Source organism: Dermacentor variabilis, chromosome 4 (assembly GCF_050947875.1).
Source record: "Dermacentor variabilis isolate Ectoservices chromosome 4, ASM5094787v1, whole genome shotgun sequence".
Taxonomy (NCBI): domain Eukaryota; kingdom Metazoa; phylum Arthropoda; class Arachnida; order Ixodida; family Ixodidae; genus Dermacentor; species Dermacentor variabilis.
In genome coordinates, this window is record NC_134571.1 from 71,654,739 (window position 1) to 71,726,827 (window position 72,089).

General features: G+C 47.9%; 1 protein-coding gene across 2 annotated transcripts; it reads right to left on the reverse strand.

Annotated features, from left to right (window-relative positions):
• Positions 1-31,028: 31,028 nt before the first annotated feature.
• Positions 31,029-50,702, reverse strand: LOC142579339 (DNA-binding protein D-ETS-4-like). Of its 2 annotated transcripts, none has more exons than XM_075689418.1 (5): positions 50,632-50,702; positions 48,615-49,266; positions 45,333-45,530; positions 41,990-42,199; positions 31,029-34,542 (listed from the first exon to the last, which is right to left on the reverse strand). In XM_075689418.1, exons 1-5 carry the CDS (start codon positions 50,674-50,676, stop codon positions 34,163-34,165), a joined length of 1,485 nt encoding a protein of 494 aa, XP_075545533.1. In that variant the 5' UTR covers positions 50,677-50,702; the 3' UTR covers positions 31,029-34,162. The 2 variants fall into 2 exon arrangements, with proteins under 2 accessions (XP_075545533.1, XP_075545534.1); XM_075689419.1 differs by lacking the exon at positions 50,632-50,702 and adding an exon at positions 49,507-50,589.
• Positions 50,703-72,089: the final 21,387 nt, after the last annotated feature.

The window sequence follows — 72,089 nt, forward strand, 5'->3', positions numbered from 1 at the left end:
CTTGTCATTTTACGTTCCATCGTTCGTTTTGTGGTGCTTTCTTCTTAAGTTTGTTTGTTTGTTTGTTTGTTTGTTTGTTTGTTTGTTTGTTTGTTTGTTTGTTTGTTTGTTTGTTTGTTTGTTTGTTTGTTTGTTTGTTTGTTAACTTCGAAGTTTCTGCCCAATAGGTTAGAGCGGTTGAATGCAGTGATCAGGCACTATTGTTTTCATGGGTAACACTACGCCGCCGGTCGTGACTTGGGAGTGCCTGCCACATATGCTGCAACCCCTTTTTATACTATTATCGATTTATTTTTCTTTACAAATACCTTAGTCTGTTTTCAGTCTTCTACAGGAGGCAGCACACAAGGTACAGAGGACATCTAGGTAAAAAGTAAAGGCAGAGTACACAAATGATCATAAAAGCAGAAAAACAGGAAGGAAATGTGCATAAATTCAACATTCCGTTTTTAAATATAATAGATCAAAAGCCTCAGTTGTTTCGCCTGTAAGGCAAGGCATCGATTGCGATAGCAAATTAGTAGACAGCTATACAAAGTAAGGATAGTAGTTTTATCCTCCGTATACACTTGTAGACATTCGCTTTTTAGCTAGATTAACAAGCACGGTGTCAGCACGCGCAGGCAAACATGAACGTATACCACACTCGATGACCGCGGACACTCCCTGTCAAAACGATGACGTGAGGAAGCACGGCAGCAGCAGCGAGCGCAGTGACCTTCGTGTTGTCTATCGCCTCAACGCGAACTGAGCTGCAAGGACACAGCACGCGCAAAGGTATGAGCCGTCGGCGCACCTAGACTCTGCCCCCAGCGCAGATCGCGTTCGAGATACGGGCTGTGAGACCGTGTCATACGCAGTTGCTGCTAGAGTATAACGCTCCGCACCTTCCTCCACTGCCCCCAATGCATCGCACGCGACGGAAGACGGCGCGCTACCTCCCCGCTTTCCTTCCTTGCATGCGCTAGATTGAGCCGCGATCATCGGCTCCCCTCTCACGCTTTAACTCGCACATACAGCATAAGGCGCGCGGCGACGGTGATATATCTCCCTTGAACTTCATACGGAACACCACCGTGACGACAACGGCGAAAATTCGTCTGGAGTATCCACATGATTGCTATCGCAATAAAAAGTTCAATAAATTAAATAAGAATACAGCAACAGTGGTACTTAAAAATTAGCGAGATCGAAGACATCAAATGTGCCAATGCAGTCGTCTGCAGTAAGCACAAAAGAAAAAAAGGGAAAAGAAGAAAGGAACTATGTCTGCTCTGCTTATAGTTATATATAAATAATGACAGATAGAATAATCTAGCAACGACAACAGCAACAAAAGAGAAGTACACTGAAACATAGAAGCCTCTACGTTGACGAGGCACCGCCATTGCATTTTCTTCGTACACCAAACAATATATAATTAGTAGATTAGTCCCGCAACAACTCTAAAGGTGACAAAAACGACCGATTCAGCACTGACATTTTTGTTTGTGATGTGAGTGACGTGAACCTTACGTCAAGCGCTTTATTTGAAGAAGCCACTTTGAGCCTTTTCCTTTGACCAATCTTCCGGTCCGGCCCGACGTCACCGTGGCAACTTTCCTTTTTTTCTACGTGGTACTAGGCTACGTCACACACCAGTGCGGGCCAGAACTGTGCCAGCTGTGTGCAGCGCGTGACCAACGTCGCGAATACGGCCCCGACGACGTCACGAGAACGTACGATTCGCTTCTGCGAATTTTGCGGGCAGAGCTCGGCCGCATACGTGACTACACCTTTCAAGAGTGTCAGCACACCGTTCTCGTCGATGACGCGAGCGCAACTGGATTTCTCTCTCCGCTTATCTTTCTCTTACTGAAGCCTATTTCCTTTCCACCCTTCGAAACGTAATAAAATAAACTGGGAGAGAAAAAATAAAGAACAAGTAGGAAGCGGTGGCTGAACGTGTCTCGCCAATGAGAAATCCAGCAACGTGATGCACTGGATATTGATGCAATATACGCCTGGAGCGAGAATGGGGGAAACCACGTGGCGCGCACTCTTTCTATTCACCGTTAGATGAACTCGTTAGAATACGAACGCAGTCAAGTTTTTCACCAGAAACGTCTTCACCGATGCCGCCCATACGGATGAGGGTCAAGCCGCACTGGACGGATTGTAGTTTCCCTGTCTACCTTAAGTGTGCTGTGACCAGAACCTTCGCGCTTTCTTCGCCCCTTAACCGCGTATGAAATCATCGCAGATTCATCCGTTAAGCTGTATAATAAGTTCTCTCTCGGCGAGACGTGTGAAGCGCAATTTCTGAAGGAATCGACGATGATTTTTGAGAAAGTAAGAGGAAACACTTGTAGTCTTTTACAACATCATGCAGGATAAGTTTGGTGTCAGCCGTGGTCGTTAATGATGTACTGCAATTTTGTTCCGCTTTACTGAATATACGTAAAATAGATACGCAGTCCCTCCTTTCTCACTAAATTTCCTCTAAGCCGGCCGGTTCGCGCAACTTTATGGACTTGTATTTCTGATTGTGCAACAACGCTGCTCCAGCTTCTTCGAAAACGATATTCACTTTCAAGGTGTGACCAATCGCTTAAAAGAGGAATCAATCGAGTATTTTTTTTTTTTTAGATAACAAGCGCCACAACCCACAGGAAATCGACAAAAGATGCATCACACGACATAGGGGATAGAGTTATCGAAATACCGCGTTCATCCGCTTTTTCAAGCAGTTCACGAGCACCGCACGATACGTCTCTAGCCAACTACGATCATTAAGACCTCATCATGTTTGATATACAATGTCTAGAATATCAATTAAAAATCGACGCTTGTGATCTAAGTAGTGACATTTTTTTGAGTGAGCAGCATCGCTGCGCAGTTTTAGGACTTGTAGAGGCGACAATCGCGAAAATCGGATGACAGTTGAACGACTAACCTTGCGAAGCCTGAACGCACTCGAGGCTGCGTGCGAGCTTAACGCAACCTCGAGTACTTTCAGGCTTCCAAATGCAAATTTAGTTGCAGCTTCGAAAGGCCTCCGTCATAGGCAAGGTCAGAAGCTTTGTTCCTTATCATCCCAAACAACCGTTCTATCGAAAATTATGATTTGTCTTGCTTCTGTCTCAATTGACGAGAGATGACATTTAATCTTGCTACCAGCTTCCGATGGGGCGGACCGCTCTCATTTAAATGATTGAGCACCAACTGAAGCCATATGGTGGCAGATCCTAAAGGCTGCATTAAGTACTAAATGCGGATGCATCATCACTGATTTGAAATGTGCTCACTCGTGCGTGTTCCTAATGCCATGCTGTGGTTATTGAACGCTCGCCTCAGCTACAGGAAGCAGAAGGTACGAAATCGGTTGACGGGCGTTTGTCCGGCAGCAAAAAGCACTATAGGGGAACCATCAGATTCTCCGCTTGGCTTTCTTCAAGCCCGAATCGTATGGGTCAGGATTAAAGTGACCAGCTATAAGCATATTTGGCCTATCGCCGGGTCAGTTGCGAAATTTTTCTAACGTTGCTGCGGCTTTTCTTTCTCTTTATTTGTTAGCGTGCTAAAAAAACAAATTTTATGCTTATCATCCCATTCATGAGAACTTTCATACGTTGAAATTTTAAGCTGTCTGTATTAAAGTATTCTTATAAATTCTTACTTAACACTGAACGAGGTAAAAATGAAGACGCCAGCAGAGTATACGCTTCTCACAGACGAAGGGATATGCGACTTGTCTGTTTCCTCCTTTCACTGGACGACTTGAACAGAAAACTGTAACATACTCCCTACAGTAAAGATGACAAATGAACGGTAACATAATCACGCATATATCTCGTAACATCGTAGAAACTTGTTCACGCCACTAGACGGCGGAAAATGTTAATTATGCGATTGATGTATTTTTCTGCAGCGGTACGAATTAAAACAGGGCTTTGAAGAAATGAAGCCCGTCTATTTCGTTATCGGGTGTTTTGCTTGCTTTTTTTGTTGTTTCTTTTTTGTCTTTTTCTTTTTTAATCAAGTTAAAGAGCGAGAAAAGCAGCGATCAGCTACACTAAAGACGTCATATGTATGTACTGAAGTATCGTCATCTCACGAATGGGCGACAACATAAACGTAGCGCGGGAGGACAGTCGGTTGAACCGGTTGAAAGTGGTAGCGCCAAAAAAGAAAAAAAAATAATAACAATAAGTCAGTACGACACAAGGCTCTAAACTGATGCTTTCTGTGGCGCACAACATCTGCCTTCGAAACAGGCAACAACGAGATAGGAGGAAGTTCAACCAATATCGAGACAGCTGAAGCACTATTTAAGCTTGCCCCACGCAGATACCACTACCCGTTGTATGAGTAACGATGCTTCCATGGAAGTTGCGCCATCGAGGAAGAACGACAGTGAACGAGCATGCGGGGGGCGTTCGAACGACGAAAGCATCGGCCACCCGATGCGTCAAATGAAGCGCATAGAGCGTGGTACAGAAAAGAGCGCGCGCAAGAGAGAAAGCATTTCTCTCACACCTCGGGCAACGTCGAACCACTCGCCACCTTCGTGATGCCTGCAGAAAGGAAATATATATATACATATAAAAAAAAGCGAAAGGCCATCGCGCGAAGTGGCCACGTACGTTGCACGCGGCGGAAGTCTTGCGTAGGCCTTATGGATCGCGCGACGTCAAATTCGGTGAATCATCGGCGTGCGGCTAAAGGCTGTCCTTGGCTTTCCTTACGGTAGCGGGGAGGCGTGATTTGCGAAGTGACGGCCATATGAGGGAAAAAAGAAAAAGATGGCCGCGAGCGCTTCAGCAGTCTCAACAGTTCGTTCAGTTCTTTTTTTTTTTTTCTTGATTAGTGAATAAAAAAAAAAAGAAATCGAATAAAGTTCCCCGCTGGGAAGGGACGAGTGTTGCGAAGCATTTTTGCCGCGAACCTATAAGCTTCGGAGTGATCGGCTAATACCAAAGAGAGTGTATTAATGCATTTTTTCCCCTACCGTGGTGTACTGTCCACGCAAGAAAATTTCCGCAGAAATAAACACTGCCTTGAAGAGCCGTGTGCATTTCGCCCTTATGTTTCATATTTGTCTTCGTTGCTTTCGCCCTTATGAAACGCATTTTTCGAGGTTTTAACAAGTCTAAGTCGCAATGATGACAAGGATAATGACGATTTAAAGATGCCTACTTCTCTCTTCAGCGATTGTAGCACTGTAGTCGCAGCCCTTAACACCGGAACAGTGCATACTGAAAATCTGTAAAAAGCCTCGCCCGACCGTGCAAAGCATGTACGGCGATAGAGAGCACAGTATTTACGCGGTTTGAGTTGTAGGTCGTTCGAGAAATGTGTTCAGGGAGCTTTAGGACTTCTGAATCTTCCATGCGTCACACTCTGCCTTACAATTGAAATATTGTGTCGAAACCTTTGACAATGTTTGTCAACGTCCGAGAATTGCCTAACGCTTTTAGAAAGTTTTCCTCTTAATTAGAGAGGTTTAAAATTGTGCACCAGAGTGGCTTGGCCGGGGACCCAAAAATATTGGGGGCCCCAAGTGCGCATGCTCAGAACCCAAGCCAATCTTGAGTTCTTGCATTCGCGTTTGGCCAAGGCCCAGAAATCGAAGACTAGTCCCAAGCCGCCTTGGCTCGCCTTGGCGAGCGACGAGAAATCGCGAGATAGCCGAGGGAGCCATACAACTAACACAGTGATTACGTTTATTACGTCGTATTGCTTTCCCCTTTATGCTAAAAAAAAATGCATTGTGTTCGTTACCACTTGTAAAAAAATAGATTTCTTATTGCTTTCAAGCGCCTTTTTATTTTATTTTAACACTGGGCATCCCGAGCGCTCACCCCATCCATGTGTGCGTTTGGCCCAATTCTCACTCTGCTGCACCTCTAAACCCAAGAGCAGCCTACCCAGCGCAGCTTGGGGGGCCCAGAGTCTTGGGTCCCCACTTCTAAAACTCTCCATAGAAGGAATGATGCGCTTGAAGGCGCGTATTTGATGCAGTGCGGACATTTAGGTTGCGCTTGTTGTTTCATTGCGTATTATCGTAGAGAGCAGGAGCCTTAAATGTACTGTAGCGCCGCCGGAGCCGATTCTTGTCGCCACCACAGGCCTGAGGGGCAGGAGTTGGGATGCGGCAAAAGAAGAGTACTGCCATCCTTCCCATAGGCTGTGTCCTTCCCGGGTGCCTCCGCCACAGTATCTAAACTTTCAAACCCCACAAACCTTTCGCGCAACACCACAGGCCGGCAGGCCCTACTATTCATTTTACTCGCACAACTCCAGATGAAACTACCAATGAATGTCTTCAACGGAGCCAAATTATAGCTAGCTTCGTGTTGCCACCTATGGCCTATCTTCGCAACCTCCGGTATAGCTTTGGACGTTATTCAAAGAAATGTGTATTTTAAGGTTACAAATGTGAAATCTGAGAAATTGGTACATTTGTGAGTATTTCGCTCGCACTAAAAAGTCCCTTAATCTCATATATTTGCCCTGGGCGCTCGCCGACAAACGCGCCTCGCGAATTGGGTACGCGAGAGCAAGCACGCTCTGTATCGGTGGTGAAGGTCCGACCGGCTACCACCGACCGCAGCAGACCAGCAGCCACGAAAACGAGTGAACTAGCCAAATAAGGCCATTGGCATTAAAACTGATTCTAATGGGCTGGCAGGGACGCATATTCGCCATTCTTCGTTTTGCTTTCGTGCACAAAGCTCACGAGTACAAAACAAAGAAAGCAAGCAGTGCGCCAGCTTTTGTTTTCCTGGAACCAGCATTAAAAAGAGCCTTTCTTCGAAGAAGCGTTGCTTGGTATAGCCTTGGCTTGCGTGCGTGGCTTGCCAATCTGTTAGCGGCGACCTTCAGACGAGAAACACAAGCTAAGTTACTCAGTGAACTTGAAGAAGTTCGTTTTTCTTATCTAATTTTAGTATTTTTTTCGCTTCCTCGGTCTGTAAAATGATGCGTAGGAAAGTGCGTGATTTGCGTTTAACTTTGAAAATTATTCGACTGGATTCAGACGTCTTGAGTCACTCCGAGTGCCCGTGAGGCGCCCTTCGTTTAACGCATTCCGACAGTGTTCCAGATATGCATGTAGCGCACGCTTGGAGAACCACGCTGAAGCCACTTTCTTTCTCGGTCTTTATGACTTGGACGCGTAACGAGTACATTAGAGTGGCTGTAAACGCTGTTGGCGCGTACAGCAAAAGCAATGTAGCCTTGTGACTTGTTTTGCAGTGAAGAGCCTGTGACTTCGTTAGGATGGCCCGAGTATTCCAAATATTGGCGAGCACTTCACCTCATTTGACCACATCACTTAGACAGGCAAGGTCTTTATGCTGGCATACGCTGAGGCACATATAAATTTTTCCCTATTTTTTGTCTTTTGTTCTTAAAAGGCTCTTCAGCACGGCAGCTTAACCACTGCGTTGAAAGTGTGACGAAACAATATGTCTTCTTGAACCTCTTACACACGTCATTGATGTAAAAAGAGGAGCAAATGAACCTAACTTTCACTGATATGTATACGATTGCTCTTCGAGATTTATCGCTTCAAGCCTTTAGACGCGAATTACAAGGAGAAACGAGTGCATGGAAACGCAGCGGCGCTGTGCGGCGATAAGCACATTCCCAGTACTGTCACTTCTTCGTACAATATACGTATGAAAGGCTGCTAGACGAAAGCCTCTATTCGCACCCCGCCCCCCCTCCTCCACCTCCACTCCGTCCACCTTGTGTGCTTGATAAAATTCAGACATGCAGAAAGCCGACATGCGTAATGACTGCAAGGGCATTCTAAATTAAGATAACCTTTTCCGCGTGATCCCTTGTGCGGCGTACTTTCACCAACAATTGCTGTAAAGGAAACGTAAAAACAAAATAAATCATTAATGCTCACGCCGGGGCACTTGCTTTGTCACTTTCGTCAATTCATTTACCTCATGACACCCGCACTGTTGCTATTATTGAGATTCTCTAAGTTAATGACATGGGTGGTTCTGTTCTTGCATCTTATAGTAAGCACTATCATGCTTGGTAGTAACAGTGGCAGCTGCTCGAATTGATGAGTGACTAATCACGAAGTCGAGGCCTTAGGCATCTCTTAGGTGATAGGTATGAGGACACCTGGGAAATTTTTTTAAGTAAGCGCTAACGACGACGCTCGGATGCAGCATGCGCAAACGACAGTTTCGGACCCATATATATATATATATATATATATATATATATATATATATGTCATACATATATATCATACTCATGTGTCCTCATATATATATATATATATATATATATATATATATATATATATATATATATATATATATGTGGGTCCGAAACTGTCGTTTGCGCATGCTGCATCCGAGCGTCGTCGTTAGTGCTTACTATAATATGCAAGAACAGAACCACCCATGTCATTAACTTAGAGACTCTCAATAATAGCAACAGTGCGGGTGTCATGAGGTAAATGAATTGACGAAAGTGACAAAGCAAGTGCCCCGGCGTGAGCATTAATGATTTATTTTGTTTTTACGTTTCCTACATATATATATATATATATATATATATATATATATATATAGTCGCAGCACTGCGCGACTCAGGCAGAGAAAGAAGAAGTAGAGTGCGCGCGCGTTATCTCGGGGTGCTCTGCACCAGCTGGACCTTGCCTGTGGCTTCCTCCTGAACCTAGTTTCACCCTGTAAATAAACTTCTTTCGTACCATCTTTGGTGGAGGTGCAGGGTAAATCCTGGATGATCCTGGACGACCCAGCACTACCAAATGTCCGACGGAGTAGCTTGGCCCGTTTACGACCACAAGCAGCGGACATGGCCGATTCCAGAGAAGGCAATGACGACCCCACCTGCGGCCAACCAGACAGCAATCACGCAAGGCAGGCTAACTACTGGACAACGCTACGAGAGCCACCCACCTTTTCGGGGAAGGCGAACGAAGACATCGACGACTGGCTGAAACACTACAACAGAGTGAATCGCCACAGCCACTGGAGCACTACGAAGCAGCTCGATAACGTTGTCTCTCTTTTTTTTCCTCGAGGGAACCGCGCTCCTCTAGATTGAAAACCACGAGAACATTCTGACAAGTTGGGATAATTTTGTAGAAGAATTCACCAAGTGCTTCGGGGACCCGATCTCTAAGAAAAAGAAGGCTGAGCAGACGCTTTCCCGACGAGCTCAGTTACCTGGTGAAACTTGTACAACGTACATAGAGGCTGTTTTGAAATTATGCGGAATCGTCAGCATCACCATGACAGGGACGAAGACAAAGTAGGACATCTGCTTAAAGGAATCGCTGAAGACGTTTATAATTTTCTTATAACGAAGGAAGATCTTAGTACTCCATCTGATTTGAAGAAACACTGCCGGGCGTTTGAAGCGCTGAAAATGAGAAGGATTGGACCAAAGTTCGGACGCTTGGACCATGTCACTATACTATTGCAAGTGTGTCCGTCCCAGCCCATGACGACATCTCCTCGGTGATTCGGCAAGAGGTTAAAGAAGAGCTTGAACGCCCTAAAATTGTTGACGACGCCCTCGTGTGCCACTGGCCACCTGGGCACGTCAGAGTTACCGAGAGCCTCGCAGGACCTATACTGATCGTTCGGAGAGCAGCAACTTGCCACCGCAACCGACAAGTCTGAGACGCCGTCTTACCTTTTGTAACGTACGCGTACAATTGCGCCAAGCACGAACTTTCTTTCTGCTATACGCACGCGCCCACAGAGCTTTCTGAACACTATTCTACATTTATCGTGTCAACAAGATCCTTCAATCGCCCAAACTCTGTGTCGCGCTGAAGAAGCACGTCGACTGGCGCATCTTAGGACGTTGTCCTCTCAAGGAAACAGCAAGATTCGCTACGATGCGCTACATATCTCCATAAGCTTTACTCCCGGTCGCTGTGTTTAGTTGTGGACACCTGTTTGCAAAAAGAAATTGTACCGCAAGTTTCTCGCCACACGGGACCATTCGTTACACTCAGTCGCTTGAGTGACGTGAACTATGTCGTCGCCAAAGCTACAGCAAGTAATCGGCGTTCTCGTGCGACGCAAGTTGTTCACGTGGCCATACTCGAGCAGTACCATCATAGGTCCCTCTAACTCACCCAGCGAGCTTCGTCTGCCCCCGGAGAAAATGTCGCAGCACTGTGCTACTGAGGCAGGGAAAGAAGTAGAGTGCGCGCGCATTATCTCGGGGTGCTCTACGCCGGCTGGGCCTCGCCTGTGGCTTCCTCCTGGACCTCGTTTCACCCTCTAAATAGCCGCCTTTCGCAACAATATATATATATATATATATATATATATATATATATATATATATATATATATATATATATATAACAATAATAATAATAATAATAATAATAATAATATATAATATATATATATATATATATATGCCCCCCCCCCCCCCGAGGTTCTGGACTTATTGATTTCGTTTTCGAAGCAATGACAACCGTTATTCCTGTCTTCGTGTTTCTATTTCACCCGTTTATCTGGTCACAGATTCGTCAGAGCCTCATCCCCTTCCCCCCGTTACAAACCATCGACCTTGTTTTCGACATAATTTACATTTGTTGAGTCGAGCATTTCTGCCTCTGAATAGCGCCTCTGCAGAGAGATTGTCCCCATCGCTAGTTTTAAAATTGCAGTATTCCCTGAAGGTCCCGAAATAATCACGAAAGGAATTTTACACCTGTTGACTGCCTTCCTTCAGGACACTGACTTGACCAACGGCTTATGAAACGACGGTCTAACAACGCAGGAGGTGGTCAAGCGTAACAACTGCTGGTCAAGCTTTTCAGGTTAAATAACAGCACATGCGGTAGCGGCAGCACCTTTCATTTAAGGTAATGGTGTATTCGGTCCCGCTACAAGCTCACTCCTTGCCGTCTTCCTGAGCCATTTAGCGGATCCACTGCTCACTTCTAACGCTGCTAAGCATCTGTGCATACTTACCGTCATCGCGGACTTCCGGTAAGCGGACCGCGCTTCGTCGGTACTCTACTAATTCTTCCGAGAAGCGCGGGCACCCATGAGCTAATAGTTCATTACGTATGCGTAAGAGACTGGCAGGACGAAGCAAATTTATTTGTATCAATATCTTCTAGTGTGCAACAAGCGCGATTTCCATCGTGAGACTGTAGCGATGTGTAAAAAGCAAATTCCCTCGCACATTGTCATGTGCATTCGGGATCCTTTGGGCACAGCATCACTCCTGATGCCGCGAGCAGCACATATATCGTGCTCGAAGCAAATCTGGTTCTCGCGTCCTAGTAACAGTGAGTCCCGTACGGAGAGCGAGAAATTTGTCGCCTGATGTCAATACAGCGGGCAAGACTCGCACGCAATTCGCGAAGCCCCTCGATTCTTTGGCGTTCCGTTCCAAATTCCGGAGCATCCGATAAAGGGCTTCTCGGTCGGTTGCTGGCCGCTGTGCTGCTGCCCATCGGACATGGAAAAAGAAAAAGGAGGCATTCGGCTAAGTCTGCGTGTCCCATGTAGGTCGTCACCCCGTAGCCACGCGCGCGCGCGCTCCGAACGCTCAGTCGGGCCGGCGCCCCTTTCTGACGTCAGCGGCGACGTCAGCGACCGCCGCCATCGTTGCGGCACGAGCAGCGAGAGGCGCGTTGGCCGCTGCTAGGCGTTGTGTAGAGCGCTTCCGAAAACACGTTTCACCCAGATTCTTCCTCGTGTGCTCGATGCGCGACGACGCCGTGAGCTTCTTCACTCTTGTTGTTTGCTTTCTTACTGTCACGCCCGTTACTTCCTACAGGTTACCCGAAAGTAAGTAAAGAAAAACAAAACGTAGAAGAAGCGAAGGAACGTAGACTAGTAGGCGTCGTGACTGTCTTCGCAGACGTCTCTCCTTTTACGCCCGTGTGCGTGCGTCGTTGCCTGTGGCCGTGGCCGATGGGGGGGATTTTCTCCGAGCCGTGAAATACATCATTGGCGATGCGCGAGTCAGCCGGTATTTGCATGCCGCAGGCTCTCGACCTGCTGGTCCTTCTCGTGCTGGTTGAGTTTTCTCTTCCATTTCCTGGCTTTATTTTATACCCCTCCCCCCCCCCTCCCTAATTCCTCTCGTCTGTCTTTCTACGTGTCAAGTATGTTGTTTTCCCATGGAAGAGCGCCAGCCCCACGGCATGGGTGCCCATCTGAGACAGTTCGTTGGAGTGGGACGGGGTGAGGTCCACGAATCTCACATCTGCGCGCTGTACGCGCACGCAACGCTCTCCTCTTGACAACCGTGCTTGAATTCTAAAATAAGTGGCGAGATTATTGCCTAAGCTATTGTGTTCGCAAACGCTACAAGTACTCTTTGTTCTTAGCCGCCAGTATACTTGTGCTGAAAGTCGTCTCTTGAGGTCAAGCCATTCGTCTTATGCTAGATTTTCGATTGGACACCTGCCCGCCTGCTTATGGGTGAAGCATGTTGCACTGTTTGGTGGACTTAGAGGCGGTCCCTGTCTCTGCACCTTGCCTCTTTTCTTGTATGCTGCGCCTTGGGTTGTCATTTCCGTTGCACTGCGTATTACGTGCTTTGTCGCAGGCTACAACACAGTGGTTCAGGCCGACGTCTCAACTCTTCTCCCGTAATAAATCTATTTTATTAATGGTAGTACGTCTTCCTATCTTTCCTTTCTTTCTTCTTCCTTTCAGGTAGCTTCCTCGACGGTTTAAGTCCAAGGAACTCTATTTCTCAGTCATATTGCAAATAGTAACGGCGAGCAATTTATAGAACAATGTTGCGCTTCACTTGAACATAACGTCCGACCTTCGCGCTTCCAAGCGCCTGCTGAAAATAGGTATGCGTACACCCGTGAGCAATAGTATACGGACCATAGGGTCGTCGAAAAAACTAAATCCCATTGTAATTAACATCCACAAAGTGAAATCGACGAGTACACTGGTAAGTTTGCAATGCGCAGTTTGGACTGCAGTCCTCAATTTCAGGTTGCATTCACAGGCAGAAGAAAAAATTGTCTTTATGGCGCGATCCCTGGTGCGTGTACTTTTGCTCATGCGTGTACGCAGCGCGTGGCCCGTGTCACATATGACAACTATGACGCGTACAAAGCAAAAGGGCTGGCGACTTACCAAATGTGCACCGAATGTAGTCTTCGTAGCCGCCTTGCCATGTTGCCGAAGAATGTATGAGAGCTGTAGAAAGCGACCTAATGCCATGTCTGAGAATAAGAAAAGACATGTGTGGCGTCGACATTTTAATGCGACCTTTATACACAAGTGGTGAGGACGTTGCACGTTTGAACGTTATTCCAAACAAGAAAGAGGAAGAAGTCAATTAACTGCTGCTAAACAGCACACGAAGCTGTTCTCCTGTAATGGGTAGTAATGTGTGCTTCATATTTCATCCACATTCAGTTCTTTATTTCATACAACAAGCTAGGTCTCGAATACAAGGGCAAAAGGCAGATGTGCTCTGCCTGACGGGACGCCAGCACCCGAATGCACACACTCAGAGCATGCAGCAACGGAAACAAGAACATAATACACTATCGTTACATACAGAACACAGTTTTATGCAAAGTAAACAACGGAACAAGGTGCAAACTTTTGCAATCATAAGGGAAAATTTGTACACATAAGGAAACCTCAGGATAATAAGATATTCTGTATATATAGCCTATTAATCATTAGGGCGGGAAAGAAGGTAAGCTTTAAGATTCCTTTTTAAAGAGTTCAGGGACACGCATTTCTGTGTAATTTCTGTGGCCTGTGTATGTCTGTTGAGAAGACTGGGAATTAGATATGAAAGCATTTGGGGGGGGGGGGGGGGAGCATAGTTGGTCCCTACAACTGAAATTCTGAAATGGTTGTGCCTTAATTTGTAAAGCACATTACTACTAGAGTGCAATTCAAGGTATCTAGAAGGATTCCGTTTGATTTAGTTTAAGACATAAGAGAGCAATTTCAACTCATATAACTTATTCACTTTTGGAGCCGAGTGTTCTAAAAAGTGCGAGCCTCTGTGGTCGTTGTACGAGAGATTTTCTACTTATGGTATCGCTTTTTCCTGTAATGCTATCAATCCTATAAGATTAGTTTTGGTTGCAGACCCCCAAATCAGTATACAATAGTCAAGATGTGAATCAATTGTAGTGTAAATAGCTGCCATTTCACCCATTTGGGAACAAGGTTTCTAATTTTGTACAGTACACAGATCAACCTTGATACGTTGGCATAAATTTTATTAATATGCTGGGACCAGCTCAAGTGCTGTTCAAAAGAGACACCTAAAGACTTGTAGAAAGAAACACGTTCAATTCCATTGTTTTCAAATGTAAGTTGAAATGCAGAATCATGAGGTTTGTTGCGTGCGTTCAATACAACAACCTTTGCTTTATTAACATTTATTTCGAGCTTATCTATATTCAACCATAATGATAATTCTTGTAACCATGCATTAGCCTCGACATGTACATTATCGAGATGCATGCCAGAAAAAAATACACTGGTATCCAAAGAATTATTGCAGGAATTCTTGGGATGGGCTATTATATTATTGATATACATAATAAAGAATATTGGACCTAGAATACACCCTTGTGATACACCATAAGTTAATTGTTTCAATTGTGACTGATGGCCATTCAAACTGGTATACTGCACGCGACCGGAAAGATAACTGCTAATAAGATTTAAGGCAACTCCTCCAATGCCATAGAATGGTAGCTTATAAAATAAATTATCATGCCTTATAGAATAAAATGCCTTTTCGAAATCTAAAAAAAAGACCCACTGTGAATAGCTTCCCATCAATATTAAAAGTATTTTCCCTTCAGAGTAAACAGTGCCATTTCAGTTGGCTTCCTCTCACGAAACCCGAACTGTTCTTTCACGCGAATTTGTCTGTTGTCAAAAAATTTACATAGCCTATCTTTTATCAAATATTCCAGTAGTTTAGAAAACAAAAGAAGGACAGATATAGGCCGACAGTTATTTATTTTGTCATAGGGGCCACCTTTGTGCAGAGCAACCACTATTGCAATTTTCATACCGTCTGGAAAAACACCTTGGTCTAAAGAAGCATTACATATATACTGTAGTGGCGAGCTGAGTAGATCGGCAGCAGCAATAATGGGTTCGGCCTTAATTTCATCTGCTCCAGCCGCAGTGGATTCATCTAGTTTTCAAAGGAACGGGAACACTTCATGTTCACTGCACGGCTTTAAGAGTATGGAACTTGCAACTGGAGAGGCAATGTATTGATAATTTCATGCTTTTTATCTTATTTTTGAACCGATTCACCAGAGGATAAAAAATGCGCATTAAATTTGTCTGGCAAAGCAACGCCACTGTAGTCGACATTATTGAGGGTTAATGTGCTAGGAACATGACAAGTAGTCCTTCACATAAGGTCACTAAGACAATTACAGGTTTTCTTAGGACAGTGTGAAACTGTGGCAAATTTATTCTTGTAGTATTCTTTCCGTGCTTTTTTTTATATCAGAACCTAACTTATTTCTTAACTTTTTATATTACTTAAGTATGACTGGGTCTTTTAATCGGATGAATTTCTCAAGAAGTTTGTCACGTGCTACAGTTCGTTTATACAACTCCCTGTTACCCATAGCTTTCGAGACCTCTTGTAGGTTATTTTTTTACTAACAAAGGAAATGCACTATCCTATTTGCTTTTTACTAAATCAAGGAATATATTTTACGCTATACTAGGATTTCTCTCATTGTAAACATTGCGCCATTCAATGGTTTCTATCATAGATATAAACGTAGCCAGATTATCTTGGTTGAAACTTCGGCATACGATTTGTTGAGCTGACAGTTGTTGTTGTTGTTGTTTTTTCGTTTTCTTATTACCCGGGGGAAAAGGCAAACTATAGGTAGGTGGTCGCTTAAATCAAATGTGAGCACACCAGATAGAACTAGGTTGGCGAAAAATGGTTATTGACTGTTGGTGTTTCGTGGGTGAAACAATTCATTGTTTAATTCAGGGGCATGGTTCCTTGTCATGTACCGGAGGCAAAGGAAATAACTAGTGCAGAGGAAAAATGCGAAGCAGGAAAGCTGCGCTCAGACTCAAAGGAAGAGTGAAGGGCACCATTATGACCAGCCTGCCAGTTCGTGCTTACTCTCACCCACTTTGCACCGGGGCAGAGAACAAACGTAAAGAATAATGAACTCCATACAGGGTCCGGCATTGTTATTCTGTTGATGCTACAGCCGGGTATAGTCGTTGTCATTCTCTTTCAGTCGTGACGAAAGATGAATTCCTCTATAAGGGAGAGAGATTGAGAGAGATTGAGAGAGAAGGGGACTTCATTACTACCCAACGGCCGTACACCCCCTCAAGACACGCACCCCACCCCACTTGCCCCTTTTCTCCGATCAATCAAGCATTCGTCATCGAACGCTCTTCAAGCCGCAGCGATTTACTCCGGTGCAGCGCGAAGAAAGAGCGTGGCTGTTCACATCATCCCGATGACAATGGCAGAGACCGAGCACGCAATGAGCGACTCGTCACTCTTCGAAGCACTCTGCTGCTAACTTTTCTTCTAGCGCATATGACGTCCCTTTCAACTCAAGCCAGACCCGAGCTTCGGAGAAACCCGGTGGTGCTTCGAATTCTTCAACAGGGCAGGCAACGCCGTCGACTTGATGCTGGAAAGCGGCGACGCTTAGTTTGCCACCGCGCCCGGGTCGGGCAGTGGATTGGCTTCTTCGTTCGCGGCAAGCATGCAGCGGCCGCCTGGGGGTCGGCGGCGGCTCGCTGCTCACGCAATCACGGGCTCCCCTTATTCGTGGCCAGGCCCTTGCTTCCTTCCCCTCCGCAAAAGAAACGCCGTGCCGCCGCCGCCGTCGACCGAACGGCCTCTCTCGTTCTTGTTGCTGCTGCCGTTGCTGCTGCTGTTGAAGCGGGGCTTCCGATGTATCGGCTTGACCGGCCGCGGCCAATCGTCCGCGGCTGCTCTTTCACTTTCCGCTCGCGCGCGCACGGCCGCTCGCTCGCTCGCTCCAGAACGGGGGCCATGCCAAGCGGCGGGGTGTTCGACCTCGCTTGCTCGCCTCTCGAAGGATGCTGATGTACAGCAAGTGGGCGAATAAGGCGAGGGCGAGCAGGGAGAGAGAAAAACTTCGAAACGCGCGGAAGAGAAGGTTCGTCGAGAAGCAGCCTGGACTGACCTCGGGCGCGTCCCGGGAATTGCGTCTTCGTCCGAGCGCATCCGAAGCGCGCGCCTCCTTTCCGGACGGCGCGCACCTTGTCGGGCCAATTTTCGCCTTAAGGCCGGTCGCATGTGGCGGTGTCTTTTCGCCGAGCATCGCGTGCTACGCGTCTCCCCAGAGGCTCTGTCAGTGGCCTTTGTCGTTTCTACGTGCTTGCATGACTACCACGGCCTCCTCTCTCTCTCCCTCTCTCTCTCCCTCTCTCTCTCTCTCTACACCTATTGGTTTCTAGCTTTGATTTCTCTTCGTAGGCTTGCCTTGGCATTTGTCCATAGGAGTACAAAAAATGTCGTTTTTCGTCCCACTGCAAAGGCGATTGCAAGCTGAGGCAGCGATATGTTCGAGAGACTACCACGTATCAGCGTGGAGGCTTCTCAGAGCTGCTTCTCTTTGTAAAAGCGACTGGCCGTATTTGACATATCAGGCGCGAAAGCGAACCAAATACAGCTACCAGCTGCATTATTCCAAGTACCGCCGAATGTACCGGCCAAGAGCAGCTGGGATGCGCTTGGAAGGTATTCTTGGGAGGTACACTTCGAAGGTACGCTTGGCTTTACGGTACCTGAGAAATAACGACTCTCCGCCAGACTCCGGGTAATTTTTTCGTACAAAGCCTATGAAATTTTCATGAGTTGCTCTAGATGTGGGGGATATTTCAAGTCAAGCTGTTTTCCAACAGCTTTTAGCCTTTGGTATCCACCAGAACACTTGTAATTCTGGAAATAAAATGAATTGAATTGAATTTCCTCTCTAAAACGCATAGTTCAAAGCTAAAATTTTTAGTGCTATTAGGGATTTGGGCACTAGTGACGACAAGAGTGTGCGGCTGACTCGCTCAGATGCTGAGCGATTTGTCAGCGGCCCTCCACCTTTTCTTCCATTGTTATTTATAGCTGAGAAGGTAAACGGCTAAATTCATAATTGTCTTTCGTCATTAAAGAAATGTCAACAGTCATCACTTTCTTCCTTTACGCATACAAAACAATGATAGCCCTTGCACAGCTATAGTTCAGCAACGGAAATTTGTCGCTCGATTCATGCGTTCGTTTCTCATTGACTGTAGGCGCCTATTTCAACCGATTAAGGTGCACTAAAACTCCTTAAGGTTAATTTCAGCGTTACTAACGGTCAGTGACAAAAGTAAATGGCATCACGATACATGCGCGTACCTTCTTAGCAGGGAAGAACTGACACACCATTCTGCGAACGCGAGCCAATTTCTACGAACAATTCTGGGTCTTACCAATTAGAGTGTGCTCCTCCTTATCCGAATTTTATTTCGAGTCTGTAGGTTTCACTGTGTCTTATCAACTATCCCTACCCCAACCCCTTTTATTTCCCTCGTTTGAAGAGAGTTCCCTTTAGAAGGGCCAGTTGGTAGGAGTTTTATGTCAGTTCTGGCAACATTTCGTCATCATAAACCTAGCGAAACCTACGCATTTCCTCAGCCTCAAAAACAGGGCTTTCGCATTTCTCGTCACCATTTATTCGCGGACGACATAGGTCACCGATAGTGACAGTATGGTGGATAGAGTAGCGACAGCCTCTACTCGGCTAGATGGCCGACGACGACGACGACGACGACGACACACCAAATCACTAAATGGTTGTTAAAGAATGCTTCAGTTTAAGAAGCGAGTTGCAGCCTTGAACGTCCTGAAAGTATGTCTTCCCCATACGTCTCAAATACGAGTCATCATTGAAGTTTCAAGAAAAATTGCTCAAGCCACTCGGAAGTCGCGCTTTCGCGTTTTATGCCGCATGCCAGACGCAGAGGCCGTTCGCCCAGAAGGTGTGCGTAACAGACACCGATGTCCTAGGCCTCAAAAGAAAGTATACAAGTGCGGGCTCACGAGCACCCTAACCCTCCTGCTTTTCTCAATTCGGTCAAACACTAACCAGTCCCCGAGGAAAGGGCTCTTTGGTCGTTGATTTCAGACTCGCAACGCCGCGACCCTGCTACAGAGACGCCTGTTATAGACTCGGACGTTCTGGGACCATGGCCAGATTCACCTAGAGCGCGCTCTCAGTGGGACGCGCGCGTACACACACGCACATCAGCAGCGACCGAGGGCGGGAGAAAGATCGCTTCCCCAGAAGTCACGACGGCGCTGCCGGGCTTGAGCGTCCTGCTGCTTGTTCGTGCCCGCCGCCAGTGGCCCCGGCGACCTCCGCGATACCTCGGCGGCGATACCCCCTCCTGGGCGCCCCGCCGCGGGCTTCACCTGCCGAGGGGTCAGTCGCGCGCGAGCGGCTCTCCTTTTTTACCGTACACACGTTAAAGCCCCCCGCTCGGCTCACAATGGGTGCGTAATGTCGGAGACGCGATCACCGGAAACGGCATGGGGCCAGCGTCTCGAAATCTTGCCGTAATCTCGCGACATCGCGCGTGCTCTGATCATTCACAGAGCGAAACGCTGCTGCGTGAACGCTGACTTACCGGCTAAGCAACCAACGTTGCTGGTACGCGGAAGGGCGGGGAATGAGTCCTCACTCAGAGTTTGGTCTAGCCTTTGTGTCACTCAACATTGGTAAAGAGGAGGAGGAGGAGGAGGAGGAGGAGGAGGAGGAGGAGGAGGAGAGATAGGTAAGTTAACCAGACGCGCATCTGGTTTGCTGCCCTGCGTGTAGGGAGAAGGTGGTAAAAAGGGATGAAAAGAAAGGAAGGAGAGGAAGGGAAGCAGTAGCAGTGCGAATGTGTCGGGCGGCCTATCACGCCTAGAATCGGTCGCTGAAGCAAGTTGATTTCGTTAAGGGGTGTAACGCCCGCACTAAAGATAGGAGAGACCTTTTGATGAAAGCTTTGGATAGAGCTTCGTTGGACTCCTTTTGGGCAAAGCTAGTCGGCATCATCAAGCAGGCTACTCCCACCACAACTTCCCCTACAGTTTGTCGGTTTGCCTATCTGCCTACTTCAAATGAAAGTGAGAATTCCTGTAGTCAAACTTAAACACGACGCACTGCCTATAGCTTATCAGCTGGCTCTGGTAGTAGGGCCGCCGCTCCGGAAAGGCTATGTTTCTGGGTTTGATCTCCATACCAGGACAAATTTTCGCTGAAACAGTGCCAAGCTTTCTTTCTGAGTAGCCTGCGTAGGCTTCGTTTGTATGTAACTTCGTGCTTCTACGTGTTCCTGCTTCGCGAAAGACGTGGCATTAACGCAGATTACGCAGGCGTGCACACTCAAAGCTGATCAGTGATCGAACACTGTCCGGCAGGAAAGAAAGGGGGGGGGGGGGTGCACTGGCGGTACTGGTTCAAATTACAACACATAAGCTTTTAGGGTAATAAATGTATGTCAGGTTCGATCAGGTTAACGTGAACCATGACTCTTGAGGGTCTATGATGAGCGCAGAAAAAAAGTGCAAGAATAACGAGATTGGTGGCGTCAGTCACTACACCCTTTTGCCACAAAACAATAATCGTCATCTGTCTTGTCCGCATTTCCTTTCTTTAACGCGGCAAGCTCGGTACTTCCCAGTGACGAACGGCATGCGCGTTATCGGCATGACATAGCATTCCCGACAAGAAAGGAAACGCAAGCAAGGCAGATGACGATTAGAGAGAGAGACAGACAGAGAGAGAGAGAGAGTACACAGAAAGGCAGGGAGGTTAACCAGAGGTAGTTCCGGTTGGCTACCCTGCACAAGGGGAAGGGTTAAGGGGGATAAAAAGGGAAAGAGAGTTGAAGGGGGAGATTGAGAGAAACTGAGACGAGCACTAACAAAGTGCGTACAATATAGAGCTGTAGGGGGTGGCGTTCTTGAAGTCTATCGCGAAACCCTGTAGACCGCAGGAACCCTAATAAAGCGAGTAAGGCCTTCAACGCGGATGTTCCTTCAGAGCACTGACCTAAAGCTTTCAGTTCTGATAGTGGACGATTGTCCAACTGGTCCAGTACTCTGCGCATCACTTGTCTCTGGGCCCTATATCGCGGGCAGACACAGATAATGTGTGCAAGCGTTTCTTCGCTGCTGCATGTGTCGCACTTGGGGCTGTTGGCCATTCCAAAAAGGAAAGCATATGAGTTCATAGAGGCAACGTCTAGCCACAGACGGTACAGCACGGTCTGTTCACGTCGTGGTAACCAAGGCGGGAGGTGCATCCGTATGTCCGGAGACAACGAACGCAAACGACACATGGTGAAAGCGTTCGCATCACACAGGGGTAAAGTACAATCACGGTACATCAATCGCAGCCCAGCCGCAGCGTGTGTTCGCGAAAGCGGAATGAAGGCTCGTTGACCACTTTCATGCGCAGATCGGGCGACTTCCAGGACATGTTACAATGTCCTGGACGCCGTTGAAAGATTATGTTGTGTCCCTTGTCATGGCTGTGTCGAATTGTGTCGAATATGCCGAATATATCTGTCGAATTTCTGAGGCTAGTTGTTCATTGGGTCCGTGGCGCATTAGGCTTTGAATGCACTAAAGGGCTGTCTTCGAGCCACTAAAGACAGTCCATTGTTGCGGTGGTTCCTGCTTAATGAAATCAAGTGCAGCACGGAGTGCCGCGAGTTCTGCACCCGTCAATGTGGTCACACATGAATTTTTTAATTTGATTTCTTCAGATTTTGCGGGGATAAAGACTGCAGCAGCAGAGCTGTTTTCACCCAACCATCTGTGTAGACATGTTGCTGGAATTTGTGCACGTTGTGAATGCGTTCCAAAGTTGCTTGTTTCAAAGATTTAAAAGGCGCTCCGGCTTTGTTTCTGATGCCTGGAATTGTCAACTGCACTTGCGGCTGGTGCAGACACCACAACGGGTCGTATAGTCGTGTAGCAGGCGTAAGTTGAGATGGCAAGTAGGACTGATGTCTTACAATGCTTTTGGCAAAAGTTGTATGTAGCCTTTTTGCTGGCAAGCAAGCAAGATGGTGGGAGGGAATCCGAGTCAGGTGTAGGATGTGCGCTCTCAGGACATCTCTATCGATGTAGACTGTCAAAGGAGCATCTCTGGCAATGATTATTGTTGTGTGGCAGATACACACTCCAAAAGGTGTACCTCGTTTCAAAGGGGAAGTTTTTAATATCATCCATACATACGTACATCCATTCGTCCACCTGTCCGTCCGTCCATCGGTCCGTCCGTCTGTCCATCCGTCCATACACTGCCTAGACCAGCACGATTCGCAACACAATGCTGAACGCGGAGATCAGAATTGCCATGGGGGAGGTAGGTTTCCAGTAAAGGGGTGGCGCCAACCAGCAGATTCGCTGTGTAAGCTGCAAGTCCTACGCACAAACATAATCATTTGAAGTTGTATGACTGTTAAAAAAGATAACCCACTCCATCAATCACGATCGCTTTGGCAGGGCCGCGATATACGTAGGCGTATATGCCTACCACCTCGGCCTGCACTTTACGTCGTCCACGGCTCAAACAACGTCTCTTAAGAGAAAGTTCTATTTGTATAGTGATACAAGCTCGACTCGTAGATTTCTTTTTCGCTATGTTCACACATAAAGAGCACAAGTTCGCAGCACATGAAAGGTGAGGGATTGAACTAATATATGACTGGATTTGAATACGAATCGAATAACAATGGCATCAAAGCGAGTACGATCAGTCTATTTTTTGTATAGTTTCTGACTACGATGTCAAACATTTCGGACAGTTTTCTATTTATTTTTCCTTGCTTTATGTTTGCTTAATCGTGTCAGTATGGTGGTGGTGGTGGTGGTGGTGGTGGTGGGTTGGAGCAACAGACGGGTTTATCCTGGCGATAAAGACCGGCAATTGCTCAACCCGACCAGCACCTCTTAGGAATGCAATAAGGGAACGTGAAGTTTCTTTGCCGGCCATAATTGATCCTTCGTGGAATACAAGGTGATTGAGGCACGTATGCGGAAGGTCCTTGTTTGGCAGACTCCCCAGGGGAGCGGCCTTGTTATCTCAGAATTTCTAGAACGACCACAGAAAGTGTTCAACGTCTCCTGTCTCGTAGCATGCCTTACAGTTCGGAGAACTGATACGCCCCGTCTTAAATAATCATGCTTTTGTACGATATAACCATGCCCTTATTCGATATAGAAGTGAAGTGTCCTCTCGACTAAATCTCTTGATTACGCAGGGAATATTTGGTAGAATCCAAAGTTGCCGAACATAATTTTGAATGTCAGACTTTTTAACTAGATTACTCTTTGGGGCCTTGGCTTTGGGAGGATGATGGAGCGCTGTGTATGCAAGACCATCGGCTTTTTCGTTGCCATTAATACCAATCTGGGAGGGGACCCACTTAAATTTTACTGTGAATCCTTTGTTACCGAGTTCTTTAACGAGGGCTAGTGATTTGCGCGGGAACTTGATGGATGGTAGACCATAGTAGAGGCGCTCCAACGCGGCCTTTAAGTCCGTAAGGAGGACCACATTCTGTGGAAGCAATGTTTATAGTTTGCTCAGAGCAGCAGCTATTGTCACGCAACTTCCACAATTCCACAATTTCCACAAATTCCGCAAGTGTCGACGAGACTATACAGTTGAGACGGATCACTGCTTTTCAGCACCTCCTTTTATTACAAGTTATGTTAAGCATTGGGACTTACCCGGAATAAAATGAGCTAGGAACTTGTAAATGCCGCACTATTCTACATGTACCCGCAGAAAGTCAATCTATTTGCTACATGTGTACTGTAGCTTTTTAACTATCTGCAAGTAAAATTCTTCCTTTTGATGGTGTAGCCACTCATTTGCTGCATTATTTGCCTCCAGAACACTCTCAAACCGGTGTTCCTCCAGATGTTTCTTTTTTTTTAGCTTTGGAATGATAGTCAGAAGGAGCCATGTCGGGTGGAAGGAGGATCACTTGAAAAGAGGTCCGCTTTATCATTGTTTCACCTTTAGTGTGGGACAAGGCGTTGTCATACAGCAGCAAGACGACTTTGGAGAGCTTTCCTCGACATTTTTTACTAATGTGGTGCCTCAACTTACATTATTCTGAAGAAATATTATTCTGAATTAATAGTGAAACCATGTTAGAGATAGTGCACCCGCAAGAATATCTTCTTATTCAAAAAAAAAACAAAACTTGTAATTTGCTTCTACACCAACCTCCTGCAAACGAAACACATTTGGCCTGAGGTAACCACTGTGCACCCATTCCTTAGAGTGTTCCTTTTCTTCAGGATCGTAGCAATAGATCCATGTTTCAGACTCGTAACAAGTTACTTGTTTATACTAGAAATCTTGCTCGTGTTTTCTTTCGTGTTTTGCAAAATCTTCCGAAACAGCCATCGATGTTGCCTCATGTTTCCTCTTTTATTCAGTTGCCACAATTTTTGAGATTTACTTTGCTACAAGTTTTCTTATTTCCAGCTGCTGTGAATAATGACACCAATACTCTCACGTGATATTCCCACATATGCAGCAATACTTCTGGCTGATATTCGGCGGTCGTCCATGATCGCGTCGCGGATGGCTTTCACACTGGCACGCACAGGGCCAGAAACAGGCCTTTATCTGGGTTTTTCACTCTCAACACCGGAATGGCCAGTTTTAAGGTAGGCAACCCAACTTTTCACGGTAGCTTATGAAGGGCCACTGTCGCGCCACATGTGTAGCAATTCATCATAGATGTTTCGCACGTTTACCTTGGAGAAAGAGATATAATTTAATTGCGGCCTTATGCTCTTCCACTCTAAACTTTCTGGAGGTGCGGCTGGGTTCACTTTGTACATGAAAAATAAAGGTAAACTAGAAACACAGGTAACTGATTTTCGCACCATTGAATATAGGCAAATCCACCCTGCACTTCAGATCTACCCCAATAAATATCTTTTTAGTAAGGCTGACTACCCATCAGCACCCAATCGTAGAGATATAGACTAAATCATCACTATCGTTTTGCCTGGTTTCGCAAAAGACCAATTCAGACTACCCATGATTGTCCCAAGTAATGCGCTGGCTCCACATTGTAAGCATTATTTGTACAGATAGCCAACATTATATCGGGTTCTTTGTATATTTGTGCTCTGTATTTAGTGAGTTTACCACTCTAAAGTGATTCTAAGAGCTTCTGAAGATTTCTATTTCATTTTTATTGATATAGCGTCACGCAGCGACATCGCTCTTCCATTTAGTGCTTTCTTTTTAGTTGTCTATTTACATACTGTTTCTGGATGGTGGGCTCTCCAGTAGCCAAACCTCTCCATACTGTTGCAGTTAATAAATTCAACATCAAAATTCAGCACGCCTAACACCGTACTATTCCCTCTATAGGTCTTTATCAATGCACGTGTTCCGACCGCACCGCAATTTCTTTTTTTTTTTCTTCGCTCTGCGTCCGCTGGCCGTGAGTTTCACAATTTCAAGCGCGGCACTTCGTATGCGCTAAGCGCACGGAGCGATAGTTACGTACAGTCTGCGCATGACCTCGACACGAGCCCACGTTGCGAGAGTGTAAGGACCGTGCCTGTTCCAGACATGTCCTTGAAGATGCAGCATGACTATCTGTTATACGCCCATGAAAACTAGCGTTTGACGCCAGAAAGCTATTTCGACACCATGTTAACGTTGTTAACCGTGGGCAGTGGAAGGCACAGCGGGTAATATTGAATATCGCGGAGCAGTGAACATTACGATTAGAGCGCTTACGTAGTGCGCGGGAATCACCTGCGCTTGTTTGTCTCGCACCCTACGCTTGTTTTCATGTTGCGCGGGGAAATGGGCTTGAGGAGCAGTCGGTATTTTTCCCAAGGAAAACGTCTCCAACGGTCGTCGTTGGAGGCTGAGAAAACGCGTTGCTTCGCTAGCCCGTGGAGACGTTTCCAAATCTGAACGAGCACGCTCTTTACAGCAGGCGTTATCGCGGTGACAGCGGTAGTTTTTCAAGCGTCCTTGCCCTTCACGACCGGAACGTGGGCACTGCAAGCTGCCTGCGTGTAGTGTGAGGGTAAAGGCTATTAAAAAGGAAGCACTGAACACGAATCATTAGATTCTGCGATGTATGTAGAATGTCTATGTCCCGCAGACAGAGTTTACGTGTAAGTCCTTTTGCGTGTGTGTTTGACAGGGTGTCTTGGGTATGTTTATACAGAACACAAAAGCTAAAGTTTACGGACAAGTCACAAAAAAGAAAATGAAAACCTGAAGGACTTTTTACAAAGAAATTTTCAAGCAACTGAATAATTTTTCATGCAGTTGTTTATTCTCAGTAGTTTCAATGCGAATGGTAACTTCGCACAGCCAGTATTTCCAGCGACGCTAGTACAGAGGCAAATAGGAGAGCCTAATAATACTGTGCAATTTGATCATTGCTGCATTCTTTCTGAAGAAATTATACATCAGCTGGTTAGAATTGAGCACACAAATTATTTCTTTAGATTAAGACTAATGATAGTTCTCGTCACCACCATAACATGTTTATTCCTATCCCGCTAGCGCATAATGACTGTTTTAACTACAGTCCTTTCCCCAGACTTATCACAGAATAGAACGGGTTGCTTGATGTTGTAGCAAACTCATCTTCTCTAGAAACCTTCCAGAACAGAATCTATGATTTAATATCGACCCTCCACCATGATTGTTATCTTTGCAGGGTTAAATTTTATGCGTAAATTTTGCCCTTTTGCCACTACGCTATTTTTGTATTGTTATGTGTAAGTTATACCGTTTTCTTACTTTACTTGATATGGAATGGCTGCGTTGCTCTTGTATGAGTATTGAGTGCATCTAAATGTCATTGTATCCCCTCCTGTAATAACCCTACACGGGGCTTACAGCATCAATAAATGAAATGAAATGAGGACACATTACAGAAAGGTTGCTGGTCATGAGGACACCATAACGGCAACGCCCGCACCCGATAACAGTCTTCCAACTTCACCTCCCGCCCCCTCCATCCGTACGCCTCTTCCCATCCCGAAAATAAATGCTCGTAAAATCTTTCTTAAACATTTTTCGGCCTTATGGCCGCCGGTAAAGCTTTCTAAGAACAAAACAAAAAAATATATAAAAAATTGCAAATACGTTTTGTATTACGACACATCCTTGTTATTCCCTCCCCCGCATTCGTCTCCATAAGTTTCGGCTGCCTCAAGTGCATCATATTGATGCGCCAGGCGACGACGTGCACAGACGGGCTGACCCGCCGCAGTGCATACACATAGGGGCCGGGCAGCGGCCAGGTACCCCATAACGAGGCCCTCTTTGCAGGGGGAGTAGGTACAAGAAAGAGGAGGAGGATGAAGGCGAGGTTGCACCGCTGGCAGCAACACTCGGCAGCAGCAGCCTCGGACACGTCGGAGACGTCGTCCAGCGCGTAGCAGCAACGGCAGCAGCAGCAGGGGAAGCAGAGGAGCCGGGCCCGGACAGGTCCCACAGGGTTCATTAGCATGCGCGCGCGCACAGAAGCGGCGGCGGCGTAGGACCGCCCGGGGGTCGTCGGCCTCATCGAGCAGGCCGAGCTCGCGGCAACTGTCTGCTCCGATACACTTCGGCAACGGGGTGGCCTGTCTCCGGAAGCGTCCGGCTATGCGTACTCAGCACAGTCCGTAACGCGCCGTTCGCGTTTTCCCCCACGCCACCATTCGTCTGTCCGGCATTATCATCCGTTCTTCAATGTCGTCGTCCGGCCATTGATTTCGTTTCACAACGCGGCTAGATATTGTCAAGTAATAACGACAGCAATAAAAGAAGAATAAAAAAAAGAAACACGTGGAAAATCCTGATACGAACAGTCTCGGGAGATGCGGATGTCGCAAACACCACAGAGATTGTAGCAAGCACCAAAAAGACCTTTGAGAACTTGTCCTTTTAGACGTTAGGATGGCCGATGCCACTTGCGATACGTCTTTCTTTAAGCAGAGTCATTGGGATTCCGTCGATGTTAGTCGCCGGGGGTAATGCTAGGTAGCCGTTTCAAAGCGTGTAGTCAAAAATAAAACAGCTTATACAAGCGTGAGTAGTGAATCGCAGCTATGTGGCGTGAAGGGCGCCATAACATTCGTGTAAGACTCGGTGCTGTGGTGATAAAATGATTGCGGCCAAGTGCATATGCACTCCATACTTCGTAGTTTGGATCCGCTTACGTTCCTTCAAGTGCGGAAGTGTGTTAGAAGAGAGGTATTCCGCCTCTAAGTTCTGATCTTGTGATGTGCACTTAACGTGAATGCAGTGATATCTGTGTTTCTCTGATGCGGAAATCCCCTGATCATAAGAAAAAGCAAACTACTTGCTCTCAGTATTCGAGGCTTCGAGGCTGTATACGATCGACTGTACATCGCCGTCTCGAATTCTAACCACTGCGGAGATGTTATTTTCTGATGAAGAGACTTTAATCGTGGCCTTTTCAAAGGGAATCTTGTATTGCGTTTGTATTTTGTAATACGTATATTGAATACACTCCTCCCTAAATCTTTGCGTAAGTGTCGTTAAATACCCCGTCTTTGGTGCCGGCATAAGCGAGACTTATGCGCGGTTGAATGGCACAACTTCGCTTTAGTTTTTGTCTTGGGCCTTGGAAACATTTATCTGACGATCCCTTTAAATAATTTTTTTGTGTGTGCTCTGATGGACGCCTGTCTTTCACATAGGTTTCATCACTGCTGCCTCTGGAGGAGATGAACATGGCGAGTACATCAGTGATGCCACTTATGCTGCTTGCTCTCTGAGCGATGTACACAGTGGATGAAGAAAGAAGAGATGGTGTGTCTATCACACTCACTACTGGGCTTCTTAGATTACGTTCTATTCGAAGATCCGCTTTAAAACCGTTGTATTCACTCTCTATATTTCTTTAGTGTATTCATATGCACACTGTTCACAAACTACAAACAGCTCAATTAGACGGAACTCCTGAGACATCAGAGAAATTAAGTGGGCATTTGAAATTTAGAATAATTCTACATTCACTTCAGTCTTCCCCATATATCGAACGCAGGCGCAGTTCTTCGCCCTAAAAGGTTCGTTGTTTTTTTTCTTCAAAGTTTCGTGGCCACATCTGGCAATTTCGAAGAACCACCTGTAGCCAAATGCGTATGTCATGCACGTGACTCCCAATCATCAGATGGTGATGTAAGTCGAATTTACCTGCAGGGAGCTTGTCCCTCGGACCACCATGAGTACCAGTTGCTTGAGCTTCTTTTTCTACGATATAATGTAAGCTCGCGCTAGCATTGGCAAATTACATTATATCTACCCATGTAGGGACGGTGCCAAGATTCTATGATTCTATGATTATATGGCAGTCTATGATTCTCCACTTTCGTTAGGGGTGCGAGAAAACACTTCTGGTTACTTCATCGTGGCAGGAGGGGTCGATGGGGAGGGGGATGAGGGCAATAGGAGATTTTGGTGGGTCGGCCACCTCCCTTTGTTGAAATGATGGTGGGAGCTGTCGACTGAGGTAAAGTGCGCAGGAGTGATGGAGTAAGTGGTTTTTCAAAAGAATAGCGTAACAATAATTCCGGAAAGCAACAAAGGATTTACAATGCTCTTGAAATGGGGAACGCATATATACTTCCTTTTTTCTTACGTTAAAATTACCGGAAGTCGCAGAAGTGCAGTGGAAATACGGTAGGCGGTGTTGGTAGATTAAACCCTCTATATAACTGTTGTTAGTTGTATAAAAATGATCACTGAAGTTCCCTAATTTATTAGCGTCATTGGTGGGAACAGCCTAATAGTACACTCACACTTTCAATTATCATTGAAACTAAACGCCGTTGAAGTCGACATTTCTAGTTGGCTCCTTTGTGTGGGCTCGCAGAACGGAGCCAATGGGGTTCGCGGATTAATTCTTAGTTTCAGTGGTTTAAAAGGCTGTTATTTGTTGTTGTTTTTTTCGGAGCGCCAACACTTCGCATTATCGGAGATTTCAAAAGAACATTGTAAAGACTGCGTACTCAACACCAGCAGGCGTCCTTTCAGGCACTGCCATAATTATTTTTCATTGATATACAGCTTAATCAACGTCGCTCAAGCTCCATCTGATATCTGATTCAAACATGTGAATATCCCTAGTGAAGGCGGTCAGTAGCGCTAACGTGGCGAGAAGGTTAAACATTTCAGAGAAGACACACCAGCTGACAATATATTCACATCATCTGCAACACACATGGACGTGAGTAAACAGGTATGTCCACGTAAAATGTCATTGATAGCGTAGCTCTCTTCTGCCTTGAATTTCTTTTCTTAACCCGGATAATCAATCATGCGATCTATCAACTTGGGTGATGTTATGTTCTTTGCCGAGTGTTAATGGGGCACGTATCTACGAGGGGGGTACAAGTGACGGTTTGGTGAAAACAAACGAGTGATTACAGTACACATGCAAGTGCGTTCCAGCTATTTCGTACATTTCGTCTTCGCTCTTGACTTATGATTTGTTCTGTTCGACGCTGTGGTCTCAAATGTCGCTGAAGCAGGACACTTGCACTGCGTTCATGATAATGTTGCCAGACAAATGACAGATGTCTTCAAGCGTACCACAATTACTGTGGCGCTCTCACATCCTCCATCCTCGACAACTGTCACGGATACGGTAAGCACGGGCAACCTTCATGCTGGCAGCACTGATAAACTTTGCGAGCGTTCTCTATTTCACAGAGCTTAGCTGCAACAGCGCGACAAAACAAGGACACACAAAGAAACACAAACCACAGAACAGGCGCTGTGGGTTCTGTGGTCTGCGTTTATCTGTGTGTCCTTGTTTTGTCGCACTGTTCCAACTTCGTTACATAGTTAGACCAACTAGCCCTCGCCAAGGTGTCACTAATGTGAATTCACAGCCTGCAACACCGCCTCGCGCTCTCATTGGGCATGCGAGGTCGAGTGCTGAGGGCTCGACACGGAAACGTAGTGTATTCAAAAACAAGGAGTTTTATTTGGACTCGAAACACAACCTCCAGTACAAGCAACAACGCTTTCACAGCAATGTTGAAAATGTTCCAAGTGAACAAGGAGACAAAAAAGAAAGGATTCGTAGACGCACTGTACACTTGTGCCGGTATGGACAAATTTCCGCCGCGGAAGACGATACAGTGATAACAAGTTAATGTGGCATTGCTCGCTTCGTATATCGCTATACGAGCGGGCACGAACAACAAGCGAAGCGATCCTTCTGAAGCTGTCTTCAAGTTAACGTTGACAAATCTGTCAAGGCAACCAGAGACGCGAATGCGATCGTACACAAAAATTATGGTACACGCGCAAAGGCACAAGAAGCGAAAAGGCACGAGTCAAGACGGAAGTACGGAGTGACAAACTTTGTATATAAGCGGCGTCGGGCCAAAAATTAGAAGTAACAAAAAGAGAGAAAAAAAAAGGTGGGGGGAGGGGGACGCCGTGAGTTTTTAAGACACGAAGTCAAGGCAATTTGCGGATGTCGACTGGCATTCCGGTGTATTAAACATGTATCTCGACCTCATCAGAAAGATAAGGCTCTAAAATATAGAAACCAATTTGAATATGTAAACAGTAGTTCATTATTACTACCTATCAAAGTCATAGCACTTGGTGCAGTGAAGAAATTATTATTTTTAAGGGTGACGACTGTATACGAGTACGTCACTGGAGTTCGGCATTAATTAGGATTTGTTCACCAAAATTTTTTTTCTCATTTTGCACTCTGAGGGGTTATTTCCTTTTCCTTTTTAGCAGAAATCGACGTCCGCACCCAGAACGCCGGCGTCCTTCTCGCAAGATACCCATGCGGCACATTATACCATAGGGCGACGAAGTCCACAACAAACAAAACACCGTACAATATTTTAAAAAGAGAGAGACAGAACGCAGCAAACACCTTAGCGAAACCCAACCTCTTTCACCACACATTGCTTCTCTGCAACAACACTACGATACCTTTATAACATATATTAAAGAATAGAATGGGGGGGGGGAGGGGGGCAGGGGAGTGGGGGTTGTTCTTAGAACATACTACCCGACATATCACGGATATGCGGGGATTCACTCTCGCCTCAACGCCGAGGAGGAGGGAGGGGAGCCCGAGTCTCCTAGCGCCATCTCACGGCGATCTGCATCCCCACATAGGGCGCGATCGCCGGCCACTGGGATCGAGCGTCTCCCTATCGGAGGACCGAGGGAACTTGGGGTTGGAGGTCGAAGGTGACCGCGTGATTTACTGCAGGTAACTCCTGCCACGGGTCCGCGACGAACCCTCCGTGTCACCCCAACGTTACTCCGGTCCGCTCGCCGCGTCGGTGAAAGCCTCGTTTAACATGAAGTATGGTGCAATGGGAAGCTAACACACATATAAACAAAACAAACAGACAAAAAAAAAAGGGACGCCGTTCATGGTGAGGTCTCCTTGCGTCGGATGTGAGGCAGGCGAGACGGGTGTCGGTGGCAAGAACGCGACACCGCGGTAATATTTCCTCATTTTCGTATTATATTTTGTTGCAACATAAAAAAAATAATTAAAAAAAGCTGTGGCACAGGAAAAAGCGGGTAGGTGGGGGCGATGAGTCGCGCGGCGGATTTTTTGACACCGATGCGAGGTGGAACCGACTGATGGTGGGGAAATAAATAAATAGATGTTCGGGAGAAGGACAAATATGTCAACACAAGACTTAAAAAAGAAAGGTAACTGATAACGAACGAGAACAACCTTGGCTTGTTCATTTCTTTCCCACGATCTCTACTTTCGTGAGCAAGATGGACATTTTAACGTGTCAGACAAAGGAAAGAAACCGTTGGTGTGACTCACTGAACTAAAAAAAAAAAGCGAACAGAGGAGCACACTTAAAAGTCCGGTTCAGATTTCCGTTTGTTTCAGATCACCATCCTCTAGCATCACCACTGCGTGTGTGTCACAAGAACACGAGATCCACGTATAAGTGTGTGTCCGCACCAACAAGAACAGTTCGTGGCGCGAACAAATAAATAATAGCGGGAACGAAAACAAAAGTAATAATAAACGACTGCAAACAGAGGATACACCATTTCAGTAAAACAGAAGCGGCTGACAGGAGAAATAAAAGCGTCGCGGGCAGATCGCCGGCGCAGGAAGACCTCAGCATGCACGCTCTGAGAGAGGGAAAGCGTCCCCGCCCAATCCCGGACCAGCCGGGAAAGCCGCGGGGGTCAGTAGGGAAGGAAAGCAACAGCAGCAGCAGCAGCAGCAGCAAAGCTGAAAAACTGCGGGAAGAAAAGGGGACAGGGAGATTTTGCGAAGGAGTCACAGTTTACAAGAAAGTGAGAAAAGATAAAACTGCTAAAGTACAGGGTTGTGCTCCTGCTTGTATGTAGAAACGAAAGAAAGCACCGCGGAGCACTCGTCACAGTAGTATTTCTTTTTCTAGTTATCTTTTTTGCATCCTTTTTTTGTTACAGCCTGCGCTTACATGTTGGGCTTCATTTTGGTGCCGTAGCTAAAACCGAATTTGGGTAATTCGAACAGGAGCGATTAAGACGGCATTCTTGGTAAAAGAAGTCGGCTTGACGTCTTCACAATTAAGCCGTTGGGCTGGGAGACTTCGCAATTTTAAAGGCGCAGTTCGCTCGTTCTAGGATGTTTGCGCTACACGTTTCTTTAGTCTCTACGTTTTAGACTCTTCTTCTTCTGATCGCTCACTTTCTCTTTTTGCCAGCATTAAATCTTCGAATCACTAAAATGCGCATTCATACGGCCGCTGTGTAGACTGCGACGAGTGCCCTCCACGGCTTGCACATCGAATGCACGCCGCTGATGAGTAATGCACGCGGCAGCGAGCATTATGTGAAATGCATAACTGAAACCCAAACGACAGGTGGGCCGCGATAGCAGCAAAGAGAAAGAATGCGAGAGAGCGGTACAGTATTTGGGGGGAAATATGGGACGAACACGTACAACAACGCACACTGCTTGCGCTTTTTTGTTGTTGTTTTTTTTTTCACGAGGGGGGAACCCAGGCGGCCACGAAGCACCGATCGAGGCCCAGAACCAGCTGAGAAAGCCTCGTCGGGTCGGGCCGCCCTTACAGGGAACCGGGATCATCAACAGCTGTAGGGCGCGCAGAACTGGTACACGAGCCGCTGGGAGCGCTCCGTCTTCTTCATGATGCCCTTCTTGTAGTACTGGCGGATGGAGCGACTCAGCTTGTCGTAGTTCATGGCGGGCCGGTTCTTGCGCTTGCCCCAGAGCCGGGCCACGCGCACCGAGTCCTCGATCTTGAAGACGCCCCGGTTGCGGTCCAGCCAGCGGATGCAGCTGCCGTACAGCTGCGGCTGCGACAGGAGCTCCTTCAGGAACTGCCACAGGTGGATGTGCGACGAAGAAGGGGCGCGGCCGGCAGCCGCCACGGCGCCCGTCGTCAGCGCGACGCCGGTGCCGAGGCAGCGCTCGGCGATGTCACTGCTCGTGTCGCTGGCATCGTCTGCAACGACAAAGAGGCGAACGTCGCTGGTTAGGCGCCATCCACCTGAGTCAACACAAAAGGGTGTGCGCGCGTGCGAGTCGTTATACTATGCAACCGCTTGCCCATGCTTTCCGCACGTCACGGGGTATCGGCATTCCTGTTCTCGGAAGCCACCCATCTCGACCGTTGCACATGCGCGATGGAAACGGTTACGTAAAACGGTGTTTTTTTTTTTTTTGTGCGTGTGTGTGCGTGTGTGGTCATCTTTAATATCTACCATGCCCCACCCCCTCCCCCCTGCAATAATCCCTTATTGGCGCTGCCCAAAATTGTGAATAAATCAATCAATAAATAATTAAACACGCAGGTTCATACGATTGAGTATTGATGCGGTCCGCACTGCGTGCGATGGCGGAGGAGGAGGCGAGGGGGAGTTAGAATGCGGACAATCACTGGCGCCAAAAGCAACGGCACTGCCGCGGCGGTGCATTTCGTGGCCGGTGGCAAGCACATATTTTCTGTTAGCCGAGTTGATGCCAGCACGCACTCGAACCGCCACTACCGCATTAGCAAATAACAATGCACACCAGAAAGGCTCGCGCTCCTGCTTGTCCAACTAGTACGAGTCCGAAGCGACTAATAAAGCTTCATCCGTAAAACTACAGTAACTGTGCTTCTCTGCTGACTATATCGTCGACATTTCATTGCTCTTTATGACATTTCAGTGAATTCAGCACGGAATCATATATTAGTGCGGGCATATAAAAAATGAAATAAAAGTAATATTCAGCCAGAGCATAACAGAGGTCGCTTCTGACGTTCTCGAGCGTTGACTGGAACACGATAACAGTGATATTGCGCCTAGCTTTCAGCCGCCGAGTGCAACGTAGAAGGACAAATGAAAACAACTGCTATAGAGATAACGAAAGATAAAGACAAATGCGTGGAAAAAAAGCAGAATAGAAGCGACAAAGGGGAGAACGCAGACAACGTCGTCGCGAAGATAGGCAGAAACGTTTCCCAGGGATCAGTGTGTATTGCTGTCACAAGTCGGGTCACGGGAATAAAACCGACGACGAGTGCCCGCTGCGTTAAGCCCTTTGAAGCGCGGAGACGAACGAGCTCACACGAGCTGCGCAGCAAGCTAAATTGCCCGAGGGTATGACGGAAGTAAACAACGCCTCGAGCCAGTTCGTTACTTGAATCGTAGCCACCTGTGAGTCAGTCTTATGTACAACGAGCCAATACGCCGGTGATTGGATAGAAGGTTGCTTCTCGTAAGATGCCAAGATTCTTTTTCTTTGTTAACTTCAGATTCAAAAGGGAACGTCCATTAGGAGACAGAACTACACTTTTTTTTATGTAAGATTATCCTACGACCATGGAAAATATAAGGAAACGTGGCAGTAATCTTACTATATGTTAAGGCGTATGCCGCTGTATGCTGTTATAGGAGGAATAAAGTTAACGCAGTAAATTATACTGCTCTCCGCAATTACTGTTGTAATGTAAATCTTTAGTGTTGGCACTCTACCGACATAACATAACGGTGCCAGTACGTTAAACAAAAGCAAAACAAAACGTATTACAACGTGAGCATCCAGTCACTATGTACTATTATGTACTATCAAGGTCGAGTGCCGACATTATTCATGCCCGCAAAATTACACTCTTTAATTAAGGGTTCGACAACGGGGAAATGACGAAATTTGAACTAGGCACCAATTTCTGCGCGACCAAAGCGCGTTATTATTGTTCGCGTTTGTTTCCCGCCGGAAGCGCCACCTGACCCGACACACCGGAAAAAATGGCGCCGTAACACCATTCTCTTTTTCTTTTCTCTCAAGATTTACGTGCCGTAACTCACGTAGAGCGCACGTCACACTTTTTTCCAGAGCGCTCAAGCGAGTGGCCAGAGCGAATGAAACGAGATCTGAGTGTAGAGACCAAGGGTTCGAGAAAGACGGGCTCTTTCTGTCTCATGGGAATTCATCCTCACAGACACGCAAGTCGCATAGACGCGAGTACCGAACCAAATCACCACCGTCGGATCTCGCTTCCGTTGTCCGCAGCGCGCCCGCTTCAGTACTGTAGGCAGCAGAGTGAAGAGCCTCTGTGGGGGCTTAGGCGTGAGGCTCCGCACAATGTCAACGGTCTTCTTCCCGCCTGGTCACGTGTGTAGGAACGCACACTACCGGTGCACGCGAAGCAACGGTTCACGAGCATCGTGGCGGCGGTGGCAGGTGTGCTGCCGCTCAAGGTCCACTGCTCCTACGGTGCGGCGAACCGTGAGCGTAGGGCACACACACACGCGGTGGTCCCTGCCGAGCTTAGTCACAGCGACAATTATCTTTCCCTGTCCGGCGACGGTAGCCACTTTCGCGCCCCCTTTTTCTTTCCGTGTCTGTCATCACCGTCGCATTATATTTGTGTCGTTGTCGCTTTGTCTCTTTCTCGTGCAGAGAATCGTCACCAGCCGAATAACGCCGAAACAACGGAAATGCTTTGTTTTTCTTTGTAAGTAGGAGCCGCAGAACGTTGCCGCGATGATTACCTGGCGGTGTGCGGTAAGTAATACCACATTTGCAGCTTGCCTAAGAACACAGCAAGCTCAGTGTGCTCGGAACAGTAGGTAGGAGAGTACAAGTGTAAGCTATATACTAAACGCAGTCCGACAGCCGTGTCTTGAGGATATCTCTATAGCAATCCTTGGCACAACAAAGCATGCCACTTCTGCGCATATGTTACCCGTGACGCTATCGAGGCTTTGCGCCGTTTTCATTCTGTGCGTTGCAAGGGAGCTCCTACGGAGTTCCTTTGCTTCGTTTTTGGGGCCCTTCTTTTTTTCTCAGGCTACTTGTAGCATGAACATTGTCGTTACCTTGGAAGTCGCTACAGTGCCTAGCCTTTAATAATAGTCGCATAAGTATACTGTCAATTCCCCCCCCCCCTCACCACCACCACCACACACACACACGCAAACCCACACCGGGCAAGACGGATGCTGCCTGAGTAGCGCGCTAGAATGACGTAACAAGACGTTGTGCCGTAGCTCAGGTAATGACGTTGAGACCGACTCAAAATATAGGTCCTGCAGCCCGCGCTACAAGCGGTCTCCAAGCCAACCAGATCGTTGTGGACGCGCCACGTAAGCAGAGCGTCCACAGCGAGGCCCAACGAGAACAGCCTTGAAGCCCGACAGAGAGTGGGGACGTCTACCTGGGCTGTCCAGAATACCGACGGTCAAGCCAGCAAAAATGAAAGGTGAAAGAAAAAAGAAAAAAAAAAGAGGGAAGAGATGTAGCAGGAGAGAAATGAGCGGGTGCAGTAACCATGCCCCCTGAAGCCGTGCCAAACACAGGAGAGCCGCTGTGAGCGTATGTATATTCATTCCTTTGCCAAGCCAGCGAGGCGGCGGCAGAAGCAGCAGCAGTATAGAAGAGATAATGAAAGTCCGCTCCCGCTTGTTTCGAAGCGTTCGAGAAGAGAGGCACCACCATCGGACAGGCAGGTGCGCCGCCAGACCAAACCTGAAAGCCAACGATCAATTCGGCTCGGCCTGTCCCGAGCCGGGCCGGCAGTGGAAGACGGCAGAGAGGGAGAACGAGGTTTGGGAGAGGGGGCAGTGCCGATAAACGGAACGGGAAGGCAGAAAAACACAAGCAGCAGCAACAACAACGATGACCAGTGGGGAAGAAGAAAAAGAAGGAAGGAAGATGGGACCGGCCGCCCGGGCCTCCAGACCGTTGCCCCTGCGACTGAATCAACGAGAACACAGGGAAGAATACAAAAAAGGAACAATAACGAGAGAAGAAAAGCAGAAAACGAAGCTGCGCGGCGGGGCAAGGCGAGGACTGAGTGCGCGCGCCCGAGCGCGCCCCGAAATGAAACTTCTTCCCCTCCCGATGCAGCATCCCTCCCCTTACGGCGGCAACACCCGAAAGAGGGTAGGCGGCTTCGGAGAGGGTGAACAGGCGGCTCGAGTAGCTTCGCGGAGTAATCCACCACGCCCTGTTCTCTTCCATCCGCGCGCGCGTTCCCGAGACGCGAAGAGGTCGAAACAAGAGGGGGGCTCAGCAGCGAAGGAGATGGTACAGGACGAGGCGGCGGGGAGGGTCGGCTCGAAAAGTGGAAGCAGGCAGCCAAGCGAGAGGAGCCGACGCCCATCGCAGTCGAGGGGTAGGGAGGGGGGGAGGGGGTAGGCGAGCTAGCATCAGCAGCAACAGCGGCGGCGGCGGCTATAAAGATTCCAGGCCCAATCGCCGCCGGTAGAACGGCCGCATTCCAGCGTCGGGCCCCCTCGAGCGTCCAGCGAACTTGGCTGCTCGGCTCTTACGGCGGCAAGCAACGGCAGCATCATCGTTCGAGCCAGTTTTAAGCTCCCTCTCGCCTCCACCTCTCCTAGATGGGCGGGAAGTGGAAGAACAGGTTGCCGTTCGGGAAGAAGAAGGTAGTAGCACCGTCGGCGGCAGCTCTGACCCGAGTCAGGTTAGGCTTCTGGAGAAGCCACCGATGCTGCCTTTTTCAGGCGGTGCCGGTCCGTCCGTCGTTTGGGGCAGAGAGGAGGCGGCGGATCGTCGGACGGGGCCGGCTCTTTCCTTCGGCTGCTACCCCGAAGCTCGGAAAGATCGGCGGCTCCAAATTGGGAAATTTTCGTGCCTCTCTGGTCTGCGTGTGTTTGTTTTTGCACGTGAGAGCGCGAGCACGCGTAGAATACCACCCCTCTCTGGTGGCGGCCAATAGCTTTCGCCCTCCCCGTATCGTATCTCCTCAGCGCAAAGCAACCCCCCCCCCTCCCCATCCCATTTTCTACTGCCACCTCCCAATTCCACCTGCTTCGTTCTCTCTCTTTCTCTCCCTCCCTGCTCTGATCGAACAGCTACGGACACTCGCGTTATCCCATACCCACAGTTTCCAACATAACCCCTCCTCCCCTCCCCCTTCCTCCCGCTGCTGGTTTCTTTTCAAGACGCCATCGCACACGTACACCAGTCCTCCTCGCGTAAGTTTAGTGGCGTGCTTCTTACATCGGGGCCCTTTGTTGTGTGAGGAGCAGCTAAAAGAAAGAAAACAAGAAGCGAACCAAACGCAAGCGAACCGGCATGACTGGTAGCCCGTGTTTTTTTTCGGAGGGGTGCTGAATGGTGTAATTTGGAAGCCCCCGAGAAAGCGGGTGAAACGCTCGCAAAAGAAGGCGACTCCGCTAAACCAAAGCCCAGCAGCAGCAACGGCAGTTGGCGGCTCACCGCGTCTACGCGGACGCGCGACACATCGAGCGCCCGCGCCATCAGCACTGCTATCAGCGGAAACGTCGCGCCGCCGCTGCGCACGAAAGCCTCGCGCTCGCGGGCTGTTTCTCTTTTGTTTCGCCCCGCGTCGTTTCGTCGCCGCTGTTGCTGCAAGACCGGCGGAAAAGGCGTCATCTGGTCGCTTGTCTCCGCTGAGCTGCGCACACTGCCGGAGCTTTCATGGCGCGATGGACGTCGGCGACAGCGGAAGGACGCCCCGCGAAGCACGCAACCAGCAGATGCCGCTCTTGCGGATGGAAAGTCATGCCTTGTGTCGTCATAAAAGAATGAGAAAGTGCTTGCTAACCGCGTGAAGTGGCTGTAGACAATAAGAACTGCTGCGATTATAGCATTCGCCGCTTTATAATAACAACGAATATTCGAGTGATTTACTACGAGAAAACTAGCCCTGAACGGCTAGCTATACAGCGTTATGAAGAGAGAGGGAAGAATCATAATGGTATAAATAATTAGGCTGATGAAGAAGGATTGCATGCAAACAGTGACGAAATACAGCCCATCCACGTAGCCTTTCCTTTAAAAGTTCGCAGACGGTACTTAGTCGGTCTGGCCGTTCATAAATGATGACAGGTTCGGAGAGTGCCCGATTGTTCAACCGCAGCAAGGAGGCGTACAGTAAGCATCTTGGTTGGTACTCGAATTTATCAACGAGCAAGGGTAAAAGGACTTTAAGATGCTACGCGCCTTCGCAGGAACAGCTGTGAGGTAGAAAGAAAGGGCTTCTTTCACGCTTAGTAAGCTTGTAACATGCGCAACCTGTAAGCGGCGAACTTCAAGACCAGCGAGCTCCGTAGATATTAAGCGTCTTTTCACACAATTGCTTCCAAGAATATATATATATATATATATATATATATATATATATATATATATATATATATATATATATATATATATATATATATAACGGTGTCACTGCGCCGTGACACAGAAACGAGATTCTGCCTACTAGCATCACGAGTCAGCGCCATTTCCGCTGCTCCGGCACCACCTAGCTTGCTCGGTCGTAAGACCTGATAAGACCGTTTTCCACCCGTCCAAGAGCGGATTGCTTGGACAAGCGCAATGTCGTACAGCTTCGATAGCAAGAGACTCTCACTAACCGTCAGCGACAGACTGACTGCCCCTCTCTCTCTCTCTCTCTCTCTCTCTCTCTCTCTCTCTCTCTGTTATGCCTTTTTTTTTTTGCAAGAGTAAATCGCGTTGATGTGGGAGATAAAACCCCCCGTGTAAAGGGTAGTCCCAAGGAAATTTTTTGCACGCAGCATTTCCAAACCTGTCATGCAGTGGTCAGCGCATACGCCGAACAGTTGGCATCGTATGTGAACTCCAAATATATCCGACAACGCGTTCACATGGTCATGCAGTATGTAGAAACGCATGACACGGACTTTACTAAGCCTGCCAACATTGAAGCGCGCGCTTTTATGCAACCGAATACGGATAAAGAAGGCTCTGTGAAAGGCAACGAGTTATGACACAGCCGTTCAACCGAATGACTGCCTTCGAATAAGTTTTCAGTGTCTTCACTTTGAACGTTGTCGTTTCCAAGCGACGCGCTGCGTCAACGAGTAAATCTTGGCCGCAACAACGCGCAGTTGTTCTTGTTTAGAGCGAACAGAGTACTCTGCTCAGTGCAAAGGATTCTCCGCAGTATGTCATCGAGAGATCGCCGAGCATCATGCAGCGAAAAAGAGGAACATTCTTTTCGTCTTAGCTATTTTCTCCCGAGTATAAGAGCTCTGAGCAGTTACGAAGAGGAGCACCCCGAGTTCCTTGGAACGCGCTTTCTCCGCGGAGGAATCGCCGACGCTGGCGAGAGCCGTTAACTAGACTGCTTCTAGCGCGTACCTGAGAGACCCTGTTCGGCACAGTGGAAGTTCTCATTAGTATTTCACCTTTAATTCTTCACCTCTGTCTTATTTTCTCTCATTAATATTTCATCTCTCACCTTTTTCATCATTATTACTTCATGTTTCTTTTTTCCTAAATATTTCGTCATGATCTTCATAGTCCGATGTTATTTAGCTTCACAGGAGATTGGCCTATTCAAAAGCTATCTTCTCTATGGGTCACTCTGGAGGAATTCGCGTGAAAATCTAAATTTCGCGCGGTAGAAAGTAAATCTATACAGGGCGTCCACAGCCTCCACTCACCATCGCTGTGGGTGGCTTCGCTGTGGCTGTCGCTGTGGTGGCTGAGGGGCGAGGTGCGTGGCGGCGAGGCGTCCGGCGTCCCACTGCCCGAGATGGTCTGGCCCAGAAGGCTCGCGAGGTCGAGCACGCTGTCTTCGGGGCAAAACTGCGTCACCCCCGACCGCTGGCCTGGCTGCTGATGATTTTGTTCTGACGTCCGCAGATGCGCGGCTGCAGGGGACAACGAAACAAAGGAAAGAGCAGCGTCATTCTCCTGTCGCAGATTCAGTGTTCGATGCGCTGAAGCTCTAGTCATGCTGGGAGTTTGGCGTCAACGAACACCATTTCTCATATTTCCTTTTCATTTTATTACCTTAAAGAGCTCTTGCGCGGTATTACATAAGGAGTGGGTGTACAAAAATACAGGAGGTCGCCCGCTATGTTGCTTTACCGAAAAAATTACTTTACGCCAAAAAGATAACCGGCCTCAAATCATCTAGGCTCTGTTTAAGACGAAGGGATTCAACTCGGCAACTCTCCACACAGGTTCGCTTACAGAGTAGGTTTTTGTGTATAGGCCATGCGAACCTCCTGACATTCAATACTGGGATATTCAAAACCAGCTCTATTGACTCCTCAGGCTTCAATAGCAAGACATTGCCTATGTTCAAGAGTCAAGAGTTTTCAGACTGGTTCGTATTCTCCCGAGCTTTGCACATGGCCTGAATCAGAGCTCGCATTTACAAAAATACTCCTATTCTATAGATATCCATAAGAGCAAATTATATGTCAATCTTGATGCTGGATGTATTGGCGGAGGCAGGCAATGGAAAGTCGAACGAAAAGCTTTGTGAATTCGCCCCTAGATTCCGTGCGCAAATGAAACCGTTGTGTGCACTTAAAGTTTGATTTAAGGAAGATACTTTGATAATTTAATGTAGTTACCGTCTTTGTACCTTCTGTTAAAATTGCTTTAAAACGGCTAGATCGATAGCTGATTGTGTAATGCAGTGTTACTTAATGTTACTTAATGTACTGCTGTGCTATTTACATTGTGGCCTACCGGGCTCAGCCTGGTTAACCTCCCTGCCTTTCCCTTATGACTTTTCTCTCTCTCTCTCTCTCTCTCGCTCGCTGTCTCGCTCTGCCGACCTGTCGGCTTTTATCTCCCCCGTCATCCTTGTCTGCTTGTTTCCGTACTTCAGCGTTTTGCCATAACAGTTTTTGAGGCGACGTCACCCCGAATGTCTTTCTTGCCAGCATGCCGCACCCTTGTTTACGATAGACAACGAAATAAACAGCTCCAGCGTGACGTGAGCCGCTTTAGAAGGCATGCACTGCTGCTTGCTTTCGGTGAGTCATATTCAGAGCATGTTTGCAGTTCGCCTACCTATATCGTGGTGACAGTGACGGCTTCCTGCCGACAAAATGTTACAGCCTCGTAAACAGGCCTTTGCAGCTCAGTAAGTGCAGGCACTGTGCCCAAAGATATCGGCTATGCGCACGAGCGTTTTATCACTGAGTTGTACCTGCGCCTTCAAAGAACCACTCAACAAGGGAACTGAAAATGAATGGGCGCAGAAGATGGCTGTACTTGACAGCTCCGTCCCTTCCCCATTCGTCGTTATATAGCTATTAGCATACTACAACTCTTTATTTTTCGTCTTGGCCGCCTTCATTCTGCCTTTTTGCTTTAAGATGCCAGCACGCCTATTTCTTGTTGCTGATATGATCTTGAGGGAGCAGGTGCACCTTCCGCACCCAGCTTCCAGAGCTCAAAAATGCAAATGTCTACTGAGTCGTGAAAAGGCATTTAGTACTCGCTGCCCGAACCAGACTAAGCACCTGACGTGTGTAGGGTTATCATACGTGCATTAGTACCGGCACTATCGGAGTACCCCTATCGGGAGAACATCACCAAAACAGCAGCTTTCAATGCCCCCGCTCCGCTATCAGGCTCCCTACAACGGCGCTCGTAATGTTCCACTGCAGAGGCACTTGCCCGATAGACATGTCTGCAGACAGCGCTCTCTATCCGCGGCACTATTTTTGTACACTTTGGAACACCGCCGCTCGTATGTGCGCACTAAGCTCGTCGCAACGAGATCGTAGCCCTCGAGAGTATGATGTTGCTATAGTAGCTGTCGCAGCTTATCTAATGAGGCCCGCCACAGCCGACGTCATCGCGCAAATCGGCAGCTTGTCCCAGCTACATGCTTAGGATATTTCATGTTATTATGAGCAATATCCATGTGTACTTGGGTCCGTTCCAAACACGGCCACCTCTTGGTGCCATAGGGCACCAAGAGGAGCCCTCAAAGTATTTTTCCGACTAATGGTACCGCGTTACACATAATTACAGGCTAGTGCCGATTACTGTAATCTCGTGACAACCACCGTTTTGGTGCAGAACAACGAGTGGCGGTGAGATTTGAATATACGCCTTTTAAGCTACCTCTATTTGCGGCAAAGCTGCAACAAAACGACCATAACGGTACAGTTGAGACTCGATTCAACGAAGTGATGAGCACGCTCGAATTGTTTCGTGAAATCGGAAAGTTCGTAAAATCGTGAAAGGGATTGTTCGGTCCTTCGAAATCTAAAACTGTAACGTAGCGACACCCAAAAGCTACCACGGCATTGTATTTGCCGCTAACCCACGCCTGCGCGTGTGAAAAGTCCGCGAGGCCGGCCCAAATTGCTTGTGCATGAAGCCAAAAGAACACACACACACACACACACACACACACACACACACACACACACACACACACACACACACACACACACACACCTCGCTGTTCTGGAGAAAACTGCGAATTTAATATGTCACAGTGAAAGAACTCGTGATCTTCATCTGCCTGCGCCTCACCGGCAGTGGGCTTTCACACTTCCCGTCTGTGTGAAAATTAGAAAGAAATCACCGCTTTTTCACTCATTTATTTCAGGAAAAACTTCGTTAAATCGAGTTTGGTGGCCTAGTTAATTTCGTTAATTTGGGTTGATGACAACATTGATCCCTATGTGTATCCACCGGGAAATGGAAATTTCTTCGTTAAGATTGGGAACTTCGTAAAATCGAGTTTCGTTGGATTGAGTTTTAACTGTATTCAGAGTCACGACATGCCACTTCACTTTATGACAGTCCATTGCAAAGAAGGTTTATGTTTTGCTCCGTAGCACGGCCAAAGCTTCGTTTTGAGATTTTTCGGAACTTTGGCTTCTGCATGTTTGCCCAATTTCCTTTCGCGCAGGGTAGAAAACAGGACCTTCGTATCGCTGACCTCCCAACCCTCCCTCTCTCTATTTCTCTCCCTCTACCCCGACCCCATCACTGAAGCCAGCTACATAGAGGTGCACTCACCGGACTTCCATATTTCCAGCTGCGCGCTGAAGATGTCTCCCGATCCTGGAGCACGGATCCTGAAGTCTTCCTCACTCAGGGAGCACAGTGTGGGGCCGTTCATGTTGAAGTAGTCGGTCCTGAACGACGGGCAACCGTACTGCTGCTGAGTCCACACCAGCCACGAGTGGACATTTGCCACACTCCACTGATAGGGATCTGCGCGAAGCAGAGAAGGAAAAAAAAGCATGTAGTTTTGATGATTATGATGATGGATCCTTTGGCATGGCTCGCGCACACTAAGGGGGATATGCCAAGAATCGGGCGGCAGGAAGTAGCTAAAGCAAATTCTTATTTGAAAACGATAAACGCTTATGCTACATATGTTTCCGATGATGCGCTTCTTCCTTTTTAACGTTCCTTTGATAAAGCAAGCTAGTAATGGATGATGCAATGCCAGCATAGTCGGCTGATCAACACGCCCTGTAACTAGGGTGTTGTAGTAAGTTTACAGAAAGTCTATTTTCTTTTGTTACTTTTGCTCTCGCTCCTTCTAAGATTATTATTATTATTATTGTCGCGATGAATAAGACGAACAGCATGAGCTGAAGATGAAGCCCACCACCAACAGCAGCAGCATGGTGATCGCTTCACGCAAGACGACGCTGAAGTTACGGTTCAGAGTGCTGCCCGACGTAACTGCTGTAGCCGCCTGTTCCGGACAATACAACTCACGTTATTATTATTATTATTATTATTATTATTATTATTATTATTATTATTATTATTATTATTATTATTAACAATGCTTTGCAAAGCCTAGGGCACGGATAATGCAAAAAGTGTATTTCAATTATTTTCGTTTTGTACTTCGCCAGTGGCCTGCGAGTAGCTCAGTCCACTTTATCACCAAGATCGGTCAGCCGTGAGCTGTGGATGATAGGAAACGTTACGTTAAACCGGCCCAATACTCTAGATGGTCTAGGTGCTTGTCACCCATGTGCTTATTACTTGCGCATGTAGCGTGTAGTACCTGCGTATGAGTAGGTCATTCCATGCATCACCTGTCTCACATGGGATAGCCATGCCACATGTATGGCCAGGAAAACATCTCCGACACCCACTAAAGAGTGCATCGCTCAAGATAAATTACACATGCGCAGGTCCCAAGCACGGTGGTCCAGCCTTAAAAGACGACACGATTCCCCCATTTATTTATTTATTTATTTATTTATTTATTTATTTATTTATTTATTTCGTCACGAGGTGCGGCTCGTAAGAACAAGCGCCGGCCAATAGGGATCACGAACGGATACAATTAAGGACGCTTCTTAGGGGAACAAAAAATTCTTAGTGACTCTGTGCACAGAGCTCCGTCATGCAGTGGCACATGTTTCACAAGTTTACTTAGATTGGGGCAATAAAGGTTATTCGTATCCCTTTAGCCCCCCAAGCATACAGTAACGCCAACCGTAACGAGTGGAAGAACTGCGGCTTCGAAGTATCTATGTGCTGCGAAAGCGAGTATATAGACGGCGCACAGCCGTGAAAGAACAAGCCCCGCAATTTCGACACGGGTCAGTGATAATCGATGCAAATAAGGGAACGCGTTGACATCGCAAGACTGCGCGTTCGGACAACGCCCAAAGGAGCGGCGTGATGTAAAATGGAACGGCACAGGCGAGACATGCTGAAGATTTATCACTTGCAAAGGAAAGTTGCCGAATATTCCAACGTGTCATTACGTGCCCCGTTAAGTTTTGTTGATCTGATTACTTTCGATTTTTCCTCAACGCAGTGAGCTCTTCTACACGTGCATTAAACTAGCTAGTCACCAGAAAGAAAAGCAATTTGTGCGGTTCTTCAGATAAACGCGTAACAAGCGGGCAACAGTGTGTCGGCAACAGGCATACCTGTATTCGGTAACATTAAGGAAACCCTCTATATACACAGCGGAAATACGTTAAGGACAGTGTGAACAATACATTTCCATAGGCCTCGTATCTGATACACAGCTCAGAAATTTAAATTAAGCCAGGATTATGGCGTTCAGGATCAGTCTGGTCGAACTTGCTTCTGCTGGCAATGTAACTAAACTCAACAGGATTGGTTGCTGCGCTGGCTAACATATCTTCTGTCTCGAATATCGCAAGAAAAAAAGGTCAGTCTAGCTGGCAAAGAATGTGGAGAACAAGGAATGGACTGTGTGGATTCAGTATATAGGTGTTTACACAGAGAGTGGCGAGGACAGATTGACATTGCTTCACGTTCGTAAGTGCTTTTCGTCATTGGCTGGCCACCTTCACAATTGGCTGGAATTTTCTGCTAAGAACGATTCTAGAATAAGAGAGCTCTTTTTGAATATGGCCACTTCTTTGTCGGAACTACAGTTACGGTTCTGCAAGACAATGCAGTTGGTCACCTTAATTACTATAAGCATACAAAGTTCCACAGGTGCGTCTGATTGGTAAAGAAGCGTCAGCGTCATATTTGACATATTGGTTAATTGTGCAAAGCAGCTGATGTAATCGCCAGACCAATGGGCCTTTTGAATCGGGATGATGATCGTAACAGTATAATAGCAAGTGCAAGCGACAAAATCAGCTTGACATGACTAATTTGGTTTCTACACTGTAGCAGTCGCACTAAACAAACTTTAATTAACAAATCGATTTACCTCACAATTAACGAAAACGAAATGCCTTGGAAGTTGTATCCGTGAATTCGAGCTCTCATCGTGAAAAAGCGCTTGCGGCTGCTCTCATTGTTACGGCGACTCTTGATGACTCGGATTTCAGTAAAATTTTTCCGGAAATAAATGTGCACATTTTATACTCAGCGTGCAAACACTTAACAACAGCATCCTCTCTGAAGAGAACTGTCGCATTGTGAAACTATAGACCATGTATTCAGCAGCGCCAGAATTGGTACTCAACGATGCTTGACACTGAGGTAGGTCAAGCATAAAGAAATGAGAGTGTCAGAGAAAGGAAACTTGTCCCAAAATAGGTTTTCACTACATGGAATATATTATAGCTCCAATGTTGACGTTTGCCGCCGTCATCGACGCCGTACAGTATCACAGAACTGAATTATTTGCCTTTACGCCTCATGCTGCGCAGCATTCATTAGTAGCCTACAGACGTATTCCGGCTTCATGCACCTTTCCTCATTTCGTGTTCGCTGAAACCCTCGCAAAGTGCGCAGATACTTAGCGATGTGCGTGCGCTATGCTACCACCTCGCCAGGTCACCAGAAGCTCCACAAAAGGACGCCGGTCAACAACGAAGGAGCAGTACTCACTCGGCGAGATGTTGAGGATCTGGCAGGCAACGTCGATGTCCTTGGCCGCCTGCTGCATGGCGAGCAGTCGAAGCTGGTCGAGCTTGTCCGCGGATAGTGACGTGCAACAATCCGCGGCCGCGTCACTCTCGGCACAGTCCTCGGTCTTGATGGCGAGCCGCTGGTCGTACGAAGGTGGCGGAGGGCGGCACGCCTTGGCGGGCGCGTACGTCATGGCAGTGGTGCTGTGGCAGCGCACTAATCCGGCGCACGGTTCGTCGTACATGCTGGGGCTGCCCGGCTGAGCCACCAGCGCGACGGCAGCGGCGTTCCCTGCAGCAGCCGGTGGCTGTGCAGAGGCAATCGCCGTGGGCGCTGAGCGCGGGTGAGACGCGACGCAGTTCTTTGTCACATTCACGAGTTCCTCGAGGAGCGCGGGATAGTCCAGCATGGCGTTGCCGCCCCCGCCGTTGTTCATCATGCACGACTGGGGCGACGAAGGCGCCGACTGTGGCTCTTGCTTGATGCGGCAAGGGACCGGCAGCGCGCCGGTGATGCCGTTCTCGGACTCGTCGAACCAGACACCCAGCTCGTTCATGCCCCACGTGTCGGCCATGGAGACGGGACTGGCGACGCCCGCGGAATGGCTCGGACTCGGGACCAGTTGATGACGCTACACGAAAGAAAAAAAAGGAGCACAAAAAGGGCACGAAGGTTAGCAAGAAGGTCGCGCAACAGTGTTACGAAGTATAGAACGTAAGACTCTTTATACAATCGCGCCCACGACAAAACTCGGGTAATGAGTCCCATAAGGTTGACCACCGTCTGACATATTGAAGCCCACGGCAAAAGTTCGGCGGTAGCTGTTCTTTTGGGACAATCAACAGTTCAAACACTCGGGGAAGTGTTTTACCGGGCTCGTCATAGAGGACGTCGGCGCAGCATGCGGTAACGGGTGTATCGAGGAGGCCTGGTGGGACGAAGCGTTCAGCGCAGCATCGGGCGGTTCGCCTGGAGGCTACTCTGTATTAGCTGACAAGGGGGGCCCTCTTTGCCGCCGGCGTGGTGGTGGGAAGGAAGGCTGGTTCGTGGACGGCCTGGCCGGCTAGCGACGGCGGGGAGGATGGGTGTGCGCGCGAGACGAATTCGCCATTAGGAGAAGGCCACCGCTCCTCGCGGGCAGGCTCTTTGCGAGCTGTACAACGCCGCCACCGTGGGCATCTCTCTCCTCGCCCAAACCGGTTGGCTCGACCCTCGGTCGTGTGATGCTTGCTAAGCTGTTGCTGCCACTCTGGGCACACGGGGGAATGGGACGAGGAGAAGGAAAAAGACTAAAACCAAAGGAGGGCGTAAAAATGGGCTCCGCTTATTCCGCACGTGGAGGGCGAGGGGGGAAGAGGCGATAGCAAACAAACAGGTGCAAATAAACGCGATCGGGACGTCGTACGAAAGGCCTTTCCAGGGGCTCCACTGATGCTGTCTCTTCACGGTGGCGCCGGTCCTCGCCTGTGGTGCGCAGGAGTTAGCGTTCACTTGGGCGAGTGGAGTTATATCCGAAAGTGCAACTTGTCAGCGGCCGCACATGCAATCGTGCAAACACACACACGCGCCAAGATACACCCGCAAATGCAGGTGTAACAAGTGGCAATGCTAGAGTTCACAACAGACCAAGTGGCCAAGCGGGAAAAGCCTTATGTTGCTCGCATCTTATATGAGCATATAATTTCAATGACGGGTCTACAATTAAGGGTCTACAAATCACAACAATATTTCAATATTTTTTCTTGTACTAAGTGGTAACAGCGCGTAGGAGCACCTAATTGCTGGAACCATCGTTACTTATTCATTCATCTTGCACGTGAAATTGATTCATATGTATGTCACCACATATTTAAATTGCCTATTTCCCTCCGGACACATGGTAAATAAGTTTAAGAAGAAAGAAAAGCCCAGGCCCTAGCACGGCCCAGGTGACACCCTCAACCCAACTGGCATCGCGGCAACAAGCCCCCGCGCGCGCGTGCACGGCGATACTCACGGGTTCTACGGCTGGGTAGTGCGGCGAAACGAGCGACTTTAACATTGCTACCTCACGCACGCATCATGCACAAGAACTATGACGCGAGCGGCGGGCCGCGCAGGTTTTATACGGGGCGGCGCGCGCACGTGACTCCAACACGGCGTGACGTCACGCCTATCGACGTCGTCGCCACCGGCGGTCGGTCGCCGCGGCTCGCTCGCTCGTGCGCGCGAACGCCGCGGCGGGAGGGCGTCGGCAACGCGACGGAGCGCTCCTTGTGGCCGCACGCGAAACGCGTGGCGACGCGCAACGCAGCGGCCGGTCCCGCTGGGAGGAGCGTGCGACCAATTGCGGACAACAGTGGCGGCTCGGGGCACGAGTAAAAGTCCTGGCGTAGCGCGGGAAAGTTTTATGCGAGTGGTCACGCGATGGGCTTTAATTCACAAGACGACCCCGGCGTTCTTTGAGCTCCGTGTCCTGGCAGTCGTCACAATACTTTTCGCCCACTTCTATTGCTCTTGCTCTTCTGTTCTTTGTTTTATTTGTGTAGTGCGTCTGTCGGATCATCTTTCGTTTGGGTTTCAGAATTAACAGCTAGAAGAAAGGAGAATAAAAGATGAAATTCATTGTGCCGACTTCTACGTTACTGAGACCCCAAGAAGAGCTACATACTATTTAGACCCATGTAAGTAATAGAAGATCTACTGCGCACAAGAACGACAGCGCGGAAAACAAATAGCGAAGTATCTACACTAAACTGTTCGTTCGCATCTACCATGTGTCTCACGTAATTGTGCCAAAATTTAAACATATGCAAGTGCCACGTAGCTTGACAGAACCACGGTAATATTGTTGGCCGTCAATTGAAACAAGTCGGACTATTTTTGTTTGTGTATCGCCTAATTGTACAATTAGTTATTAATCATTGATCAACTTCTCAAATATTATATTCAGACCAAAAGTGTCAATCAGATATTCGTAGACCATCCTGAAAAATTCCCGATACAGCTTTTAGTTGCGAAATAAATGCCATAGACATAACAGCTTTTTCCAAGAGTGCACATTTTTGGGCAATTTAGATCGTCGCATCAATTGAAGTCATAGCGCTGGATTGATACGAACAAGAAAGACGATAGGATAGCGCACATCCTGCTGTCTTTCTTTTCCGTGTCAATCCAGCGCTATAACTTCTATTGATGCTTTTTCGAAGCCTGAAAGAAAGCCCGCATAATAGAAATAAGTGCCGCGCGACTAGTCGCACGGCACTTCGTATTTACGTACAGGATGTCCTCAAGTATAAACGGGTGCTTCAAACCTTTATAAAGAAAGATTTAACGGAGGCTGTCAGTTCTGTCGGCTCTGTGCTTCCCAGCCATCTGCTTGGCAATTCGAGACTCAACATTTCCTTCGCCGCAGCAGCATAATGAGCAGGTGCACCATGACATACTGGAATAAGCAATGTTTGTGTTAAGCACTTCGTATCACAGGCCCCACACTTTCGTTAAGGATTACACACTCGTTCACATTTCGTATTGTCGCTCAATATTCTAAGTCCTAACGTTCTCATTCGATCATTATTACCCAAACTATCACTCCTCCGTGTTCACTCTCAGATCACTAGATGTGGCTCTTATCTGAAATGATATGATGTTTTAAGCTTTATATACCGTCCATCGCTGGACTTAATGTAAACGTGTAGCGGTATTTCTGAGTCGCCCTGTGCACCTTACGACAACAGTGACTCAGGTTTAAAGGGAAAGGGCTCTTCTCATATTCTTGACAACCTGCCACAGTGACTAGAAGAACGAAAAAATGGCAACAAAGATGTCTTTATGATAAGCGGCTTTTACAGCGGAGCTGCATACCTCTACCGTCCAAGGAAATTTTTGTGTCTTTGTAAGCAAAAAAAAAAAAAAAACTCCCCACACGTGTGCCAATCCCGAAAATCGTGCAATGCCGAGCCAAACCGAGGCAGAGATGAAGCAGGCGTTAAGTACTACCCTACGTGTGCCGACACCGAATATAGTGCAATGCCGAGCCGACCGGCGGCGGAGTTGAAGCAAGCGTTAAGCCCTCCCCATACGTGGGCCGATCCCGAAGACAGTCTGAAACCGACCCGACCTGCAGCGGAGGTGAAGCAGGCGTTAAGCACTCCCCATAGGTGGGCCTATCCCGAAGATAGTGCAATGCCGCGCCGACCGGCGGCGGAGGTGAAGCAGGCGTTAAGTACTCCCCGTACGTGGGCCTATCCCGAAGATAGTGCAATGCCGAGCCGACCGGCGGCGGATGTGAGACAGGCGTTAGACACTCCCCATGCGTGGGCCGATCCCGAAGATAGTGCAATACCGGCCCAACCCGCGGAGGAGGTGAAGCAGGCGTTAAGCACTCCCCATGCGTGGGCCGACCCCACAGTTAGTTCAATGGTGGCCCGACCCGCCGCGGAGGTGAAGCAGGCGTTAAACACTCCCCATGCATGGGCCGATCCCGAAGATAGTGCAATGCCGGGCCGACCTTTATGTCCCCGTTCCCATTCACCTTGTGCACAGTAGCAGGCTAGAGCGCGTTAGCTCATGCCGACCTCTCTGTCTCCTTTCAAGTAAGTTCTCTCTTTCTTTCCCTGTCCGCCACATTCGTGAGAAACAGCAACACCAAATCCACCATATTAGTTGATCCGTAATACTTTGCAAATAGTAAATACTTTGTCATTTATCTATCTACCTTTGGCAATATTGTTCTGAGAGCATTCTTAATCAGTCTATATTGGTTTAGTGTTTATCTTTAGCGTCCCTTTCTAGACTTCCTCACGGACTCCTTTAAGCTTACTAAACCTGTACAAAAGCTCTCGCGTGCAATCAGCATGACTTAATTTGCTGTATTTGACAAGAACTGAAGAGATACACTGAACCTCTCGAGGGTTCTCTCCGAACTCTATTCGCATTCATTCAACGTAACAATTGAGGCTCAATATTCGCGGATATAACGAAGGTTACATTTTATCTTTCCAAATATCGGACGCAAAGAGCAGCTCCGATGTCATCAATGACATCAGTGGGACGACTGTGATTACACTGTGCCTTCGCGTAGCTCTGCCGCTTTTGTTCGCGGCGACTGAAAGTTCCCTGGCTGAGTACTTAAAAGGAAGCTTTACCTCAGGTACTCTTATCTAAATGCATGTTGACTGAGAAATCTTTTTTCTCGACAGCTACCGCATTGATTTTGATAAGAATTGTTGCGTTTCAAGTAAAGCTTAAAATATACCGACTGAAGGAGTACCTAGCTCAAATAGGCATCAGTTGTTTAGCAGATTGTTTATCTTTTTTTTTTAATATCACGAAATCTTAAGATACTGGAGAATCCAGCTTGCAACTCTGTAGCTCGGCATAAAAAAAAACCTTATCAAAATAATGCAAATTGCACCTATTAAGGCATCTAAAGCGGGCTAGATCGATGCATAATAAGCGGCCCTGAACTATAGCAATAATTTGTAAGTAGGACTTTCGCAATACCTTTTTTAGGTATTGTAACGATATCACGCAAACTCTAAAACTATACGTCACATTTTCCGGCAATAGATGCTCTAACACATACTGTTTACAGAACTGCGACTTCTCTTTTCGTCCAGCGTTATGTACATGCGAACTTTGTTCCTGTGTTCTTTTCTTTTTTTCTTTTTTGTTCGAGATAAACGATTTGCAAACAGTTTTGAAAAACATTTGAGGCTTCTTCTGCTTGATACGATCGGTAGAACACAACTTTCTCTCTCGAATGCAACAAATTTCATTCAAATTGGTTCACCACTTGTTGAATGAGGGTGTTTCTGCGTTTTACTGCACTTCAATAGGAAAATCGGAGTTGACTCCGGATTAAAGCTTCCTCCTAATTATTTTCGAATCGAAACCTAATCCTTCTATCTACCTCTGAACAGACGGTAAGCCTAATACGTGACATCACTATGTACTGGTGCGGAAACGTTATCGTAATGCCGCTACCCCCGTTTAGTATTTGCATATTGTTTGGTATACCAAGACCCCACTCGAGGTAAGACTGGCAGTTTTCAGAAGTTTCACTTACATAACGCTTATTGACATAATACTTATTAACAATAATACTTAGTAATATAATACTTAGTCTTACGTTATAAATACTACTCAAGAACACGCAAATATTCTTTTAGGAATTTAGGAACAGATCTGTGTCTGGATATTTTACTAAAGAATTCCGGAAGTCGGCAATATGCATCTCCTGAACTCTATGTCATTAAAGCGGTGATGTAGTGCGTTGAGGTGTGCCAGGCGTCCCCAAGTAAAGTCGCTTCGTTGAGTGCGTAACATGAGATGCGTAATATATGCAGAATCCAACAGTATAATCCTGCTCCAAAGCTTCTATGAAAGCTATTGTAGTGTGCGTTATGCAAAGGCTATGAAATCGCCTGCGATACGGCTGAAGGTGCGAGGCGCGCGAACATTGTCCCCATACAAGCCGATATCTTTCTTTCTTTCAGTGCAAAATGTCAAAGCGGGTATGACTTCGTTTACTTTATGTTTTTTTTCTTTCAGAGCACGATAACCCTGCGGAACGCGAGTAATCGCACACCGCCCGCTCCTTGCCGCATAGTACAACCGCTAGTTTGCTCAATCGAGCTCGTGTTGTATGAAAAAAAAAAAGAGAGAGAGAGAAAAAGAAGACAGAAAAGAAAAGAAAGCTGGCTCCTACTGTAGAATGACATAAAACTGAAGCTCCGCGACATTTATATATGGTGCGTCGGATTTTACTCAGCAGATTTAGACAAATTGACGCTGCATAGCACGCTGCGTCCAACCTGCAAAACAAATCACGCATCTATCCCACTCACCGAGCAGTGATTATCTTCGAACAACTCACCACCTCCACCGCGAGTAACCAACTGGTTGACGGCGAGCCAGCCGCCACATTTGCCGTAGAGATGGTGTACCGCAAGACATGCCCATGACCGCAAGACGACTCTTTCGCGCGACAGCAGTGGCGCCACCTCTACGCCACAGTGAGAACTACGGGTGCGATAAGATCAGCGCTTCCGCTGTGCGACGCGAACCGGCACGCACGTTGGGTCGCGGCGCGCGGAGCTAGGCGTGCGTAATTATAGTGTCGTGACTTATGCACCCGTGCAGCGCAAGATATTGGCCTGAACACTCGAGGCTCGAAGAAATGCACCGTACGTACGAAGGGTTTGCACAACCAGTGCGGCCTCTGTTGGGTGCATGGAAAAGGCAAACGTGTATCAGCAGCAAGAACCAGAGCCCATGTTTGAAGTCTCGAGCAGAATTCCTAATGTGAAATTTTTCGTTTCTTAAAGGGGCCCTGAGCCACTTTTCATCGATGTGGAGAAAGGCATTGGAAGTGAAAATAGGCTATTTCAGAAACATTTTGCCGCAGAGAGTACTTCAGTGCGTTCAGCAGAAGTGGAGTTATTGGCAATCAAACACGGAATCCGCTGTGCTCCCGTTCATTTTTCAATGCCTTGCACTGCGAAGGCTACAGCGGAGTGGGGCGTGCTCACAATGCTTCACTTTCTAAATGTCACCGTAAGCCGCAGTTCAAATTTCATTTTGTATGTTAACGTAGACGTCACGGCTACCGCCTTTGGTCACTACGACGCGCTAAACATAAGCCAAACGCGGTTGACCTCTTTGAACCGCAGTCCGCTTAGCCAGTGGACTGTTGGCGGCACCCCGCGGCGCCCGCGGTATCTACGCCATGTAGCCTACCACAGCTGGATGTCAGCTGTCAGCCAATAGCAGCCGTCTAAGCGAACGACGAAGTAAAGCATCCGATGACGAAATAAAGCGTCCAGAAGACAGTGACGACAGGGCCTTCTGTTGAAAAGAAAGCGTTTGAGAGAAAGGTAACCTCGCGATCCGCTTGCGAGCTCCACGAACCGCGTACGACAGCAAAACTAGCTATGTTCACGGCAGCGTATGCTACCCGCGGACTATGTTATTTCACCAAGCCCGACGGGTGGTTCAGGGCCCCTTTAAGAGCTGTGGCCGGGCCTCCTACTTTATTGATATGTCAAACATCCCGGTTGGCAGGCAACTGATCTTACGAGTAGCTTTAGTGTAAGAACTCTTTTACGGGCCGTCTTTCATAAAAGCATTTCTTCAGTGGCTGGCTGCAATTGTTTCGGTTAAGTAGGAGTGCTCTCTCAAGTGGTGACTAGCTGAAGGCCTTCTAGGTTCTTTCTGGTTACATTAACAAACCATCATAATTTATTGATCGGTCAATTATACAGACAAAGAAGAAACTGGCGGCATGCTTTTAAGTTCCTTCCGTGCCCTTTAAAAAAATAACATGTATATTTGTTATGCGCCGTGCAGAAAACGTATCAGTGTACGAGGCATTTTCAGTGGAACAGGAGGGAAAAAATGCTGTTCATTTACATTAGATCCAATTCTTACTTAAATCTCTTTTTCTGGACGTGTCAGAGTCGTGTTAAGTATACAAATTCGAAATAAAAATGAAACAATCAATAATATATTCACCCAAACTTGAAAGCCCCGGTGAAGGCCATTTTTAGGATCGTCTCTCTCGAAGCCGGGATTAAAATTAACAGAATGTCTGTCACGTTCAAACGCCTGCACCATTACAGCTAGGGGCACGCACGAAGCAAAAATGTGGTAATAGAAAGAACCAATCGTGGTCCGCGCCCGACGTGCTTGGATTGCTACGATGCTCATTGCACCGCTCCTCGACTAGAGGCTAAGCGGGGCTCCGCATATGACTTAAGCTAGTCGATGTTGTGATAACTGTTGCAGTAATATGACCTCTACAGCGTAACGAGTACTTAGGTTTGATATTGCTAGTATTTCCGGCGATTCCCATGCATGCGTGCCTGTTCTTGCAGCGCCCGTGTTTCATGGTCATATGCTTACGACATCGTTAAAGGAGCTCTGGGAGCGGTCACTCCTGTCTAAAGGTTATAGGAAAGTGTGTTACCACAGCGGTAACACAGCCGAATAAGTTTATTTTTTTTTAAGGAGAGCACGGCGACGTACAGAGAACACAATAAAACTTTAACGCCTATAGCAACTAAAACCACGATTTACCTCATTTCGTCACGATTGCATCGTAATTCTTTCATGTGTCGCATGCCGTCTACAACTATAGCGAAACGTGTCCCTGTAGCTGGTAAGGAGTGCACTGACTTCGGATTTGTTCGAGTCTGGCAAAGTCGTAAGTCGGGGTTGAACATCAACCTTGCTTTTCGTCTTTCACTTGATAGATATAGAAACGTTTTTTATCTGTGCAGAGGTGGTTTTGATCTGTATCGAAGTGGACATACGACGCCACCAAGGTTTCGACAGGAACCTCAATTGCTGGTTTGATGGACGATGCTCGCCAGGGGAGCAATGAATCTCCGCAGCAATTCCTCTGGCATCCCTAGAATTCCCTTGTGATTCCTGGGGGTCGCAAACTCCAGATTAAGAAGCAATGATTTAATGAATAAAGGGTACAGTGTCTCAGAACACAGTGCGGTTTGTAACACTCGTACGGATGAGACTGCATGTCTTCTAAACAGACGACCTTGGCGCGCGTTTTTATGCGAAGCATATTACTAGAGCTCAACCCAGCTCCTCAGGCGCGGCGGTGTCGCCTTCAATACCACGTGACACCGTGACGTCACGACAGAGGAGAAACGGGGCTCCAACTCGCGCCATCACTCGCGGCGTCGCCGTCAAGGCTGACCACGTGACACCGTGACGTCACGACAGAGGAGAAACGGGGCTCTAACTCGCGCCGTCGCTCGCGGCGGTATATAAGCAGCTGCGCTTGTTTCTGGGTGGCTTTGGCTCAACTCTTGCAAGATGGGCTGGGTGGGAATCGAACCAGGGTCTCCGGAGTGTGAGACGGAGACGCTACCACTGAGCCACGAGTACGATGCTTCAAAGCGGTACAAAAGCGCCTCTAGTGAATGCGGTGTTGCCTTAGAAACGAGCTGTTTCTAAGGCTCAGGCGTGCGTCGCTTGCTCAGGCGCACATTTCGTTGCCGCGCCGAACGCTGCGTTGCTCGACGCTCACCGCGTCCAATGCGGGGCGCGTAGTCTCTGCGCCGTAGCCCATCGTCTTACACCCCTTGGCGGGTCGACGGGAACGCTATCGCGTTCCACTCTTGAAGGCGAAGCAGAGTAACGCATGAGTTGTTTCTTCGTCTAGCCGAACCAAATATAGCCAAGCAACAGCAGTTCACCAGGCTAAACAGTGGTTCAACAACTAAAGTAAAGGCTAGTATGCTTCGCATCCTGGGCTTAACCTTAGCTAAGCCACAGCCATTTTTTTAGAGCGCAGCTCGGCGCCCGTTCCTGGGTTGTGCGTCACCGTCCCTCGGCGTAACTGTGCGAACGCGCGCATGCCACCGCTCGAGCGTTCGTCGTCGTCGTCGTCTTCAAGAGCTGGCTCCGATGCCGCTCATCATGCCAGCGTTTCCATACTGCCTCTCCCTATGCGAATGCGCTGACGGCAGTGACCCACTGCCAGTCGGTGCGATGATATTGGTTTCAAATTATTTGCTTCTATATATCGCGAAATGAAGATACACATACAGCTGCGCCCAAATTTCGCATTAGAGAATATCGCAACCGTTTTTCTTTTTTTGCACCTGGAGATTCTTGGCAGCTATATTCCATTTCAGACCTAAGGTGCAACGCTGTGGAGGCTAGAGAGACTTTTTGCAGTGACTGCGTCCGCACTTAGAAATAGTTAGATGTTCTTGATCGTAATTGTGCGAAACTGTCCTTTATAGGGGCTCAGTATTGAATGAAAAACGTTTTAACCTTAAGAAACAAACAAACTGTGGTATACTGTTCTCTAATGCCTTGTATTAGATCAATTTGTTTTTCATTGCGTTTCTTTTCGGGTTTTTGATTGGCAGCCCGTCGCGGCAGCCTCACGTGTATGACCGCGCGAGCATACGCCTTTGGCGTGCAGCTAGGTATGGAGGGAACGCGCGGAGTGATACAATTTTGTCACCGAACTTCTTGCGTAGCTTCCAAAGGGCTGTACTTGATGTCTGAAATGGAGCATAGTGATAAACTCACTTTCCAAAACGCACCTGCAAAGAAATTTTGAGTGAATTGTCTACTGTAAGGTGTCTTGATACCAAGGGGCCCTGAGAAGGCTACACAAACTTGCACAACAGCATGTCGCGTGCAAGCGGCGGCTAAACAAGCGATTAACTCAATGTTCTTTCTGTTAGTGAGTCATAATGTACTATCTCCCAGCCTTTTCAACAGTGATTGCTACCAGCTTGCCAATTCCGTCCACTCTGTCATAGTAAACGAGTGCATGACGTAGTAGAGTGACGGCGATGAAGGACTGTTTGCAAGCATTCTTTCAGAAACCGTTTCCGGTGTCACAAAAGTGCGATGTCGCCTTTTATGGCTTCTCGTTGTTTACAAGCTGCATCGCACAATCAGGCCGGTTGAGTCCTCTCGGAGACATGGTAAATGTCGCAGACGCGCCGTTGTCAGATAACTCTCAGAGTGCCCAGTGCCATGCCCACTTGCGAAACGATTTTTTCGCCTGCGACGGACACTGAGTGGCTTGCCTGAAATGCATGAATCTTGAATTTCCACAAGAGCCTGTTAACGTCTAGCGACGGCGCCGTCTTATGTTTCTTGCGCAGCCTGATACAAATTGTATACGTAAATGAAACCTTCATAATGACACGGTCACTATATATGGCGGTCGTAAAGCTTCGTGAAGGCGGTGTTTCGTAGCATCAACGTTGCTCTTCTATAGCAAATATGCATAATAACGCAGGAACTTCACGCCGACATTGCATATGAATGTGCGTTGTTGTAATTTGTACAGACAAATACTTGCACAAGTAACTTGAACACTGACAAGTGTTAGCAGTTATCGTGTGCATGTGCTCCATCCCTCTCCTTTTCTCTCTCTCTCTATATCTCTCGCTTTTTTAGGAAAACATGGGGAAGGCAGGAGATGGAAATTCAAAACGATGAACAAAATGAGAACAAGGTGAAAGCGGGAGCCAACGTTTCGCCAAGTCGACTTGTCGGAACGTTGGCTTCCGCTTTCACCTTGTTCTCGTTTAGTTCATCGTCTGGCTCTTTTAGTCTTTCTACATCCCCCTCCTCTGCCCCCCAGTGTCCGGTAGCAGACCGGATTTTTTGTTCCAATTAACTTCCCTGCCTTTCCTTTTTTGCCGTCTGTCTCTCACTCTGGTGTCACGTAACCACTTGAGAGAGAGAGAGAGAGAGAGAGGGTAAAATTTATTTCATTTCGGCCCCCTCTCCGCGGCCTCTGGGCTTTAGGGTGATGGTGAGAGTTGAGAAGCACATCGATGCGAATTATACGCACTCGCAAGCTACTGACAAACTTGCAACATCTTTTGCTTGCTACCTGTTCTGCCTATTTGTTTGCCTGTCTGTTTCTATTGCGATAGTACGTTTGCTTGCAAATACGGCGAAGCCAGATGGACTCATCTTAACGCTCCACTAGATCGGCTCCAAAGTGGAGGCAGGGAAGAGTTCCGTCTTCGCTGCTGGCATGAGCGTTGTGCGCATAAACGCTGGCATTCCTGCTGCGCAGTTGTACACGTGGTGCGTACAGTGGCTTGAGCGGAACGGACAGAACATTTTAAGCTAGAAACGCGGCGCTGAAGCTTTTCCTTCAGTTTTATCTCGTACACCATTGATGCGCGACACCTGCAGCGCTCCTCATCCCGCCAGCGTTGTGAGACGCCTGCCAAAGCATTGTCCCTGTGGCACAGCAGAAGTTGCCTCGCATGCTGTATAACGCCAACGGCTGTAATGCCTCCGCTTATTCTTTATACCGTGACCATCCGAGGAGCTTCAACGCAACACTGAGCCTTGCTATCGCTTTCGATACTTCGCCCTTCGGGTGAAACTGACAATTTCTTTTTTTTTTCTTGCTTTTAGATGCAAGAAGGATTGTGAGCAGAATATCTAACGAAAGTCAGCACATTTTCGACTATCTTCCCGGTTGCGTTCGCTGCCGCTTCACCGCAGTTCCTTGCCCAGAATGTTTCCCTCTGGTAAAGTCTTCGAGAGTTATCGGTTCACATAAATAACATCAGTTCCTTATTGTAGCATGCCCTACACCTGTTTCGCTCCTCCAGCCTGAAATTTCTCCGCCAACTGTACTATCGCTTTCTTTTACTAGCTGCGACAGGTTTGCTCTAGCCCTCCGAGCCTTTCGCCTCCATACTGCAATGACACTCCGTCTGTTCGTCTGTCTGTCTATCCGTCCGTCCGTCCGTCCGTCCGTCCGTCCGTCCGTCCGTCCGTCCGTCCGCCCGTCTGTCTGTCTGTCTGTCTGTCTGTCTGTCTGTCTGTCTGTCTGTCTGTCTGTCTGTCTGTCTGTCTGTCTGTCTGTCTGTCTGTCTGCGTGCGTGCGTGCGTGAGTGCGCGCACATGATGTTAGTGTGTGCGCGTTCGTGAGTATGTTTGTGTGCTTTTCGTATACGCACAGTAGCACACGAAGGCACATGAGCTGTTCGGTCACCTCCAGGATGCGTCCAAGACGTGAGCTCGGCTACACGCTACGCGCTCACTTTCTCATACGCGTAGTCCACGCAAAAGGCATGCGCACAGGGAGCAATGTCCCCCTGCCAGCGCCCGAGAACTCTCGCGCGCGGGGCCGCCAAGCCATGCACACATTCGCGTTTCGTCCTACATAACGCCTCACTGCATGACACGATGCGACTCTCGCGATCTTCCATCAAACGCGAAAGAAAGACCACGAAGGGACAGCAAGGAGAAGGCACATTACAACAATAAAAAAAAAAGACGTGCGGGAAAGAAAACTAGCCAGAGAACTGAAGAATAACGGCAAGGCCGAGGGGCAGTAAGACGTCGACGAGCCACGGGACAGCTCTCGCCGCTGCAACGACTGAGAGGCACGATACAAAGTGCGCTTTCTCCGCAAGCGCCCTCTCGCCGGCGAGGCAGAAACTGAGAGGCGGTCGCTCGCTTTGTAACGCGACATTCAAAAGCTCCTGAGTCGCGAGAAGAAGCCACGCGCCTCGCGCGAGCGCGCGTGGAGCGACGCGTGAACATCGAAACCGAGTGATACGTCGAGGGAAAGATAAAGACGAGCGAATGCCGCAGAAGAGCATGGCGTGGCGAAAGGTGAATGGCGTGCGCTCGACTCGCGCGCGCGCCTCTGTATGATCTCGGCGGTCCTCCACCGAGAATGGGAGCATGACGCACGCATGGCGAGCACTGCAAAGCCAGCCGCGTGAGCGACGCGTTCTCTGCTGCGGCGAGAGTCTCGGTCGTGTGTCCTTTGAGTGTTCGCTGGCATCGCCGACGACGCCGCGCTTGGCCATCCACGAAAGGGTTCTGCGGTCCGTGTCTGCGGTTGTTTTCCATGCTCTTCGCATGCACGCTGCTACGTGAGAAGACATGCGCGAGAGATGTATAGGGGAGCTGCACACCGCGTGGTTGCGCGGTTCTTGAACCTGGGCCGACATAGCGTCCCCTCGGCTTCCAAGGGCACGTGACTGCTACCAGCGGTTGGCCGATGGCCAACGCCCAACACCCTTTCACCCTCTCGGTCGATCTCCGAGCTTCATTCAGTCATTGAGTCGGTAGGGTCCCCTTTTACTACACCTACGAGAGTTATGGATCCCACCTTTATAATATGCCCAACTCTTCATAAAGCCTTAAAGTGACGTCCTAGTGCAAGACTCCATTTTAAATGCGCAAGCATTTCTATGCTTACCTAAGGAGAAAAACCGTCCGTCCGTCCCGTATCTTCCGTCCCGTCTCATAGGACGATCGCTTTCAAGATGGCGCTCAAACCAGCCAGCGAATTCACCTTTGTGCTGCCTCTCGCTTCAACGCCAACGAGCGGCAAGAACACAGCGGTTGCGCAGCTCTCAACACACGCCGAACTGTGCCCCTTTCGCAGAGCGCTTTCAAGATACGGGCGCGCGCGTCCCTCTTCAACGCCAAATAAGCGGCGAGAACAGAGCACGCGAAGCTATCAGCAGTCGGCACTAGCTGTCGACATTGCAGATCGCTTTCAAGATACGTTCCGTGCTGCCGTGCCATACGCATCCACTTTTTTTAACTGATAATAGGCTCAAGGCGAGACTTGTATGTGCAACCCCAGGCCTCCGAACAGTAGGCATAATAGCTATACACATATGCAACGAAAATGATTCGCAAGATGTGCAAGTTGAAGTATTGACGGGCCTTTAGTAAAATGTGTCATTCATATGCTAAGTTTTCAGACAGATTTTGAATGTGACAGTTCCAGTGCCTATCTGTTTCGAACCACACACCAAGATACTTATAACAGGTCACAAGTAGCAACTACGTGTCGTGCAGACAGTAACTAAATTATGATAATGAATACCCCTCTTTCTTGAATGGAAGATTGTATAATCAGTTCCTTTATTGTTAATAGTTGGACAATTATATACAAACGTGTGAAAAGCGTTCCAATTCTGATTTACTTGAACCGGAAAGTCCTCCATTGGTGTTCTCCTAGAAAACCAATACGACGTCGCCGCAGCGCAATAAGGTTTTCGAATAATGTAAGACCGAAGAAAACTAAACGAAAAAAAAATGTTTAGCCCCTCTGGACCCTCGGCTTCCTTAACGCGTGCCCAGAGCCCAGTACAAGCGCTTTTGGATTCCGCTGCAAATGGGAATGAGAAAGGAAATCGAACTAGCGATCTGGTGCTCGGACGCAGAATTCCATATATCCGCTGAATTTCTTGCGGACAATTTAGGTAGTTTCGTCACAGGTACCGAAAGGTTCCTGCTGAGACCTGCTGAGAAACTATGCCCTGGTTACTCGGTAATATTAAGTTGAGCCAGGCTGTATTCAGCTCCTCGCCCTCAAGAAGCTTACATTAAGTGACATGGTGGATTGCGCCAATAAAATGACACGTGCGTCTTTCCGCGGTACATTGTCGTGAAATATAGCATGCTTCGGAAAAATCCTTCCTCTCTTCGGCTTGTGGACATCATACTGTGCACTCCCTTTCGTAAAGGTGTACGGCGCAAGCTCTATAGCAGTCTCTTCTCCCTCAATTGATATTGTTACACTTATGGTCGTTTCCGCCCTGACATTCCCTCCGTTTCACAATAATCTGACACTATAGTGGAAATTGCGGCTGACCTGTCATCCAGACCAGAGCACGATCGTCGAAAATTGTTTATTAAGCGTCCTGTGTCCCTCCGCATCAAAGCATATTGCTCTGCCTGAGCCCCATAGAGCGCTATAGCTATAGACTACCACCCCCGCCCCAACACACAACAAAAGTAACAACAGCGTCAACGACAACAACGACATCATCATTTCATCCTGTGTCCTCTGCAGGACAAAGACCTCTTTTATAACGACAGAAAGTTGTGTTAGTTGGCAGGGATTCATGCTAGAAAAAAGTTAAGCGTGCAGACACGGACCCAAAAAGAATGAAACGGACCACACAAACGCTGGTCTTTGTGCTTGTTTCTCTCTGCTTGTGTTCGTGTCTGCACGCCTAACTCTTTTTTAACAGTACCGACGTCTCCCAGCCATCTCTCATTCCTCTTGTTTCAAAGCGCCAGCCGTCTGCTACATCTTGAAATTTCCTAATCTCATCATACAACCTAATTCTCTGCCGCACTCGGCTACGTTTCCATTTCCTCACCCCAAGTTGAATAGCGCGCAAGCCGCTTCTCTTAGGCACACACAGACCGGCATATCCGTGCCTGGCCGTTGTACACGAAGTTTATACCCCGACGCATATCGCGATGACGCCTGCCTGTCCTGCGGCAGACCTCGACTCTAGCACACATGATCTGATAGTGCGGGTAGAGATACCTCAAGTTCAGCAAAGGGAAGTGCATAGCCTCGCTCGATACAAGCAAATCCTGGCTGTCCGGCGTGCCCGCGACCGGGCCGGTGGGCTAGACTTGCCTGTCCCGACGTGGGACTAGCCGGGTGCACGACGAGTTCGCGTCCTCGTCGGACCTCCAACAAAGTTCTTTCACTCACTGATTACCGTGGCATCCGATTCTTTTGCTCTGGTGGATCCCCGGTCATGTGTTCTACGCAATACATTACCGGCCCAATTCCACTTTCTCTTAATTTTAAGCAGAATATGAGCTAAACCTGTGTGGTCTACAATTCATACTTCCACCTTCCTTTATCTTGACGATGCGCCTAATATTAAATGCGAAGCGTTCCTTGACGAACATTTCTCACTTTGACAGTATCTATCTATCTATCTATCTATCTATCTATCTATCTATCTATCTATCTATCTATCTATCTATCTATCTATCTATCTATCTATCTATCTATCTATCTATCTATCTATCTATCTATCTATCTATCTATCTATCTATCTATCCGCCTACGTTTTCGTGCTCTCAGTATGACAAGAGTGTATGACGAACATGAATGATCGGTCATGACATCAATATCATGACATGTGTGTCATGTAGGTCATGAAACAGTCACCTACATCCTGGTGCTAGCGGGGCCGTTTCCTTAACTTGGTAGGTACCAAAACTGGCATACTATAACAAGAGTGTACGACGAATATAAATGATCAGTCATGACATGAATCTCATGACATGTGTGTCATGTAGGTCATAAAACAACTGCCTACATTTTGATATGTGCCAAAATTCGCATAGTATGACAAGAGTGTATGACGAACATCAATGATAGGTCATGACATGAATGTCATATGTGTGTCATGTAGGTCATGAAGCAGCCGCCTACGTCTTTATGCTCTCATCGTCGTTTCGTTAACTTGATAGGTACCAAAATTGGCATAGTATGACAATATGGTATGACGAACATAAATGATTCGTCATGGCATGTATATCATGACATACGTGTCTTGTAGGTCATAAAACAGCCGCCTACGTCTTTGTGCTTTCATGCTCGCTTCGTTAACTTGGTAGGTACCAAAAGTGGCTGAGCACGACAAGAGTGCATGACAAACATAAATGGTTGGTCATGACATGAATATTATGACATGTGTGTCAAGTGGGTCATGAAACAACCGCCTACGTCTTGGTATGTACCAGAATTCGCATAGTATGACAAGAGTGTATGACGAACATCAGTGATAGGTCATGACATGAATGTCACGACATCGTGTCATTGTAGGTCATGAAGCAGCTGCCTACACATTGAAGCTCTCACGGTAGTTTCATTAACTTCGTATGTACCACAATTGGCATAGTATGACAAGAGTGTACGACGAGCATAAGTGATAGGTCGTGACATGCGTGTCATGTAGGTCCTGAAACAGCCGCCTACGTCTTACTGTGTACCAAAATTGGCACAGTATAACAAGAGTGCATGGCGAACATAAATGATAGGTCATCACATGAATTTCATGACATGCTTGTCATGTAGGACATGAAACAGCTGGCTAAGTTTTGGTGCTCTCCTAGTCATTTCGTTAACTTAGTAGGCTCCCCGCACACTGCTTCGCATAACATTCCCACAGAGCATGGGATCTGCCGGCTTCCTTTTTATTCCATCGAAAGACTAAAACTTACCACTTCCAGCAGAACTCACCTCAGAAGACTTGGATACCCTGTCGAAGATGAACACAGCAGAGCACGACGTGTACCCCCAACCCTGACAGCAGGGATACACATAGCAGCCATGCCAATAAATACAATCCCCGAATGCATCAAAGAGAGAAGACCAGCCAGAGCCACCGCGCTACAAGAATTGCTGAGCTATGAAAGCAACAAGGCAGAAATAAGGTACACGGGTTGCGCAGGATACAAGGCTGGCAGATATGTTACCTGCGTAACCATCAAGCAGAACGAAGAGATAGCAGCTGCATCAGTAGTTACTAGAGGCAATGAGGTAGCCGAACAGGTCGCCATAGCAATGGTCATACGTACCTGCCGTTGGAGGTGCCAGTCATCGTCGTCACAGACACATAGGCAGCCTAGCGCCATTATCGAGCAGAAAGAATTCGCAAGACCGCACTGAACACCATCAACAACCAAGAAACTCGTTAAAAGTGCATTGCCTAGCTGGATCCCGGGACACGAATCCTTGTTGGGAAACCAAGCGGCTAATGGATGGAAACAACTTTATGTTGAATCCGGCAAATTTGACGACCCGGGCTCAGGTCTCCCATGAGGGGACTTCGAGGCCTTGCCTCGTCGCCGCCTCTCGGGCTTGCTGGACAGCCCACTCTTGTGTCTTGAGGTTGGAGCTGTGCAGAGCGGCGGCCCACTTCGACGCAGGAGCCTCCGGAGCTACTGCCATTGTAGCTGATGTAACACGACACTCCCACAACATATGTGACAGCGTCGCTCTAGTTTCATGACATAATTTGCAAAGAGCAGTCGGGTATTGCGCGGGGAAAATGTGGTGCAATCGCACTGGACTGGGAAATGTTTGTGTTTGCAATTGTTTCAGCATAGGGTGAGGTGGGGGCAGCAACCGCCTCAACCGCCTAGCTGGTAGTGCTTGGTGGTGTCATTGTACCTGACCAGGCGTTCTCGTGTGTTTTGAACCAGGAGTTCCGAACTCGAAGAGGCGGTCTCCGATTCTGCGCGGCGGGTCTGTTCTCGCGCAGAGCGGTGTGCTACCTCGTTCAAGTTAGGGGGGCCCTCATCGGTGGGGGTGGCGACGTGCGCTGGAAACCACATGATCGCGGTGTTATCGAAGTGCTGTCGACCAGCTTTCCTTAGAATCTGGAGAGCTTCGGAGAAAATGCGCCCCCGCGCGTAGTTGCGAACTGCGGATTGCGAGTCGCTAAAAACTACCTCGCAGAGGGGGTCGGTAAGCGCAAGCGCAATCGCTACCTCTTCCGCTGTTTCGGGGTATTCCGTTGCGACACTGCACGCGTGCGTAAGCCGGGAGCTAACGTCTACGACTACCGCCGTGAACCGGTGTTCCCGTGTGTATTCTGCGGCGTCTACAAAGCGCGTAGTCCTCTTTCCACCCAAGGAGCGCAGCAGTGCCTTGGCACGGGCCTGACGTCGGCCCCGATTAAATTCGGGGTGCATGTTTCGACGGGTAGGGGCGACAATCAGCGTCTCGCTGAGGTCGGGTGGAATGACCTGTTTCTGACCGTGTTGGACGTGATAGTTGAAGCCGAGTTTCTGCAGGATGTACCGGCCCGTGGCCTCGAAGTCCAGGTTGACAAGATCGACAGTCGACCAAGAGGCTAAAGACGCCGCTGGGGAATATATGCGCCGGGCTACCTCAGCAGGACATGATCTACCACCAGAGCTATAGGAAATGATACAAAGCACATACTACAACATTATAGAACATTACAACAGGCGGGAATATCCATCACCACAATGCAAGCTTAAAAGAGAAGAATCAGTAATACAACCGCGACTTCAGATGGGTGATTACTTCCACGGCAGACTACTACACGTGATGTACCCCTCAACATATACAAGCGACTGCAATTCTGCAATGGGCCATACACTCTTTGCCACATGGTCTGGTAATACAAAAAGAACCTGCGGACAACGCCCATCCAAGCAACTACAGAAGACCAGTGTGAGGCCCAGCTGACAAGCCCAATACCTAAGGACCAGCTACGGCGGGTGAACGGACCTAGGCTATCAGCAAGAGGGCCCACAGCTACCTGGAATAGGGAGGCCGCCCACGTTCGGGGAGCTTGGTCTCCGTAATAAAGTTTATTCACTCACTCCATCTCAACAAAGTTTTACCATACCATACTCACTCCATAGTTAGGAGTGTTGTCTTTAGGTTTTATAGCGCAGCTCTTAGGCGCCCGTTTTTGGGTCAAGCGTCGGAGTCGGCGTCGGCGTAACCGCGCGAACGTGCGCGTGCCACTGCTCGCGCGTTCTTCGTCATATTCGAGTACATCTGGCTCGTTGGCGTCCCTCGGCGTAACCGCGCGAACGCGCTCTTGCCACATGCTCGCGCGTTCGTCGTCATCTTTTCCGCAGCTGGCTCCGATGCCGTTCATCACGCTAGCATTACCCTAATGCCCTTCCCTCTGCGAAGGCGCTGACGGCGCTAGCCCACTGCCAGTCGCGGTGCGATGATTTCGGTCTCAGATCCTTTGCCTCGATATATCACGAGATGAAAACGCGTATAAAGCTGTGCTCAAATTTCGAATCAGGGAGTATCGTAATCGTCGGACGTTTTTTTCTAAAGTTTCTTTGTTATCCTCAATATTTCAGCCCGTCAGACCATTCCTATTTCGCAAGAGCGCTTCTCTGCACTGCACATTCGCCCAAAAATTGTCGGAAAAGGCATTTTAAAGCGAAAGCTTTACTGGCCGCGAACTTGCGATTTCGCCGTGGCCGTGCTCCGAGGAGGCACATGGCGTCACACCGCGTTCCTCGTCGTTGCGTTCGCCTCCGCTGGGTTTGCCAGCTGCGTCGCATGCTTGATAACATGTCGGAGGATTGAAAAGGAGAGCTCGCGTGCGCCGCACCCACAGTTTAGGCGGCAGTATGGACGGCGACACTTCCGATAAGCAGGGGGAGGCCTGGAATCGACATCGCAACGAGATGCCTAAGCTTTCGCTACGTATATCCTGGCATAGCCGAGCTAAGCCACTGCCAATTTTTTCTAATACGTTTGCGGGGCTTGTCTTTTCACAATGGTTTCATCATCAGATCAGCGTCTACATTTCCCATGTCAGGCGACAAGAAAACAGTACTATGTACACGTGGCAGCGGTATTGTTGGCTTATGTCACGAATCGCGTGGTGACTCGAACACTTCCGATTAAGGCACGCAGTTTCGCGCGACTGGTCCCGTGGGGTTTCTTGCGACCACTGGGAGCACACACTTTCGCAGCGGACGTCACTGCCATTGTGACATCTCGGGAGGCTGGAAGAGTCTACGGTAGCTGTGAGGCATCTTAAAACTGTAAAAGCGCACGAGGACGACAACGAAGAGAGAAGACAGGATGAGAGTTGGGGACAGCAAGTATCTTCCAGCGGACACATTGACTTCATCGCTCGCGGTGGACGATTATCTGTGTTCCAGTGTTCCTGCAGTGTCTTTCTGCCCTGTGTTACGCCTGTTTGCTTCATTCACCTGAACTATTCTGCCGGAGGAGGGGAGCCTCCAAAACTCAGCGTTCTTACGTACATGGTCTCCCCAAGAGCGGACGAGCAGTGAACGAGAAAACATTTTATTGGCCGGAAAATCGAGCAGAATATCGGGCCAGGCCCTCGCATGCAGCGCTATACAGCACGCCGCCGCTGAAGAAGGCAGCAGACTTAAGCGATTACTTCGACTATGAACTCATTTACTGCGACATCATTCTTCTCCTACTGTGAAATGATCTTATTTCTGTATGTCTGCATTTTCATCAAATTATTGGGATCACCCATTACGGCGAATCGGACAAAAAGCCAGCGGTTATGCCGTACCAACAGGCCCCTATAGGTATCCTCATAGACGTTATAGGTTGTTTGGTGGTGAGAGGTGCACTCGTATAAAAATTTGATGTTAATGTGTTTACTATTTAAACGATGACTATAAATTCTGTGGTATTGCAAAAAGAAAAAGTGTACATTAGGTAAGTAAGATGTAACCTTTAAATAGTTGCTTCCTTTACACCATTCTTAATTTGTGAGGGAGAATCAATGCAAATTAGTGTTAGTGCCGCCAAGGATAATGAAGTTGCTACTTTGGCAGACACCAAAATTCGTTTTGAAGGCCCCGTCAGGGAATTAATCAACTATGAGGTCAAAACTTTTACTACGACTGATGTCATGAGCGCAATGTCGCAGTGCCACTCATGAGATTTTAGACATTTTTTCCCCTTGTACATTTGGTGTGCTGGGCACTTGGCGACTGGGAATCCTCTGAACTACTGCGCAAATTACGTGGCGTTATCGATGCGACGTCGCTGAATACCATTGCACTGCGGAGGCTTTCTTCATAATTTTCCACCTTTCACCCGATGCTCGGCGCACACTCAGTTGTGGGCATGAGCCACGTTTGAAGCTGATCATCATGATGGTCATGCACACCTTTCTTGTGCCGCTGACGCTGTTTTCACGAGCGCGACAATGAGGAATTTCACGTGAACAGACGGTCTTCTTGTCAAGAACAATTTCTATGCCGTGCCACATCATGTTATCCTCGTCCACTACGGTACTGCTTGTTCGGCTTCAGATACATGTATTGGCGCCACCGCTCTTAGAGTCTGCCTGGAGTCCAAAACTTCGCTGTAATTGCCCAGTGCTGCTGTTTTCGGCTCCTTGACGGAATCTGGAGTTGATATGTGAAGGCATGGACTAACTAGGTAACGGTTCTCTCTCAGAATCGATTCGTCTTCTGTCATCAGCAAGACAAGGGTAACTATTGGCCCCACTTTTGTTTTGTTTTTATTTGGAATCCCTTTGCCTGCGTACCCTTCAAGAGCGCAGCTTCAGAGGGTTCCGTTTGATATATAACGAAGTTCGTGTTCTTGCGGAAAAGTTGACATATTTCTGCATTTATAGAGCATTGAGAGTG

What these genes read in the sequence shown, in the direction of transcription:
- LOC142579339 (XM_075689418.1), bottom strand. Translation starts at nt 50,676, where the DNA reads ATGTTAAAGTCGCTCGTTTCGCCGCACTACCCAGCCGTAGAACCC. An exon ending in GATCCTCAACATCTCGCCGA is followed by an intron (nt 45,531 to 48,614) that starts GTGAGTACTGCT and finishes TGCTTCGCGCAG; the next exon opens with ATCCCTATCAGTGGAGTGTG. An exon ending in CGAAGCCACCCACAGCGATG is followed by an intron (nt 34,543 to 41,989) that starts GTGAGTGGAGGC and finishes TTGTCGTTGCAG; the next exon opens with ACGATGCCAGCGACACGAGC.